At 40.8% G+C, this 72,089-nt stretch overlaps 1 protein-coding gene across 2 annotated transcripts; it reads left to right on the top strand.

Annotated features, from left to right (window-relative positions):
• The first annotated feature begins 38,499 nt into the window (after window positions 1–38,499).
• Window positions 38,500–67,680, top strand: NAP1L1 (nucleosome assembly protein 1 like 1). 2 transcript variants are annotated; one of them, XM_066183278.1, is made up of 15 exons: window positions 38,500–38,604; window positions 52,742–52,776; window positions 53,474–53,562; window positions 54,646–54,748; window positions 55,807–55,948; window positions 56,417–56,497; window positions 56,729–56,854; window positions 57,370–57,441; window positions 58,067–58,206; window positions 59,920–60,065; window positions 60,151–60,170; window positions 61,348–61,470; window positions 62,684–62,716; window positions 63,138–63,188; window positions 64,893–67,680. In XM_066183278.1, the coding sequence occupies exons 2-15, from the start codon at window positions 52,760–52,762 to the stop codon at window positions 64,926–64,928; spliced, it is 1,179 nt and encodes a 392-aa protein (XP_066039375.1). In that variant the 5' UTR covers window positions 38,500–38,604; window positions 52,742–52,759; the 3' UTR covers window positions 64,929–67,680. The 2 variants fall into 2 exon arrangements, with proteins under 2 accessions (XP_066039375.1, XP_066039373.1); XM_066183276.1 differs by having other exon boundaries at window positions 38,502–38,604; window positions 56,726–56,854.
• Window positions 67,681–72,089: the final 4,409 nt, after the last annotated feature.

Here is a 72,089-nt window from a genome sequence, read left to right as displayed (position 1 = left end):
GTTGCTAGCCCAACTTCCAGCTAAGCACAGTCTCTCACCACAGTTTAGGTTTGTCATCTCAGTAGGAATGATTTTGTGCTATAGTTTTCAAGTGTGGCTAGATTAAATGTGTTGGGTTTTCCTCTCTCTGTCATATTCTGAAATCTATGGAGGACTCCTGACTGGGCAGAGTTCTGATTTCACCCTTGTGATTCTACCTTCATCTTTTTCGCTTCCTCTCACTGATAGAGGAGAGAAAGATTTTTTTTGGTTTTTGTCCTTCCCCACTCCTACTGCTCTTGCCCAGCCAGGGAAGTTCAGGAATGACTTCAAGGAAAATTGGAAAGGCCTTGGGTGGCTTTTCTTCATTAGTTCTGGCTCCAACTGTGGCAAAATAGGCACAGACCCGAGCCGCCATCTGGAGCTCCTGCTGCCCAGCCAGGAGCTGTCTCTCCCAGTATCTGTCTGCAGAGTCCATGGCACTGATGCAGCAGTGAGGTTGAGACAAAGCTGAACTAGTTTTGCCTCTTTATTCATGCAATGACATGTTTAGCCAGAATGAGGACCCATTTCCCAGCTGTGGGGGAGCCCAGCCCTCACTTATTCTGCCTTGTAATAAGGATGAGGTATGCCAATGCCTGGACCAAGGGCTTGGGCTGAGCACAGTGCTGGACGGCACAAGGGCACTGAGGTGGATCACAAGGTGTGTCCTTGCGGGGCACCAGGGCTTGGAAGGTTCATTGTTTTTCTCTTGTAGCATATTTGGTACTTCTGTATCTGATAGCTGCATTCGGTTCAGCCTAAAATGTCTCCTAAGCAGGGGTAGGATCTGTCAGTTTTATCAATAAAAGGACTAAAAATGGAATTTTTGAAGCAGCTGCAGGAGATCATACAGCACATCATCAGCTTTGCACCAGCACTGCCTGTGTTAGTACTGTTCTTTCCTCAGTAGTGACAGTGAGCCCACGTTGGCTGGTAGCTGGCTCTCCAGTTCTTAGAGGCCATGGATCATCAATGACATCAGAGACTTTTCTAAAATTGGTTCAGACTATTAAAGGAAGGGCCATGGCAGAAAGAGGAATGAAAAAGTGACAAGCTGGTGACATGTTCATTCAGTTCCTCTTTCTCTACAAATGAAGAAGCATGTAACTGAACTTAAAAGAGACTGCTGAAAAAAGTCTTGTGGAGACCATCAATAATGAATCATCCAAGGAGATGAGCATCCAGTAACAAACTTTCTGAAGAAATAATATCTCCTGTTATTACTGGATTATCTCCAATCCCAAATGTTTCTGGGATTTGTTCTAGTGATGACCTCTACCCAAAGAGTTTGCAATTCAAGTGGGAAAAATCAGATGGGGAGCTGGGAGATGTTAAACTCTCCTTTCACTTGCTCTGCCTGTGCCCTGTCTCTGATGTTGGCCGGGTGAGCAGAGTCCCTGGAACCTGGCTCTGGATGGGGGCAAATGAGCTGGATGTCCTGGCACTGCCCTGTCCCACCACACTGCTCGGAGTGCCATGCAGCTCATGCCCAGCTGCTAAGAATGGAGCACACTGCCTGAAAAATGGGTGCTGGTATCCTTGGGGAAGCAGATCTACAGTGTCAAATTCCCATTGATTTTGGCTCAATGAGTCCAGTGACTGCTCCCCAGGCAGTCAGGCACTTGGAGACACATGAGAGATGTTTTATTCCCGCTCAACAACTTGCAAACACTTGAGCTCTCCCACAAATACCACTTGTGCTGCAGAGAGGCAAAATATTGCAGGCAGCATCTTGCAGAAATTATGTTTCCCTATTAAATGAAAAACACTACTGTCTCCTCGCCTGTTACTAGCTTCTGACATGCAGCACATTTTGCTTGAGCTGCTCAGGGTTTAGAGTTAGGAGCTCCTGCTGTGAGCCCCATCCATCCCCTCTGCCAGCCTCACACTCTCTCTTCTCAGGCACTCCTGCCTGCTGCTTCCTTCTCAGCTGTTACTTAACGACCTGCCAGCTGAGTTGCCCAAGGAGACTGAATAAATGTTAACACTACAATGTTTCCTAGCCCTTAGGGCTCTGATCCTGCAGTTTTCATTTACAGAGAGGCAGCAGAAGTAGTCGTGAATTTGGGGGCTGTGGAAAGGAGCCCACCCGTGGGAGGGAGCCCACTGGGTGCCATGCCCTGATTTCATTGCAGAGCAGAGGGGCCCGAAACCACGGAGCAGCTGTGGGGTGCTGCGAGTCAGCCCCTCAAAGAGAGAGCTCAAAGGAGTTATCGCAAAGGTGGGTCAGGCTGTGCAGTGTGCTGTGGTCAAGTGCTGGAAGATGGAGAGATAACAGAGGCTTATAAAGCAAGGCTATAGGGTTTAATAGAGTACAGGGTGCATATCTGTATGAGTACAAAATAGAAAGGGTAAAGAGGTTGTGAGGAAGCAGCAGGGAAGAGCTCAGCCCATGCATGTGAAGGGGGGGAAGCGCTTGCATACTGACTCTTGTTCCTTTTTGTCACATCATTTATTCATCACAAAGTGCACTTTAGCATCTGTCTTTTTGGGTTGGGGAATTCTGACACAGCATCTTCAAAGCATTTCAGTAATGCTTATTTCCATCTGAAAGGCAACAAGGAATTTTAGGTGGGTGCAACACTGCACACCAAGGGCAGTTCCCCACTTGGGTGGGGAAAGATCCTTCTTCATGCTTTGCCCTTCTCTTTCCCTGCAGGGATCCCTCAGAGCATCATTTCACCTATGTCCCAGAGGTGCACCCCCCACTGACCCCTGCCTGCACCGCGTGCCTGCAGAACAGACTGCTGCTGGCGTGGCCAGGACTACACGTCAGCTTAGGCAACCAGGCTTTGCTCCAGCATTTGACACGTGGATTTGCAGCTCCATGTCTGTGCCCTGGGATGGTGACCCTATGCAAAAGACATCCAGCATGACTGGCAGAGCTTCTATTGCATCATCCATCACAGTCGTCATTCCTCCCTTTGAACAAACTCACACACAGAGGCCTGCAAGCAATTGCAGGCAATTCATCTTCCTGCCTGATGTCTGACTTACTAACTTGGAACTCCAACTAGAAAGTATTCCTTTTCCAGACCCCATCTAGGTCCCATCTGACACAGGGTGCTGCTCTCTGTAGCACTGTGTGTCCTCTCCTCCCTGTCTTTGCATGGCTTCAAGGAGATAAACACCTTGCCCCTTCAGGGAAAGCTGTGGCTGACTGACAGATGGGCCAACACCTCATGTGCGAATGTCTCCTTTCAATTTCCCTGTTTCTGAGATGGCATCGTACTTCATCACCAGCAGTCCAATCCTCCACTAGCACAGGCTTTCTTTTGGACTCCAAGAAACAACTTCGTGGCCCCCTGCAAAAACTTCCAGCATGTTATCCTTTTCCTCAGCAAAATAGACCAGATTTGGGAATTAAAACCAAGATGCCACTGACCCAGAGGCCACGATAGGATCATAGAAGAGTTTGAGTTGGAAGGGACCTCTAAAGGAACCCTAGTCTAACCTGCCTGTGATGAGAATGCCCCCACATCCCCACATTGCACAGGAGTGCATAAGCTGTGACACCGGGATTTGCCAGTGGTATCATTTCTTGTTTCTTCTGCAGTAACTTATTTGTGAAGCCACAGAACACACAAAAACCTGCCTCCAAAACAACAAATTTGCATTGGAATGCACTGGGGAAAGCAGAACATATCTGTATGACATATGGACACATTTCTTCCTGATCCCAGCCGGCAATTACGTTATGGAGATAAAAACATATCAAGCTTTGATAATTACAAGACCATGAAGGAACTTGGGAAAACAACTCTATACAATACTTCATAGACTTAGAAAATGTATTTCTTGGCTAAAATGTTCACCAATAAAACTTATAGATTGGTATTAATTACAAGAAATCGCCTAATCTTTGTGCAAGTTTTTATGTAACTATTAAGCTTTATGTTTCACCATCTAAGTACTTGTGTGGCTTTTCTGCTCTCAGTGGATCTGAAACACTGTCAACAGCAGGGAAGAAAAGCAAGAAGATGAAAGAACACCCAATCTGGAGCTCTCCTGTTAAAAAAATGAAAAAAGACATCATATGCACTATAAAATTTTGCAAAACAGTTTTCACAAAATTTACGGGTTTCCCTTAGAGAAGAGCTTCCAGCTTAATAAGGTTCCACAAACTAGTGGCATGTTATGGACTGAAAATGGGGTCAAAAGCCATCCAATTCAGTGAGATATTTTCCCCCTGGACTGAAAAAAGCTCATGAACTTGCATACACGTCCTCCTAGCATGTGTGCTGACGTCTGTAGTGTGAAATGGGGTGGAGCTGACAGGAGTGGATGAATCCCTGTCCTTCTCCTGCCCAGTCCCCGTATTTTCCCCAGAGAGGCTGGCTGTGGCACAGGGGCTCCTGACACCTTCTGCAAGCAAATCTCATTACCTTGTCATCCTGGAGGCCAGCCACCAGCCCTCAGCTAACCAGAGATGCCTCCCTCTCAGAGATCACACCTGCCAACTCTGCTCCCAGAGTCATGAGACAAATTGAAAATGCAGCAGCAGCAAATAACTTCTGCAATCTACAGAGGTGGCAAATATGTCAAAAACATTTTGATATTGAACTCTCACTTAAAATCAATGATCCAAATGGGACTCAGCCTGTTCTTTATTAAGGGCTAAGGGCATACTTAATATTTTGGAATTCATTCACATATGAGTTGGATGGACTTCATGAGTAATTGTTTTATGCAGCACTTTCCTGCACCATACATTATTAAAATCCTGCAACTGGAGGAACAAAGATGAATAAGGCTTGCTCACCTGTCCTTGTCCAGCACTATGCCAGGATGAGCGATCTCCTGACCTCTACACTTTTACCCACACAAAGTTCCCTGTCCCCTGTCCTGGCCCCTCTTGGATGAAATCCCTGAGTTTTTCTACTTATCCTTTTGCACTTAATTACTGATATGAAAGGAGAGAGGTAATCCTCGCCCTCATCCAGACTTCACTCCCAGAGGGGGACTGAAGAAAGGTCAGAAGGAGGCCAGGAGCATTCAAAGTACAGGTGGTGTTTTTCCCTGACGCCTGCTTTGAAGAAAGCCTTCAGCCCCAGAGATAAGCGTGCAGACCTGCCTGTGGAAAAGAGGAGCTCGTCAGAAGGCATTTGTTTCTCCTTGCAAGCATGGCCCAATCCTGGGGTGACCTGCCCTGGCTCCTGCTTTTCCTGCTGCTTGCACAGGACACTGCTGTGTCAGCATCCTGCAAAGAGGTCATGTGACAAACAGCCTTCATCTACAGGTTTTGTTTGTGCAATCAGCGAGGTGCCAGGGCTGGGAAATCAGTCATGGGAGCTGTGTATTTCATGTAATTGGGCTGCTATACTACAGCCCAGCAAAGCCACAGTGCTGCTCCCAGCTGCTGGGTAAGTTGCTGGCAGAGGACCAAAGGTGGTGAGTGAAATGTTTTGGAAGTCCTTTAGGGAACACTGTAGTGGTGTCACTTCTGCATTGCAGACCCCAGCTGTCACTATGAAAAACTAGTCTAGGAAATTGTCAGGAAAAGCCTTGAACTTTAAAAGCACCACATACTCACCATGCAGAATATAAAATAAATGCCAGCCCAAGAGTGTCCCACAGGTAAAAAGTCATACCCAACATTGAACAGATCAACCAAAACACTGCAGAAATAAGCCCTGCTGAAGTTAATTAAGCCATACAGATCCTTCATTTTTCTGGTATGAGTGGGTACAACTCTTTGAAAAACCTGGTATCACACTATTATGTTCCAGGATTGCACGCTTCTTCCAAGATGGAATATTCAAGCATGGACCATAGCAGACATCGCCACTAAAAGATACCACAGCGCCTGTCAAAAAATCATGTGTTAAACTCATGTTTAACAAATTATATGTTCTAAGGGAAACGGTGCAGCTGGTGAGTCCTTCGCACACACGTATTTTCAAGGAGATAAAACTAATGTTGATGTATGTTGACTTTATGGAGCTTTTTGACTTTCTCATGGACAAGCAATCTCCTAAGCCCCTTGCACCACCCCTCCCCAGGCTGTTTTGCAATGCAGCAGTGTAGTCTTTGAGGTGGGGGAGCAGCGAGGACGGATGGGGGATCAAGGATCTCCGTTCCCTTGTGACACCAGGGGAAGGTGCAGTGATGAAGGTGCCTCTCCCTCTTCGGAGCAATCAAGCCACTGAGTGGCTGAGTCAGACCTGCCACTCCAGGTACCCTGTGTGTGCCCACCTCTTCCCAAATGACCATCAAAAAGAATCAAAATGCCTTAAAAATCCCAAGGCCAAACAGCAGCCTGTGAGCATCACTGGCTCAGAGGAGAGGGAAAAGCTCCTGCAATTGGACCCCGCATCCTTTTGCCAGAACATATGTGTGATCTGTCCAGATGCTGCCCAGAAAGGCCTGTTCTACCTCCCTGGGCTCTTGTGCACAGAAAGTAAGTCTTGAAATGTATCAGTAAGTCTTAGAAATGTATCCGTACTTTGTTCATCTAAGACTCCTATAAAATACATCTGGTTCTTTCCTTAGACTTCTCAATTCCTTAAGGAAACTAAAAGAATTAAACTAAATCAAAAAGTTCAGATTTGACATTTTAAACAGCTTTTCCTGTAGCTCCTTTGAATGAACATTGATGTCTTTGAAAAAACTCCTATGTAGCAAAGAGAGTTCTTCCATATAGCCATAGCTGGGTCTGGGAAGGATCCCCCTTGGCCTTACAGTGCCAAACATTGTGACAATTATTTTGCAAGGTTGTGTGCCATCATACAGAATGATATTTCTGGTGCTGTAGCTCAACAGATCTGTCTCTATCTGTGGGCAGTGGTTAATGACATACTTTTGGGGGGGGGTTATTTTTTTTCCCAACAATCACTGGTGACTGAACAATTCTGGTAATGTTCCCTTAAGATGACAATGGGATGTACCTTTGCAGTCCTGTGATGGAGAAATGGTACAGTTCCTCTAATTGATTGCTGACATCTCCTAAGGGGTGAGATTAATCATGCCCTAGAGACATCTGCAGTCCCTCAGATGACTTGCACTCTGACCTCCTATACCCTCCTGTGTAGTCACTTCAACACAAAATGAGTTTTACCCACTTCCACTGCTTATGGATTTTCTTTCTTCCCCAATGGCAATAATTCTGGCACTCGACCCCCCTTTTGTGGTACCTGAAGATATTGAAGATGCCTTTTGATTTCAGGTTGGTCCCTCCCTGTTTTGGGAATTCTCATGGCTTGGAGAGTGTGTGTGCATATCACTTAGGGCTGTCATCTTTGAGCTCTGTTTCTAAGTCTTGCCATAGTGCTGAGGGCTCTGCACCACCTGCAGTGCTGACACACAGCTGCTTCAGACACAACAAGCCTGAGCCAGGAACTTGTTTGGCAAATTCTACTCAGAAGCCCAGGGGCTTATTCTGGGCTGTCCCTGTGCCTGTGTGAGCATTTTGTCCCAACCCTCCTCACCACCAGTCAGACCTTTGGTACAATTTCATATTTTCTGGGATGTTTCAGCACTGACATGCCTTTTATGAAGTCCTTCTAGCTGGGGTGGAAAGGGCAGTCTGCAATTTGTACTGGGAAATGGTGTCCTTTTGGAATGTTCTTCCATTCTCTGCTGTTTCTGTGCACTTGCAGAGAGGTGAAACTGGTGTACCACAGTTTGCTGGAAGCATTTCTGCCCTTCCGGGCAGTCTCTGCCTGCAGCTGCTGTCACAAAGATGCACATGTTGCATCTTGTGCAGCAGGTCACCATGTATTTATTGTCACTTCATTGAAAAAAATGATGAAATAGTATCTGGAAGGGCACTGGAGGCAGAATTTGTTCATAATGGCTAGAGGCACTTATTTTGCCATCCACCAGGTTCTCCTACACTAAAGAGATGCAGAGCTAAAAATAAACGCATGGCCCATTAATGCTGAAGTACCTTGAAGCAACTGCCTGGGGGGAAAAGACAGGAAAAATTGGTAGAGTCTGAAAAAAATAATTAACACTGAACAGAGGCAGAAAGAGAAACATGGAAGAGGTGGGAATTACAGAAAAAGTCTTTTCCCAGGGGAACTCTTCTCTTTGCATGCAGAAGTTCACTTGCACCTCCCATGCAGGGGCTTGCTGCAGGACTGCTTTCTTTGCTACCAAAGGTTTTCTGGGGAAAGAGTTCTTCGTTGGCTTTTGGATTTGAGAGTAGATACTTGCCTGCATTTTTATTGCCAGACTGGCTTTCTGTGCCCTTAGACCACACACCTGCAACACAAGGAAACTGGTGATGTTCATTGCATGGAGAGGGAACAGCAGGACGGAGGGCCATGACTCCCTCTCAAGGGCATAGGAAACCTGTGGGTGTCTGGGAACCTAAAGAACCAGCCTGTGTTGGACTTATTGACAAAACCTACAGAAATCAAACATATTTTGAAAAACAGGCCTTTTTCTCCTTACAAAATGTGGGTGGAATTTTTTTTTGGATTAGCTGTGTTTCTTATGGAGTCAAGCAGGGCTGTAAATCACACGACTGTGGTGGTTCTTTGAATCTGGGCTTGGACTCAGCTTCTGGGCAATTCCTCTTGTGGCAGCTTTGGCCCCTGTCCTGCCGTCATCCCAGTAAGGTGTTGGGGGGTGCCTCCACCTTCCCCCACGCACACACACCCCCATGCAGCTATTCTCAGCTCCCACTGCTCAGACATTTGGCTCTGCCCATTATCCCTTTGGAAGGAGTGTGGCCCAGGCTGGAGAAGAAGCTGGGGACAACAGACACAGTTGAAAGCTGTGAAAACACAGAGATACGTTGCTTGGGCACTGCATCCCTCCAGTGCACAAGGAGGAGGCATGAGATGCAATCCTTGATCCCTTGGGCTCTCTGTGGCATCTACAAACCAACAAGGCTATTAATATCTAATTATCTCACCTTCAGATATTGAGTGGTATTTGCAAAGGGCTCCCAAGTGCCTGCCTGGAAGACCCTGCTGAAACATGTTGTTCTGCATCCAGTGCCCACACAGCCCTGACACAGGGAGGGGAGCTATGCCGTGCTTGGATCCCTAACAATTCATTCAACACAGACAAAAAGGCTAAGGAGAAACAGGCTGTTCAAATTTTAAAAATAGCTTTTCATAGAACTGTAACAATTTTTTTTTTTAATTAAAATGAAAGTTTAATTACATCTGAGTAACTCAAGGCAATTTTCAAGAAGCTGCAGAGGTTTTGTTCACGGTGTTCAAGATGCAGCATCTCACTCTTTTAAATTTATCTGGTTTCCAGTGAAAAAATTATTTATGACGACAACCATTTGATTAAATGGTGCTCTGGACAACTGACCTGCAATCAGTCCTGAAAGAGGTGTCTTGTAAGGTTAAATTTTCCACAAATCTCTCAGTGATTACCATTCATCCAACAACTGAAGTGCCTGCAACATAATAAAGCAAGTAGAAAAGCCTACACTTTATGCAGTTAGAAGAATTTCAAAAGTGTAGCTAATTTTTCTACTTGGCTTTTCTCTCCAGAGGACAGGGATGGAAATATCACTAGGACCACTGCTGCTACCCCAGAATTATACACTCTGCTTTTGTACCAGCCATAGCATCTGGGGAATGTTTTTAAACCCTGTCAAATAGATAGTGACCTTTTCTTTCTTGCAGCTTGATGGGTATTCCCCAAAAAATAAACTCAGTTTGATTTCTTGACATTTCTTCTAATGTATGCCCAGGTTACCCAAAGGCCATATCTATGTGATAGAGAAAGAAGGAAGAAAACAAACCACCTTCTCAGGGCTCTGAGGATTGGCATTAACCCAGCTTGGAATGACAATGGCCTCTCTTCTGCACTCTACAACACCTAAAAGTGCCTCCCATCTTTGGTTTCTGAAATGAAATTCCTTAAGATTTTTGGCTTTGTTTTGCCCTAGTTTTGCTTGCTCTTTCTGGCCTTTATTTCACTATGAGTCTTTATTTCCACTGACATGAAACTGGATGAAAATCAAACCCTATGCCCAGATTGGAATGCAGGAATCCTTGCCTATGTTTAAGAAAGACTTTCTTTTCCTATTCATGTTGCGAGAAGTGATTATTTGCTAAGGGGAAAAGGACTTGGGTTTTGACATAAATGTAAATACTCATTTCTCAGAACATAACACCCCTTTCATTTAATACAGGTACAAAAGACATTTTACCCAGAGGAAACTACCCAATAATTGTAGTGCCCAGGTTTCTTGGAGGCAGCTGTTTTAGGCTGCTTTTGAGAGAGGAAACAGCTCAGGAGGGACTGCCAGTTCAGTATCACCAGTCTTCTGCTTCTTGCTAATAAGTGTTGCTTTATACTCTGTCTTCTGTATTTTTGCCTTTTTATTTCAAAGCAGGTGTATGTAGGTAGACATGGCATTCCAACAGGACTTCCACTCTTTTCCATCCATTCTCCACCCCAAACTGTCAAAAAGTTGCCTTTAGCAACATTTACTCTGCCATGACAAGGAACAGCTAGATGGAAATAACACCGAGGCAGACGCCAGGGAAACCCAGCCAAAATCCAGCTCTCCTAACCACTTGGCTGGGCTCTCAGGACAGGCAGGAAGCAGCCTGCCAGTGGAAATGGGGCTGCAGGTGAGCTCATGGGCCTGAGCATGGCACTGAGAACACCACCATCACTCTGTAGGAATATCTCTGCCAGAGACAGGTGCAGCTGCATCAGAGCAGCACCATCAGCTGTACCATCACTTAGCAGTACCATCAGGCAGTCAGCATAACAAACTGCATGAGGGCTCTCTTGTTTTCCACACCACACTACACGAATTCGTCATATTTTTCTGGGTCTTCTGCAGGTAATCTTAAAAATATTTTTGCAGCCAATACTTGTTAAATTATGCATGGTGTTTACTTTCACTCCTCTGCAGTTCTGCCATCTTTCATGAATATGAAAAGGAGAGCTCTAGGGAGCTGTCTTTCTTTTTTGATGGCAAAATTTTCCAGGGTGTGCAGTGTGGTTATAGGGTTCTATACTTGTGTTGTTGCTGATGTTTACTTGAGCAGGATTTCTTCAGTGAGTGGGAATCACCTGTGTGAATACAGGACAGGTCTGCACTGCCTGGATATCACTGTGGGTGCCTGAACTGCATCGAAACACCTCAAACAATGTAACAGAGTCCAACAAAATTAACGTTGAAGCCACAAAATAATAGCAAGGCTTAGATGTAATGAGTGATGGCTGTCTGCCAGGGGACAGAGCTGGTGTTTCAGCAATGGTGAAGGAAGGGGCACAATCACAGTCAGAAATGTGAAACCTGTAATATACATTCTTTTCTTCTTTTTTCCAAGAAAAACTACCTACAGCTTTCTCTTGGAAGCACTTGTACATCTTCAGGCTCTGGTCTTCAATATGCAGGCTCCATGTTCCCAAATGTACTTGTTCTGGGAAATAAAGGAACATGAATTTCCCATCTCTGGAAGTGTTCAAGGTCAGGGTGGATGGGGTTTTGAGTAACCTGGTCTAGTGAAATGTGTCCCTGTCCATGGCAGGGGGATTGAAACTAGATGGTTTTTAAGGTTATTTCCAACCCAAACCATTTGATGATTCCAGGATTCTATGATTTTATGCACAAACAGCTAACATCAGCCCAGGAATGTACACAGGCATCATACTGCTTTGCAAAACAGATCTCCAATCACTTATGGGGCATGACTGAAACAGCAACTGAATTTCCTAGTGCTGGTGCAAAACCACGATAGTGGATGTTAAAATCTTGCTTTTTCTCAGTTGTTGCCATACTGAAATTAAGAATGTACCAGTCAAAATGAGGTCCAAAATCTGCAGCTGGGATTCTCACAAACAGTCGGAGCCAGATTACTTAAATTAGATCAGGGCTAGAAATCCCTAATTGTCATATATTTTCTGAAAAAAAAAAATCCATTTTTCTAAAAGCAAGTGCACAAACTCCACAATAATTAAAATCCTTGTTATTTTTTTTTCAAGAAACACTTTGAAAGAAGCTTCCAGCAAAAATACTTATTCTTAGCCAAGTAAGTATTTAAATTTATACTTGCAGTTCAAAATTCAAACAGTTCACCCCTTGAACTGTTTAGAGATTCTGAACAAAAATAAAACTAAGTAAATAACACCCCCCCAAAAAGTAAATAGAATAGTAATATACAGAGAGGAATCTGTCTGTTTAGCAAAACTTTCCCACAGTCAGCTGGGCTGGGCTGAGCCAGCTGATGGCAGGTGGGGTGGGAGCCATTGGAGCAGATGTAGATGTCTAGCAGCAGAGTGAAACAGGCACTTCCAGGACACGATATGCCTCATCCCAGAGTAGTTGTCTAAAATAGATCAGACACATTGCAGCTCCTAAAATACCTGCTCCTTTTCAACTTCGGAGCAAGCTTGGGTGGCAGGCTCTGACGAAGGAGTCTGGATGATGTAGGGGCTGTCCTTAAAGGCAGGTGGGGCAGATTCCAACCAGGTACAAGATGGCTCTTCATATCCAATCCACTGCAGTGGCATGCAGCAGTACCAGAAACAGGACAAACTCCACACGAAAGGCGGGAGAGAGTTTGCTGTGCTGCTCGGTTTTATGTTTGGTCTTGATGTATTGATAATCTCCAACATTTACGATATTAATAATTCATAGTATCAAACTATTTTAGTGCCTTAAGTTAGCCACTGTCTCATATTTCCCTGCCTCTGGAAATATGTCCCCAGGGACCATTTGAGGCATCACACTGCCAGCACATAGTCTCCCTGAGTATGGCTGCTGTACCCAAGTGTTTCTTCTCCTCTGCAGTTTCCAGCCGATGCACTCTGAGTTTTTCATCTTATTAGTCCCCCAGTACCTGGTCCTCCACCTTGCCCCCCTAGATACAATTTGATTCCTGTTCCTTTAGCCCTTTGCGTCATCTGATTACCACCCCACCATCTGCCCCTGGACCAACAAAACTTCATAAGTTTGTGTCAACACTAAATTTAATTGGCACCCTCTGATACTGAGATGATAACTGAAGGGCTGACCACAGAGCAGATGCTTTAAAGAAGCTGTTGGATTCTTTTTCCCAAACTGTAGCTTGAAAGTATTCTAGTCCTTAGGCAGTCCCTGGCAAATTCTGCCTTGTCATACTAAAAGAATAATTTTATGAATTGTTCTTTTTAAAAATAAATTCAATATAAATGACCTCAGTATTATGTAGGATTATACCAGCAAAATTCTGTATTTGTTGTATGTATTAGTGCATCAAAGAAGTATTTTCCTATAGAAATCTTTCAGTATTGCAATATGACACAAAAGTATTGTAGTACTGATTACTAATATCTTGCCAACCATCTCAGTATATTGAGATCATAATTATTTACCATTCAGCCTCCATAGCAACACTGAATGTAAATATATTTCCTAATATTCTTATAAATGGAGATTAAGGCCTTGCACATTCCAGCTGTGAACATGCCAGGAGAAGAAACAGGGACTCCATCTGCTATTGTGTTTGTTCAGTTGTCTGAAAAAAACCAAACAGCAATTTAAAGGAATATTGCATTAAAGAAAAGGGATTATATTCTTTGAAAAAATTCAAAGTTTTGGTCAGCTTCTGGTGCTCTCCTAGTCCATTTAGAGCTGCTGCTCGGCAGGATAACACAATCGATTTCTCTGGTTTTGCTGCAATTGCTGCTTTGTCCAAGCATATTAATTGTCAGTATCAGTGTGGTACTGTCAGATTTCTTTCCGGGGTGTCCCTGCAATGCCACACCTACCCCGCAGAGCCAGGCACTGCCAGTGCTCACCGTCAGCTGCTCACAGCAGCAAAGGCAGCCCCACAGAAATGCTGAATGAGCATGGGAGGTGGGAAGTGCTGAGTGCACTGAGAACAAACACTCATCCATCATCCTATAGTGCCAGGCTCGCTATTTCCTAGTCTATGTATTCTGCCCTCCTTGTTTCACAAAGAGCAGCATCATATTAAGATATTTTATAAACTTTCCCAGCCCACCAGCGTTATGTGAGTTTTGGCTGCTTTGCAGTGGTGGCAGGAGGCTGTACTTTTAATGAGTTTCCCTGCGACTTCTGTCAGGAGCCGGGAACTTCCTCCAGTAGGGAAACAGAAGAATCCAACACTGAAATTAGCTGCTAGCAAGGAAAAAAATGGCATGCTACTGGGGCCTGTTTCTCTTGTCCTTCCCACGAGCTCTGTGCAAGGTTAACCCTTGCAGGCTCAGGGGAGATACTCCTGATGCAAAGGGCTGTAAAGGAGCTCACAAGTAAGTTCATGCTTCTCTCTCCTCTAATCTGAGTCTTTGTGTAACAAAGCAAGCGCGTGGTTCTGCAATGTGAGCAGTACCTGTGTACTTCCTAAAAGCAGTTAAGAACCCAATTTAAGAACCATCAAACAAGCTCTGCCAATCCCCAGGAGGCAATGATCCTTAACCATGTAAAGGCAAGATAGTTGTTTCCTCGACACATTCCAGTGATGAAATTAATAGTTCCAGATATTTGCCTTGACTGACAAAATCAGGAATTAAGCCTAACATATCCTGTCCCAACACTGGAAAATCTGACTTGTCTTGTGGGCACCAGGAGGGGTGAGTGCATGGAGGAGGAGCATGATGTTGTCACACATTAGGCCATTCTCTTCTCTTATTCTCTTCTGTGAATATTATGCCGCAGGTTAGGAAGAATGAATACTACTTCCCACAGATTTGCTCTGTCCTTTGGCAAGCTGCACCCAGGTGCTCCCTGCTTCCCCCTAAGCACTGCTAGAGTGATGTGTCTGATTCAGAAGCTGAAACTAAGGAACAATCTGCAGCCAAATGCTTGCACTTCTGCGAAGAGAACACATGGACAGACAGATGCAAATTCAGGTATCAGTAGCTCCCATAATCCTTTCTAGGCAAGAAGGATGGTCAAAAGAGCTAGCAGGTCTTTTCCATTTGGAATATTTATAAGCCTGAACATGATGCTGAATTGACATCCTAAAATAGTACTTTGGGACATTACTGGGCACGTCCAAGCAGTGGAGCAAGGCGCAGACGTGGCACCTTGTCACCACATGCAGTCTCATGCCTGGGAGCCTCCCAGGGAGGTGGCTGTGCCAGCCAGCTGCCTGCAGCCCGCTCAGCACCGTGCCAGGCACAGCTGAGGAGGTCCCAGTTCTGGAACGTTCAGTACTTGCTGGGCCACACTGTGCTCCATGTCACAGATGTGCCTCTTCTCCACTGGCAGTGTGATGCTTCTGACCTCCCAGGAATAATACCTTGACAGGTCTTTGTGAAAACCAGGTATAACCGCAGTGGGAGCATTAGAATGAATCTCGAGATGAGGTAATTTCCGGGCCTTGTTATGAGAAAGAAAAAGTTTTCAGGAAAAGGGGCAGGAACGTGCTGCTGTTGCTGCTGGGAGCAATAGGACAGCATGACACCACGACCTTGTTAGCACAGCACCCTTCCAAATATAGGACTAAGGCTGGAGTGGGGAAGACTAAGCTCTCCAGTCTTGGTCACCCACAGTTGTTTTTTGACTCACAGTCCCTTTCAAGCTGAAGTATGTGCTGTCCTTGAGTTTCACCTCCCAGCCCAGAGCCTCAGGTGTGCCAATCTGCCTGCCCGTGCCATCTGTGATCAGTTGCAGATTGCTGGGCTCCGCAGTGCCACCCTGCATCAGGGCTTCTTCCCTGTGCTGCGGCCTCTCATCAACTTAACCTGCTACACATTAGGTCTGATGTGTTAAGATAAGCCCACATGTTCCCTGTGTGGCCCAGCACAGTGATATCTTCCTGGTAAAAAAGAGGACACTGGCATGGCAGGGAACCAGGAGATTGGGCTGGAGCTAGACAGTAAGCACATCTGGGGTGACCACAGAAAGAGAAGCAGAACAGCTGCATCACTGTAGCAAGGTTTGGTTAATTTCAATTGCTTAAACACTTCTCAGCATTGATCAGGGAATCACACATCTCAGCATTGATCAGGGAATCACATATAGTTCATATACGGGGGAAAAAGCATCTTACCAACCTGTGATTTTATGCAAACTAATCAATAAATGGTGTTTGAATGGTAGCATTTCTAAATCCCCAAACTGGTAGCATCCCTGCAGTCTGATGTCAGCAGAGCCTTGTACTCAGCCCAAACCCCATCTGTCATCCTGTCTGTAATTCAGCCTTGCTCAAAAGATGAAACATCTTTTCAGAATTCATAACAGTTAGGGAAATGGAAATAGCCACATTTTTATTCAGCCTCTTTTAATATTTTTTCTTTGGCTTTCCACCCCCCACCCCATTCTGAGAGCATAATAACCACTAGGAAAAGCTCTTTCAACAAGCATCTCTTGATTCTCTGGTGCTTGGTTAGGATAGAGTTGTACTATTCCTCTCCTTTCACCCTCTTGTGACCAGATGAAGAATATGATTTTGCTGTGATTTTCTGAAAATTTAGGATTTCACTTGATCACTTCCAGCCTTGCCCTCTAGACACTTACATGGGAATTATTTCTACTGAACCATTCTTTGAGCAGAAAAGAAAAAAAGTCACTGTTCTTATTTAAGAAGGAAAATGACCTTTTCTCTACAGTGGAGCAGGGATCCTTCCTTTGATCTTACTCCTGGGAATGTTGCAAAATAATAATAGGATAATCCTATCCATGTGTTCACTCTTTTTTTTTTTTTAAGTAGCCTGTGTGGGGCTCTGCATATTCAGCAGTGGTTTTTTGAGCAATTAATGAGCATTGATTTTGCTATTTGGGGGAGAAAAACATGCCTCTCCCCCTCCCGCCTGTCAGTACCTATCATTTTCTAGCTCAGCTCTTTGAACAGTAGTGTGTTTTCCCCAAAAGCCATCTCTCCCTCACCCATTGCCTGGTCTCACACTAATGCCATGACCCTGTCTCTGTCCTTGAACAGCTGTCTCCTGCAAGCTTCCATTTACTTTTCTCTGGTGCAACCTTGGAATGTCTTGATGCCAAGTTTTTGCCAAGGTTGTCCAACCGGCCTGGAATAAGAGTAGACACAGACCTTGACTCTGCTGTCCTCAAGGTCTTTCTTTTATTATTAGACTTTGCTCACTTTTGGCTACCATGTTTGAAACCCAATGTTTGAAACTGAAATGTTAGCTCCACCTCAGCCTTCCTATTACACAAACCAGGTGGAAATCTGCTGATCAGGACTCCCATGTACTTATACCATGCTAGGATTTCAGCTGGCTGTCTCTTTGAAACACATCTTTCAGTACTGGATCCTTGCCACACACACTTCTGGGCAGGTCAGTCCTTGGAAAAGGTCACTGGCAGCTTCCAACTTACCTATTTTATTGTTTCTTGTGTTTCTGAAATGCTGTACTGACAATGCTCTGGAGCACAGAGATAACCTTTGGTCTTCAAGCAGTACACTGCAGTGAAACCTTGAGCCAAAGTGTACCACTGGATTTTCACGAGGACACCGTACACAGTGCAATCGCACCTCAGAGTAATGCCAGATTAAATATTAAAGAATGCAGCATTTCTTTGGAGATGTCTGTCACAGTCTGCCACTGTAAAAACACAGGAACACCCTGCCAGCAGTGGGACAAGGCAGATGCCCACCATGCCTACCAGTGCTTGTGCAGACTGTGTGCAGCACAGGGCCTGCCTCTGCTCCTCTGGGCTCTCACTCCAGCCGTGCAGCGGGAGGTGCGCTGTGTGCCAGGGCAAGCAGTGGGATTTTGCCACATTCCACTTAGCTCTGTAGCTGAGACGGTTTAGAAAGATCTGGGTCAGGTTCAAAGGAAAAGCACTTTAGCAGTCAAAGCACTCTTTTTTTTTGTTTTTCAGGATGCATTTGTGAAAACAAGGCATATACAGCCAGGAAAATCTCTCACCCTCTCCTCAGCAGAGCTCACGGACCCTGGAAAAAGCACAGCTCCTTGTCCTGCAGTCTATCCTGCTAGGACACTACGGCTCTGACCCATAGAGTGTTACAAAAGAGCCCAGAGAGAGCAAAAGAAAGGAATACAGAGACTAAGCGCTTTCTCTTGTACTATACAATACCTTACTAGGTCACTCTGTGAATGTTACTGTAGCTTTCTGACATTTTTTCCTGTTGGTAAAAATGAAGGTGGTGTTACAAATTTCCTCATCAGGTCCTTCCACTGGTCAGTCACGCATCTGCATTTGCACAGTTGTGTTATCTTTAATGTTACATTTGCATACCTGGATCCTATGACCACTATTTACTTCTGGCTTGACCTCCTTGGTCCTATTCCCTTTGTATCCAGGATAATCACAGGCATCTGCTACCCACAGTCAGCGGCTTTTGCAGATTATGCAGCTTCTGAGAGAGTGTTGGCCTATTTTATTTTGTCAATATGAAGACAGAGGCTGTGTTTACCACCCAAGCTGCTGCAATGCCCTCTGAGATGTATTCAGGCAAATGTGTGTCTCATGTTTTCATACTTAGCCAGGTACATAAATAGAGGGAAGAAAATTCTGTGAAGAAAAGACAAAAACTTGGTTTTCCTGCTATTGAAAGTCTGGACCTTAACAATATCTTGATGCAAATAAATAAATAATAAACTTGGGGTGCTTTGTAGGATGACACTGCATTACAACTGGATAATTCAAAATAGCCCAGAAAAAAGGGGATCTAGACAGTGCTGCATGACACTGGTGGTCTGGAGGGTAACAAACAAGTGAGGACAATTGTATTTGGATCCCAATTTTGCAGGTGAAGTCCAGCTCTTGGAAAAAAAAGGCCAAGTGAGAGACTGAGAGAGTGCTGTGACACCTGACTGAGTCAAAGAGAAAACACCTATTTATTCAGGACAAATGATCTTTTTTTTTCTTTTTTTTTAATCCCCTGGGGGAAATACAAGGGAATTCTGTTGGTGACACTGGCTTTATCTGCAGATTCACTGGTGTGCATGAGCTCAGTGTAAGCCGAGGGCTGTGGTGATGAAGACAGCAGACAGCAGTGTGAGAAAGGTAAGAGTTCACCTGCCAGGAAGTGATAAAGGAGATTTTCAGAATTCAGGTTCGTGGGTAACAGGTTCCACATATATTTCATAAAAAGGCTTTTAGAGTCTAAGTTGTACTGATTTCTGTCTAGCACATATCATCACATTTTGCCTATCATATTTGCTTGCTTCCTAAGTTATATTAGTTGTTAAAAACACCTTGCCCCTAAAGCTTTCTGTGCCCACTATACTGCAGCCCAAAATGGCAATTTTCTCACCTGCTCCTGAAATGTCAAGATGCATTTTTTTCTCCTATGGGATAGAAATAATTTCTGAAAAGCAGACATTTAAATGCTCAGCTGAACACCAAATCTTCTATTTTTATTTTCATTTTCCATATTGTTTTTTTGTATGTAGCATCCATAGGCACAGCCCCAAGATACTAAAAGGAGAGAGTAGTAGTTGAAGACAGTACTGTGACAGTACTGTGACCACTACTTAATGGCAGTTTACGTTCCATTTTCATGGAAACTCATTAGTAGTGATCTTTTAGATCATCTTCTGAAGGGCTGTCCCAAAAAAACTATGTTCTGGTGTCCTGACCAGACAGCTTTTGAGTTCCATCCAGCTTTTAAAAGTTGTATTAAACAGACAAGTAAGACAAACCGAAGGTAATTTGTATCACCTCATTTTAGCCATCTGCAAAGCTATCACACCAAAAAAACCCACACCCTGCCCAAACCCTGCAATCTAATTCTTCAGTGAAATAGTTTAGAAGATTGGACAAAATTTCACTAAAAAGCCTCCACAGAATACCTGAAAATAATTTGATGAGCTGCTGAACCACAGTGTTCGTCATCTTATCTGTCTTGAATTTGTTTGCACTCACTGCCATAGATTTATATCAGAAATTTGCAAGTGGAACAAGTGTCTGAGACAGATTATGTGGATTACACTGGTGACATCCTGTCAGCTGGGTCATTGTGTTTCACATCATAAAGTGCAGATGTGCAACTGAGCAAGACACAACTTTTAATGCAGCAAGGATTACAGCAAATGACAACACAGATTCTGTATATAGTATGCTACCTTAAAAAGAAACAATAAAAAAAGGACTACTTCTAAGAAATGAAGTGTCTTTTTCCTTGTAGAAATGTTGTAACACTGTGGTAGATTGACCTTGGCTGGATGCCACGTGGCCTCCAAAGATGCTCTACCTTTCCTCTCCCCAGCAGGACAGAATACAATCAAAGACTCCTGGCTGGAGATAGGGACAGGGAGACACCATTCACCTGTTATTGTCACAGGCAAAACAGAATTGACTTGGGGAAATAATGTGGATTTATTTCCAATCAGATCAGAGTAGGATAATGAGAAAAAAACCCCAAATCATAAATCACCTTTCCCCCCTTCTTCCCAGGCTTAACTTCACTTTTGATTCCTTCTCCCCTCCAGCAGTGGAAGGAGAAGGGGAGTGGAGGTTTTGGTCACTTCACACCGAGACCTTGCCATGTGAAACCAATACAAACAGTGCCAAATAATCCAGCGAGATATGCACGTGCTGATGTCCCTGTGCCCCTCAGCATGCTCCTCTCCTCAAACTGCAGATTAAGCATTTAATTTTTTTCCATTCTCGCTTACCAATGCCCCAGACTCAATTCTTGTACACATGCAGAGTAAGAAACAACACCATTGGTTTTGACAATTTTGCCCTTCTTAAAACCAAACTCCAGGGGAGAAAGAATTTCACCATTTTCATAGCTGCTCCTCAGGTGTCCCCTCTGCAGGCCCCAGGGAAGAGCAGAGGGGTGCAGTGAACTCCTGCTGACCAAGAGCACAGGATGCAATTTCCCCACGGCAACAGGAAACTCGGCACAGATTCATTTGCCCTGCTGAGAAGCATCCTCTAAATTCAATGCCAAGACATGGCAAAAATGAATGGCTCTGAATGCTTTCTCACTTTGGAAGCCCTTTGCCACATCTCAGGTAGCCTCATTCAGTTTCAGGGTGGAGTTTCAGGATGGGTTATTAGCTTCTTTCCCTCCTCCCCCATTATGCCCCTTTGGGTCTGCTAGTTAGAGATTTTGCAAGAGGACCTTTAGTTTGAGATGCACTACAGAAATGTCAGATTACATAGCAATTTCCTGATGCAAGACAGTCCTCTTCCTCACCACCTGCAGGAATAGTTTCTAGCCCAGTAACTTGCTGTTGTGGTTTAAGCCCAGCCAGCAGCCAAACCCCACACAGCTGCTCATTCACTCCCCCACCAGCAGGACTGGGGAGAGAATCAGAAGGGTAAAAACTGGAGAACTTGTGGGTTGAGATGAAGAAAATTTAAAAGAGAAAGCAAAAGCAGAAGCAAAGCACAAGAAGGAATTAATTCACTGCTTCCCATGGGCAGGCAGATATTCAGCCAACTCCAGGAGAGCCCCATCAGGTATAACAGTGACTTGGGAAGACAAAAGCCACCACTTCAAATGCCCCTCCCTTCCTCCTTCCTCCCCCCACTTTATACACTGACCATGATGTCAGATGGTCTGGAATACCCCTTTGGTCAGTCTGGGTGATGTTCTGGGTGTGTCTCCTCCCAACCTCCCACACAGCCTCAGTCCATACCACCAGCATGGCAGTGTGGAAGAAGAAAGAACTGGCCTTGGCTTCCAGTGCTGTCAGACTGGCACATTTTCTGAGCTCCAAATTCTCCTGAAAATGTAAATGGAGACAGTGAGGATAAGAGCTAAATGCAAAACTGGTGTCTTTTCTTTTTTCTTTTTTTTTTTTTTTTTTCATCAAAAATTATAAAATTATATAATTTTTAGTAAGAACATAAACCCATTTAATTAAGCTATAGCATTCCATATTAAGTTTGTTGTGTTTGGTTTTTTTTTTTTGTTTTTGGTTTTTTTTTTTTTTTTTTTTTTTTTTTTTTGTTTGTTTGTTTTTCTTGTGCTTGGGATACTTCCAGCCAAAGATCTGGCAATTTATAAATAAACAGATCAAGGTATTGTGAACATCTTTCTCCTTTCCAAGAGTGGATATAAAAACAACAGCCTAAAAGAGAACAAGCACAGAATGATCTCTACAGCTGCTGCAAGGACTGCCTACTCAAAGTTGGAATTATGGGATTTTAATGCATCATCTGACCTTCCAAAAAGTGTAAGCTCATATTTACGATCTCCTTCAGAGAAGAAACTAGAATGTCTGCATTTTTTCCCTAATGTTTGACATCCTGGAAGTGAAGATTTAAAATAATTCACATGGAAATTGTATCTAGGCGTGGTATTACATTTTTTCATACAACCCATTTCTTCTCTCTTTAACATGTCTCATCCAAAAATAATGGTGCTAAATGGCACTAAGGAGGAAAAACCTTACCCAGACAAATTGCTTGACTGCTAAAAATCCACTCTACCTGCACACCATCTCTGTTCATCTAGCATGAACTGCAACTGACATGAATAAGGGAAAAACACACTTTTCCTTCCCTCCTTCTTCCCATTAGAAACCATGAGGGTGAAAAGAGCCAAAGGCAAAATTCTATATTGCTTAGGGTTATTTGATGCTTCTCCAGAGAATTATTACTGAATGGACTCACCTTGCTAAGTTTTCTCTTGTAAGGAAGGATCATTTGTACAGGCCACTTGCAATGTGAATTCCAGCACTGGAAGTGCTTACCCATGTGGATATAAAGCTGTAGAAAAAGAAACAAACAAAACCTGGAAGTCCATGGAATTTCCTTGTACTTAATGTTCAGAAAACATAGTTGTGGCCTATCAAGCAATGCAGCTTTATTAAATTGCATTGATTGGGAATAAAAGAGAATTGAAAAACCATGAGTGAATAGCAAAGCAGTTTCCTGTGAGAGTTGAAAGGAAGGACATGCTCAGTCTGATGATATTCTGATTTTAAAGACTAGGTACCCATTTTATTTCAGCTCCTCCATATTTTTTCTTACACAGTTCTATTGCAAATATTTTTTTAGATCTTCTAAGCTGCTATGAGCTCAATAGCATTCTTAGAGGGATTCTGACTCCTTTTTCCTCCCCACGAAAAAGGATGCTCCTCTGAAAAGAAGTAGGCAGCATGTTTCCTTCCCACCACCCTTGTTCCTGTCCTTGTCTATTTAATTCAAATTTGATTTATTTAAGGGGTTTTGGAGCTGCTTAAATAAAACTAAATTAAAATGACATTCTAAAAAATATCTAAATTCAAAATGAGGACAACTCACCCTCTCCTCCTCCAAAAAAATACAAAATGCCGGTTTTTGCCTTGAGCTCAGTCCTTTCACTGTCTCTTGATGTGCCTGGGAGGCAATCCACTCCAGATCAACCTTCAAACATCTCTGTGGCTTTGGGTTGGGAGATTTTTCGGACCATGAACACCCTTTCCCTAAGAATCATTCTACTCTGGAGAGTAAAGGGAGAGTTTTGGCATGTAAGCATCCTCTCCTGAGCATCACTGCAACTGACTTGGGAATGGAAATGAAACATTTCCAGCATCCAGAAAAATTAAGACCTTGAGTGGCTTCCCTCTCTGAGAAGGTAACTCTTTTTTGAAGAACTCTCACATTCATTTGATCGGCCCTAGTTCTATTTCATTCAAGGCAACACCTGCCTCCAGGTCACTGCACAAATATTGACTTTCCATTAATTTTTGAATAGAAAGTGGGAGAAATTTTACCCAACAACCAAACCAGTTAACACTAATGCAGACTTCTGTCCTTCTTTAAGAGCCTTTTGCAATTTCTATAGGATTTTTGTCCTAGCTCGTCACATTTCTGTTAGTACTATTATTGCTAAAGAAAAGGAAACCATTTTAAAATAGTAATTTTAATAATAATAAAAGTGGTAATAATTAATAAAATTATGATGTCTCACATCTTTCAGTCTATAAAACCAGATTTCAGCCTTCTCTTTTTTATCTTCACTCATCTTCTACTCTGGTTTTCCTTCTATCTTTTTCCTCTTTCATGAAATCTGCTATCCCATTCATTCTCTTTTCTAGCAGTTTTTGCCTCATTCTACTCTAGCTTTGTAACTCACACACTGGCCATTTACTTGCTGTTCCTGATCTTTGTCTCTCACACTAAAAGGAACAACATTTTCATTCTTCTGGAACCTTCTAAAGATCACTGCTCATCTCACATGCAAAGATGAATAAAAACTTTGATGATAACAAAGCCTAGAGTTTATATCTTCCTGGATCTGTTGGCTTCCAGCAGACTTTCCCAACTGGATAAATGTGTTCATTTCAATATAACCATTAAGCACATACTTATAATTCTTTATTGCTCAGAACCACTACCCAACTGAATATGCAGAAAGAGCACTGAACCATGTAGGAGCATGGAAAAAGAAAAGGAAAGGCAAAAATCCTATAATTATACTAAAATACTATAAAGCATTTCAATGCACACAGAACTATGTGTTGTTTCTAGGTTTACTGGAGCTTGGTTGGACTTTGGGTAGAAGATATTGAACCAAATGACACAGCTGTATTTTAAAATATATTAAAATAATTTTAATAATTCTAAAGTATATTTAAAAAGAAGAACCTGTTTCTTTCAGAATACAATAGATTTAATTCAATATTTGTTGAAGTGATGGTGTCTGAAGGTTAATCTCTAATGTTTCCTTCTCACACAGGTGTGACTCTTACAAAATGTCTGAAACACTCATGGCAAAAATAACAAAGGTTGATGTCACTTCCCTATTGTTTTGTTAAGGTCTGTGATTATTTTTTTTAACTGCTGCATTGTGTGAGGCCTCTGTAGGCAAAATTGGTCTTGAAGGCGGGTCAGCCTAGAACGTAGTCTGTGTTAGGTGTTCCTCAGTCTCCTCTCATTCACTTTGTCTGAATTGCCAGGAAGAAAGAGAGCTTATTTAGCTAATGTCCTCAGGAAAAACCCTCCTCATAAATACCAGCTGTAGAAAGGCCATGTCAGATCGAAAACCATGTTCCCAATCGAAATCAATGAAATGTGTTTATTTCCAACAAAAACAATTAAAACAAAAAATTCACACTTTCCAGTGAACAGTTGTTTCCCTGGAAAATTCCTAACCAGCAGTAGCATATGGAAAGATAAGGTCATCATGACTCAGTGCTGTCATCTCATCTTCCTTGGAGGATTAATATGGATCAGTAATAACGGCAGCAGCCAGAGCAATTAATAATTGAAAAGGTGTTAATGAGCCCATTGATGATGTCAGCAGAGTCAGAAATTTCTTACTCGTTTCTTACTCATAGCATTTTTGCCTCTTTTTGATCCTTTTTACATCATGTGCTGAGCAAAGAATGAAGTTTGTCTCCTTATAAGGCCTGACCATCCTTTATAAATAGAATTCTTCTTGATGATACTATGACTGCAAGTAGATTCCTGGTCAATAAAATCCTGCCTGTGTTTCTCCAGTTGTCCTGCAATCCATGCTTCTCTTTTGAAATTCCATGTAGTTCATTAATTTAGGGACCTGAGATTACCTTTGTTCTGTATATTACTTAACCTGTCAAATATGCAGGCTATCAAAGAAGGGTGGATAACTACATATTCCCTGTACATGTCTGTCTTCACCCTTCAGGATGAGCAATCATACCTGGTTAGCCCTTTACAGTGCTTGCATGGCCACTAGTGAGATCCACCAGAAACAGAGGAAAATCTTAATCTCTAGGTTCATGTGCCATCTTTGATGTAAAATCAGCTTGAGCTGTAATCCAGGAAATCCTTGCTAGATGCTCAGGCTGATGCTCTTAATGGTTTTGCTCTGCTGCAGGCTCTGGGGTGGATGGTGTTTTAATGAAATGATTGTGCAGCGTAGTGGAGCTCCTGTGTCTCAGGTTCACTCTGTGGGGAAGAGAAAAAACCTGCCCTTGGAGTCACCTCTTGTTGGTTAAGTGCAGGATAAGGAATGATAGGGCAAAGAAGCAAGAACTAGTAAGTAGCCTCATTTTCCCAGCTGCCTCATCTCTTCCCTTTGCAAAATAATTTCAAAATTAGATTCTTCCCGCATAAAATGTCTTTGGGGCCTTATCAGAGACACCTTAAATTAGAATTTCCATTGGTTTTTTTGTTCTTCACAACTCTACATTTCATTTATGGCACCTGCAAAATGCCACCTGTGCTTGACAGGGATTACTCTGAATGCAACACACAGATCAAATGGAACATCTAGAGCCCTGAAAAGTGTTCTAAATGTATGCCATAACCACGAAGTTAAGAAAGGGATACACTGCCTGCAAATCTACGATTTTCCCCTAAAATTACACATTGGCCATTAGTAGCCATATGCCTACTGGAGGAACTTCTGAAGTGCACTGGGCTCCTGTGGAAAGGAGGAGGGAACAGAAAGAGAAGGAGCATCAAGCTGCAGTTTGCAGGGCTGCAAGCAGAAATTTCTGTTTCCAGGAGGAAGAAACTAATTTGTCAAGATAAGAAATAGTACAGAATAATGTCTCTCTGTTCCCAGGAACACTGGAACAGAGTAGTAAGTGCTCTGTCCTACCCATAAGGGCAAATCCATCAAAGCAGCAGGTGGGAGGGAGCTGGGAAGGACTGTGTGTTGTTGATGGCATGCCATTCAGATCCAAGTGACCCACTTAACGGCTGCATATTCCCAGCAAACATGACTAATGCAGATGAGGCAGATGAAATACACAGGCTCATACTAAGGAAGAAAAGAACTTCAATTATACTGTTCCAATGCAATAATCCCATTAAACAAAAGTTGCACACCAACAGGACGAAAAATCAAAGCAAGGAGCAATTCTAGGTGTGGCTGAAAGATGCTGCGCTCTTCAGGTTGGGATCCATGCAGGAGTGCTTCCAAGAACCAGTGCAAAGATCTTTAGCTCTCTCCTTTGCTGATGCATGCCCTGCCTGCTGAATAATCCTGGGAGATTTTTAATTCTTTTCCAACAGCTATGCAGGACTTCCAATACTTGCTTTTTTTAACAGATTGCCTGTGCAGACTCTCATCCAAACACTTCAGCCAGTCTTGAAAATATCCACCTAAGTCCAAAGCAACAAGTGAGTATTTTACAGACTATAAACCAACTTCATTAGTTTTGTTGCTGAGTAATGCATGAAAAAGATTAGGCCTGCAATCACCTATCACTGCATCTGCTTCAATTTTTTTTCCATAACACTCTGACAGCAAAAAAGCCAAAAAACAGCCCCCAGAACAAAAACAACAAACAAAAACCCCAAAACCCACAGTGGTGCGTAAACCAGAGAGAGTAAAGAGCATATTCACACACATGGACAGTGCAAGTAGTTCATTAGCTGAAGCAAATGAATTAAAATTCAGGAAACCACACATTCTTATTTCCTTTGAAGCTGTTCTTTCATTTCAGCTATGTTGAAAGTGCTTTTATTAAGGTGCCGAAGTTCAAACAGAAAATAGCTATTGTCTTAATGGTTTGAAAAACTTATACCTTTCCTTACAGAGCCCTCAGGTCCATGCAGCTGCACTTTCTGCACTTGCTTTCCCAGCCACCACCTAGGACATGTTTTCAGTTCCTTGGTAGGAGTATAGAAACAAATAGGTGTTGTGCTAGTGAGACCTTAGATAACAATTATCAGTCACAGTTACTGATTACAGGAACCAAAGGCTACAACTGGAGCCAGGAGCCAGGGGTAGAGGCTCCACTGAGCTGCAGTACAGCACAAAGGGAACCAAGGAGGGAGATTTGAGCTGCCTGCAGCTCACACACACCGGAATGAAGAGTAACAGAAGAGCATGGCTGAGTTCAGAGGGCAGCTCAGCAATACTGCCCATTTTGGCACAGGACAAGAAGTCAGTAGGACTGGGATTAGACTGATTGGAACGAGGGCAGCAGGAACAAGCATGGCTGGAATACTCAGCATCTAATGAGATCCTACGAGACTGAAAAGCATTCAGGTGCTTCATTCTGCTGCCGTCTGCCTCATGGGATTTGGGAGGAATAGCTGTAGATGGAGATATTTTTGGAGTAAGCAATCAATTTAATGAAGCAGGATTCCTCTAGTTCATTGACTGTCAAGAGCATATATTTGCAAAGCAGTATTTCATCAACTCGTATTTTACCATTTAAAAAAACTAGAGCTTTGAGCATGCTAGACATTCATAAATATTTGGAGCACTGCTTGCCTATGAATTTATATCCCATTTGCAAATTACTTAATTATTGTATTCCTATTCCTCTAATACAAGTAATTCCACTTTAATGTTATAAAATTCAATGTAACATGTAAGGTATTTTAAATACCATAACATTCTAATGAATATATTCATGTCTGAATATCTAATAGGAAACAATGTTTAAAAAATGCTTTACTGATAGACTGCATAATAAAATGAAATAGTTCATAGCAGTAAATGTTTATATTAGTATTTTATGGTACGTATTCTATTGATAAGTGAAATACCACTACTTGAGTAGCTATGGATAATTTAAAATCAATATGTTACCCTAAATGTAAAACTGGTTTGCTAGAGAAATCACAAGAGCCCCAAGGTACCATTTACTTTGTGAACAGACAGATCTTCCCTAGAATTCTGGAATTTACTGAAGACTTGTCATAAAACTTAATTGTATACTGTTGAATTTACATAGGATGCCTGATTTTTACAGAACAAATGTAATTATACTTGTCCATTCTTGAATAAAAGGTGGGAATATTTTTTACCTATGTCTGTATTTCTAGTGATGGCTAATGCTTATAAATTATTTATGTTCTAATCATACTATTTTTCATTGTGCACTAGCAGTGAATTAATGACTGGATGATCAGCTATTAAGAAGAAATTGGAGAATCTGGCCTTTGACATATGGGGAAACTTCTTTCAGAATTCCTTAAGAGAACTGGCAGAAAGGCTCTTTTCACCACATCCTCTGAGTTACTTGTTATTTTATCTACCATTTATTATTCTTTTTGAGCTGAAAAAATAAAAGCTATTCCACAGTGATGTTTTTTCAAGAAGTTGTTTATGTAACAGATACAGTTTTGGATTAACAAGTCTGCTTTCTGTCTCTTCTCTCTGCATAGCTCCACTGTTGCATCAGATTGCCTCTTTACCTGTACGGTGTCTTGTTTGGATGAATTCCCCAGGCTTAAATGCTGCTTCATAACCAGGTATTTCTAGCTCAATGCTCTAGATTTGTTCACCCAAGGGACACATACACATACCAGTTCTAGGCTAGCATCTAGACCTTTCAGGAATCTTGACGATCTTTCTTGTCCTTCTGGCATAAGAAGTAATACTAAGATATGTTCCTTCCTGGAGCAGCAAATTAATGAGAAAAGGTATCTTGAGGACAAACACCACATCTGTGCCAAAACAACAAAGCTATGCTAAGGGAAAGGGGAAACACATCATACAATATTTGCACATCTGCCCACACCTGGAATTTTGGAACCATCATAAAGTGGAGTAATTCTGGTGCACCTGAGGAAAAGGGACTGAGGGAGCCAGGTGAAACTGAGCAGAGATGTTATGCTCACAGATCTAAACACAAGCCAAACAACCCACTGACTCTATACATATCCTCTGCATTTCAGGCCCAGACCACCACTTTGGAAAACAGAAAGGGAAAACAATACTAATCTTGCAAAATAAATATCCTGGGCAATTTGTGTTTCAGGTATTCTAGGGCACTCAACTTTCGCAGTACAAGCTGCCCAGACTGCTACTAAAGTTCAGCTTTCTGTTCTTCACTTTAGATGTTGAACACAATGCTAGAGAATTTATGTGGATTCATTAAATGCACACACTTATATTTGAGATCATCCTCTAGAACCTGTATTGTCAATAGACAGAAAGAGGCATTTCTAGAGCATAAGTCTTACCATCTTCCAACAATTAAAACAGCTCGGGTGAATTATACTGTACGAAGGCCTATCTTTCTCCATTATTAATGCAACACAGGAAAGTGGAGATATTGAAGTTGAGAACACCTGAAGTCAGGTGGAATTATTTCCATCCTATTTTTAAAGGCTTTGGTTATTTCACTCACCAAACTTCCTCTCCTTTGCTCTTCTCTCATACCTTGCAACTTCCCTTTATTTCTCTGCCTAGTTTCTGCCCCGCATCCTTTTTCAGCTGATCTAGCAATACCACAGAGTTCTTAAGAACCCCAAGTCCGCTTATTGCAGTGGGAGACAGAGAAAGACGAAAAGCAAGAGCATGAAAATAAAGCAACAAAACAGAATCAGAAGCAAAAAAGTCAAAGCAGTTTTAGCAGTACCATCAGCTTTTAAATGCTGGTATATTTTATAAGAAAACAGCCTAAGTTAGGGTACCGATATGATTTGAAATGCATAGAGATTATAAGGCCAAATGATGCAGAAGCAGTCTGCTCTCCTGCAGAACACTAGAATGCTATATTTGTAACTGGGACTCAGCGTGGCTTTCTAGAAAGAGACCTAATAAATAGTAGAGAATATAGCCAACTTCCACTTCCCCATGAATGCTTTCTTTCCCCATGCAAATCTGTCATGCAAACCATAGCAAACAATTTTGATTTGCCTCCTTCATGGACATTTTGGAATTAATCACGTGTCATGTGAGCACTGTGTATGTTAGGAATGCTGTGCTAATGTTCTGGTGGTTTTAAACTAATGGTATTACATTGCACTTTTCATAATGAAAACTTTAGCTGAGAGGGGTTTTTTTGCAGCTTTTCTATCTCACATCTTTGAACATCAAATGTCAACAAGGCTTTTGTGTAAATATCATAGAATCACAGAATAGTCATCTAGTCTAAACTCCTGCTCAAAGCAGGAACAGCTAGAGCAGGTTCCTGAGGGCTGTACTCAATTGGGGTTTGAGTATCTCCAAGGATTCAAACTGGCATCCTGTGCCATTCACTCTCAGAGTGAATAAGTTTTCTCATATGTTTAAATGAAAATTACCATATTTCAGTTTGTGTCTGTTGCCTATTGTCTTTTCACTGGGCACCACTGAGAAGAGTCTGGCACTGTCTTCTTTATTACCCCCAGGCAGGTGTTGATATTGACAAAATTGCCCTTAGCCTTCCCTTCTCAAGACTAAACAGTCTCAGCTCTCTCTGCCTTTTCTCATAGGAGAGATGCCCCAGTCTCCTAATCAGGACAGGTCTTTTCCAGAGCTGATATGTATATCCATGTCCTGCTGAGGAGCCCAGGACAGGACTCAGCACTACAGATGCATCCCACCAGGGCAGACCAGAGGGGAAGGAACACCTCCCTAGACCTGAGGAAACCCAGGAGGCTGTTGGGTCCAAACTTTCACCCTGTCTTCAGGGACCTGGCAGTCCTGAAGGCAAATCTCATCTGTGCAAATTGATGCAAAGGTGGGATTGTTCATCTTGGCCATTTTTGTGTCATTTGTTTATCCTATTCAACACAGGGCCCTTCCAGCTGAGACACTTGTAGAAGCCCTTTCATGGTGGCCTTTCATGTCCCTTAACAGATCCAAGTCCCGGTAGGCTTTGTCTTTTCTAATGCTATTCTTGCATGCTCATACAGCATATCTATATTCCTCATAGGCTACTTATCCCTGCTCCTACCTCTTGTGATGCTTCCCCTGTGTGTTTTTCCAGAAGCCCATTGTCCATGAAGACCTTCTGCCACCTTTGTTTGGCTTTCTGCAAATCAGAATGGACTGCTTTTAAGCTTTAAGGAGGGGGTCCACGAAAAATTAGTAAACTCACTAGTAAACTCTTCTCTGCGGGCCCATCTCCTATGGGATTCATCTAAGCAGATCCCTGAGCAGGCCTTTTACCACAAAAAGTGTGAGAACTTCTCTCATAATGCTGTCATCTTAGCACTTTCTCATTTGGGTGTATATGCTCGAGGTCCCCCTCAGTCCTGCATTTCTGGTCTCCCTACTATGGTGGGATCCCGTCTCTTCCCCAATGATCTTTGATCCTCATAAAGGACCCAGGCTCATTAAAAAAAAAAAAAAAAAAAAAAAAAAAAATCCCTGTTCATTGACACAAGCTGCACAACTACTTGTTGATCCAGAGGATTCATTCACTCCACAATAAGCCTTTCCCCCTCACCAGCAGGATCAAGAACAAACCCATTTGGCCTCCATGCTCTCACCCACAGTCATGGAGACACACTCCATATACTTTATGTCATTCCTGGCAGCAGCTCTGGTGTCCACCTGGAAACACAGCTGGGGTCAATATTCTGAAGACAATGCAAGCCACATCAGTGTCTCCACAATGTCCCATATTAAGCCCCTAGCAAGTAGCAAACCTCCCTAGAAACCAGTTCAGGTGGGTAGATGGGGGCCTTGAGCAAGATCAATATCCAGCAGAATCTTCTGATCAAAAGCGGGCTTTGGCTATTGCAGTAGACAGGACTTGAACATCTGAGAACCCCATTGGTACAACGTCTTCCAGACACCCTCTGGGACAGAACTGGTGTCCGCCCCTGACAGACTCTCCTAAGAATCTGTATGCAAGATACTGCAGCCATTGACCCGAAGTCAAAGATCTTCAGTGGAATATCCTTACCTTTCCTTTTGACTCCTCTCAGCTCTAGCCTCAAGACTACAGAGGAAGCAGTACAGGAGCAAAGACAGAAAATGAGCCTTACACGAAAGTTTTAAATATGCACCATTTCTTACAAGTTTACTTAATAAAGCTTGTTCATGACCCTACGTTGACATGCTTCAGGCACCTTTTTCCATGAAGCTGATCATCCTTTGAATGTCATCTACATGAAATGCTGTGTTTTGAATTGTAATTTTGAGGCACCCTTAATTTTTTTGCTGACTGGAATATGTACAATTCTTTCCACTTGTATTCTGTACTGCTGTGTGGTGCCAAGGCATCTGCCTTCAGGAAAAGAAAAAGTTTTGCTCATGTTGCTGAAGAAAACAAAGATTTAGAAAAATGCATTGACAAAAGCAAGTAGTGTTTGTGCTCATTGAAGATTTGTCATGTTCTGAGAAATGAGGCCACAAGAGGGGAAGGAAGTAGCTCTCCTGTGCCAGGTCATATTCTGACTAGAGCTGTTGAGAGTTTTTCTTTTAAACGTCAAGGTCATAGATTAAATTTGTAATTGTCAATTCATTGAAAATAAACTGCTTGTCCAGAATGGGTTAGTCTTACCAAATGTTTCAACTTGAGGTGTGTATGGCACAAAAGTGCAAAAATTGTCAACGTTTTATTTTAATATTTTTAAATTATAAAATGTAAGATTTGGCTTTATTATGATTTTTGATTGCTAACATTGGAATTAATGTTAATAAAGAGATAGTGAAATAGTAAGAATAAAACTAAACAACTGAAAATCATCTGAATGGAATGTTTGTAATTGCTCCATCTGTGATTTTTTTTTTTTAGAGGGGAAAAAGCAGGGAGGGAATTCTGCCCATAAGAACGGGTTGTTGTTTCTTCCCCCTTATTTGGGATGCTATACTTTTTTCTTATGGCTCCAAACCATTTCCTGCCTCACTGTGAGGCTGAATATATTTCCAGGGGTACTTCTATGGGCACTTTAACAACAACAGAGAGTTCTGGCATGACTAGCATACTCTCTTACTGTGAAAAAACCAAACCAAATCAAACCCAACTCCAAACCATTAAACCTGAAGAAGAACCAGTGTAGTTTAAGGGAGTGAGCTTCCTCCTTTTATGTAAAAGGTATTGGATATCCTTTAGGCAAAATATTACTTCCATCCTTATGAGACCAAAACAAACCCCTTGACTACAACAATCCATTTTCATGGCATTTATTTTATCAAGTGAAACGACCAATAATATTAGAAACAAGAAATCCTCTGGACATTGTTTTACTGCTAGTGTTAGATACATTAGTGTCAGATACTGTCTTAGTGGTAGATACATTAGCACCAATAGACGGCACTACAAGGGATGCAGCTTCTTTTCTTCTTATTACTTAACTAATTAACATATACTGTAAACAGATTTTTTCTAATGTAATCATTTGATAATTCATCAGTTTTCAGATACAGTTTCTTTAAAAAGTCTATTCTACAGTGACATTTCAGTTAGCACTGTTGAATGTTTCCCAATAAAATTATTTCACAGTTAGTAGAATATTTAAAAAACCCCAAACCTGCAGTGAGTGCTAGTCTCCAGCAATGACCCTAAAAACACCAAGTGTGCCACACTTGAGATTTTAACTTCTGTACTACCTCTAAAATAATTGTACATACATTTCTTCATTGTTTTCAATATACCTGAATAATTTACTTTTGGCTCTGGTTTATGACTACACACCATATCCCTATTTTGTCCATGTTTGGGGGTTTTTGGGGTTTTTGTTGTTGTTGTTTGGGGGTTTTTTTTTGTGAGGTTTTTTTTGGGTTGGTTGTTGTTGTTGTTGTTTTCTTTCTTTCTTTCTGTTAGTTTTCATTTCTACTTTCTGTATCTATGAGCAATCCCTCTAAAGTAAGGAAGAGTCACGATTTAGTCCCTGGACAGTAAAAAAATGTTGAAAAATATAAGATGTTAAAGGTTTATTGTATCAAAAATGTATAGTCTTATTTCAGTATTTCGCTTTCTTTCAAATTGTGTAATTTTTCTTTGTCTTTTATTACAGTATGTCAAAGGTTACACACACTGTATTTCTTTATTTTGCTGCTATCCCTGTGTTCCCTGAGGGAAAATTTGCACTCAGTTCACAAAAGCAGAAGTGCAAACCAGAAACCTATGAGAGCTGTTCACTCAGCTCTGCAGGGGGATTTGCATGATTTGCCATGTGTTAGTTCAGCAGAACTTTCTATGCTGCCTGTGGCACTGTTGATAAACTATGACTTGCTTTCTGGGATGATGTGTTTTCCTTTATAAAACAAGTAGCTCCTCAAAAAGTAAACAATATATGGAAAAATGAACCAGGTCTGTGCTGTGTCATTCATTGTCTAGCCATGTAATTTGGAATAATCACCCAGTAAGAGCTGAAAGAATTTCTTTTAGCCACAAGAAAGCAATCTAGTCTTTTAAAAGGAATACTCTGGATTCTGCTTTTACTGTGTACTGATAAACTTAGTAGTTCTGCACAGGGTTTCAGTGCTGTTTGAAATTGTACTGAGGAAAAAGTATCTCTTTGTGACACTTGGAGTTTTTGCTCTGTAAATAGTTCAGTGAGTGTTCCCATTTCCACTGACTGATGATAACTTCCATGGTGATTGTGGTTCAGTCAGCTACCAGAGACACAAGTAGACAAGGAGCACTCACAACATCCATTGCTGTAATTCAGTGCTCACATCTGCCAAAAATTACAGGAGAGGGTAACCTTGGGCAATTGGTCCTTTGGAAAACAGTCAGAGCAAGCTGTTCTGAAATCAACCATGATAAGAAGAGAATGTGTAGTCATAGCTTTTCATACGTTTCAGGTTTGCATTGTGGAGCAGGACATGAATCCTGTAAAACTGAGCCTTTGTTAGGTGCCAGACCTGTGCCTAGTGGTCTAAAGGGGTGTCTAGGTGTTCAGGTAATCACATCCAGGTTCATACTAAGGACCTTTTTCTAGTAGTACAAAAGAGAATGAAAGCAGCTTTAATGATCAATGAATCACCTGCCACAGTGAAATTCTTGATCCAAAGTAAGCATACTAAGCTTCATGACCACCACATTTTTCTAAGCTAAGGCACTGCTGCTTTAGCTTAGCTGTAGCCTGAATGCAGCATAAGCACGCTGGATGCTGTGCTTAGCAAGATTGAGCCTGGATCTCAGTGCCAAACTCATCTGTTGCAACAGGCTGTTACAATAATTCTGGTTTAGCCTCCTGCAACAGCATCAGTGCTTGACCTTCTTCAGGGCCCTTCACATCCAAACCCAGAGCTGTGCTCCATCCCTGAGTGCCCTCCAGGCTTCTGGAGACAGTCTCTGCTTGAGTCCCCCTCCACAGGCAACGACTGAGTCAGTGAAGCAAGCTCTGGGGGGCAGGATGCAGAAGGGAGCTTTCCTGGTAAGTATTAGGCACGGAGGGAGAGGTGAGATTCCCTGGTACTGTACAGCTCCATGTGTAAGACACTCCACTAGCACGTGAGGGACCTGATTCAAACTCTTCTTCTGCTGATTTGGAGCAGTAATTTGACCTCAAGTCACTGTGCCCAGAAGACATATCCCAGCTTCTATGCCATAGGGCAGTTCTAATGTCTCTTATCTTATCTTTGTCCCAGCTGGGAGAAAAGATGTCTCTGTGTCTCTGTGCACCCAGTGATCACACCCGAACGTTTCTTTCACACATGTTCTTAGTCTTTCAAAAAAGCTTCAAGATGAAATATTAAAAAAAAAAAAAAAAAAAGCTTATAAGGAAAAAATATCTATCTCAATATCTAAGGTATTCTCAGGTGATTTTATTCCCATTATTCAAAAAATGGTGTTAGTTTGATGTTCTGTGCAATTCCAAGGCAGTGCTTCAACTATCCAGACAGTCTGAAACTAAAAGTTACAGAACATGCTCAAGGGAAACAGACAAAAAGCAAAGAAAAATATATCAGCCATTAAAACTCAAGTTTAACTGAAGTTTCTTTATATAATTTTCATGACTGTACAAATGTCAGGATAAGCTGAACCATTTGACAGCAAAACAACTCAAACTATAAAGCCTGCATGTACATACAATTCAGGTAAGAAGTAAGTTTGTCTTTTCCTCTCTCCACACATCTGTGATGGCAGGAGCCATGTGGAAGCAGGAGCTGTGTCCTTATATCCTGTCACTTGTCCCTTTCTAGCTGTTCACAGAAACTGCTTCTTATTGAAAAATGTTTCCATTGCTGCTGTTCTACAAAAACCTGCTAAAAAGCCCTTGGTTAAGGTCTTTGGTTTTATTTTATCTCATGATAAGGGGCTGACTTACTTGACTAATTCAAAACCCAAAAAGACATTTCTGAATTCTGGTTGAAAAGACATTTCCCTCCAACCTAGAGGTACATTTCCAGCTTAGACATGCTTAGACCTGTGCCCAGTCTTTAACTGTAGCTATTGACTCTACTCCACTCTGCTGGCTCCTGCATGTCTCATCTCTTCTGCACCCCTTCACAGGGGTCACTGGGTGTCACCTCAGGGTTCTGCATGTCACGAGGTGGTAGTTCTCACAAAGACAAGCAAGGCGAGCCACTGCCCTGTGAATCACTTGTTTACAGTTGATTGCCACTTTAGGTGATTGAATAAAGGGAACGCCTGCAATGGCAATAATTGTAGTAATAATAGCAATCGACTGCTCATTTTTACCAAATGCCTTCCGTACATCTCTGCCGTTTTCATATTCCCAAGCACCAGACACCTCGGATAAATAAGACATTAGTACCCAGTACAATTTTAAAAGGGTTGCAAGTGGGGGTACAGGTATTTTAATTTTAGAATCATGTGGCATCTCCATCTTTGTTTCTCCCTAATTCCTATCACTTGGACTGTGCTGTGCAACCCTTGTCCTGGTTCCTTCTTTTCCCTCCTTACAGCTTTGTGATTTCAAACTATTTAAAATTGCATGATAGAAAGAAGCCCACCTTCAAAAATTCAGTGTGCTGGGGAAGAGGAGAGCATCCTTAAGTTCTCTCCATAAACTTCTGTCTTGTAGATGGGATTTATTTGCCAAAAAGACATCTGCTTTTGGGGGCCGAGGTTTTACTGCCAAACACTGGAACAAAGCTGGTGTGGTACCATACGGAATAGAATCCTTTATAGTTTCCTTGTTCTTAATATAGAATGTGGTGCAGATACTTGGCAGATCCACCACTTTTTCTTCTTTTGCTTTCTGTTGTCATTTTCATTATTTAAGTAGATACATTTAGGCTGCAGATTGCTTAGACAAGTAGACGGAAGAATTTGGTAAATTCCATAGAATACACATTAAGTATTTTGCAATATATCCTCAGCAAACAGCTCTTATGCCATCACACCATGTGTCTGGCCATCCCACCTAATTATATTTGGAATCATTGGCTCATTCCAGCCAAGGAGAGCTATAAGTCTCAAAGACGTTTACATTTCCCTAAGTTTAGTGTAGACCACAGATGTCTTCTCCAAGTGTGCATCATGCTATTACTCAAGACCATGAGCATGGAAGAGAAGCCCTAGAAAGGAATCTGTTTTAGGAACGGCTTTGTTGGGAGCTCGAAGTCAGGCATGACAGGCACTTGAGGGAAACCAAGTCTCTGGCAATCAAGTACGGCAAGCCAAAATGGGAGGGTTGTAGCTGTTGCTGCCTCTGGCTGCTCACCCCAGCCAAGGCAGCAATGGTCGAAACTCTGATGAAACACCACGGTGTTCAGCTCGGTCTTTCAAGGTAAGCTAGCACTGACCGTGGTTTTGTGGTACCTGTGGCCCGCGTGAATAGTTTACCTGCCCGAGCAACTTCTATTTATGCTCAGGCGCCCTGAGAAACTCCCGAGCTGGGGCTTAAGGCAGCACCGAAGCAGCGGCGGTAACATCGCCCCGCGGCAGGGGCCGCCCCTGGCGGGCTGCCTGGCGCGCTGCGGGGCGCGCTGGGCTGGGCCCGCGGGCGGGCGGTGCGCGAGCGGACACGCGCCCCGGGGGCGACACCGGGGGCGGCTCCGCGCGCGCCGCCGCTCGGGCCCGACCGCCCTCGGCCAACGGCCGGCGCGCGCTCCCAGGGCGGGCGGCGCGAGGGCGCGCGCACGCGTTGCCATGAGACGCGGGCGGCGGGGGAGGGGGGGTTACGTGGTGACGTTAATTCTATATGAGCGCGAGCGGCGGGAGCGCGGGTCCTTTCACCGCCGGCCGCGCGGCGCCTCCGCCTCGCTGCTCCTGAGTCACCGCCGCCCGCGGGCCGCGCAGGTACCGCCGGAGCGCGGCCGCCGCCGCCGCCCCGGGCTGGGGGTGGGGGGGGGCACGGGGGGAGGGCGGGGGGCGCTGGGCCCCCGCTCCGTGGCGGGAAGGCCGTGGATGCCGGCCCGGCCTATCGGGGCCCCGTGGCCGGCGGGACGCGGGGGGCCGGCGGTGCCCGTGCTGCACCGAGTACCCCCCGCCCCTGCGCGGCCCGCGGGGCGGCGGCGGCGCCGCTGTTCTGCCCCGGGCCCGCAGTGGGCAGCGCTGCTCGCCGCCTCCCGCGCGTCCCTCCGCCGCGCCCCGCGGATCGCCCGGGCCGCGCTAGGCCGGGCCCGTGGCGTGGCCGGCGCTGGGGGGAGGCGGGTCGGCCCCGCAACACGTGGGCGCCCGAGCGGGGCCGCGCTCGGCGCGGCCGGGAAGCGGGAGGGCGGCGGGGCCGGAAAGCGGCGCGGGGAGGAGCGGGTGAGTGTCCGGCCGGCCGCGGGGAGGGCGCGGGAGGGGCTCGGTGCCGGTGCGGGGCCCCGCGCGCTGTGTGCGCACATGGCGGAGCGCGGAGCGGCGAATGGCAGCGCGCCGTGGCCTTGTGCCGCCTCCCGCGCCTTGTTCCCGCTCCCGTGCGGAGCCGCGGCGCGGGTGTGCTGTGCTGTGCTGCTGGCAGGGGGACCCAGAGATTCAGCCAGGGGACGGGCAGCTCCCGCGTCCTGCCTCAGGGTAAAGTGCTGGCCGGGAGTTCAGCATGTCGCTTCTCCGGGCTCCTGTTAGCTGGTGTCACCCAAGTTAGTGTCCCCAAGGAAGGCTGAGAAACTACCTGGAAGATTTAATAACTACAAGTGGAAGTATTATCTTGTGTTCAGCATTCATCTAGATCTATGTACGTATAAAACATATTTTGTTTGTTCCGTACTGAATGTTTAGGGGCCTTACACTGCCAATACATGTGAGGCTTTCGCTGTGGAGTAAAAAAACATACCTCATTTGCTTGCAGAAAAAAACACAAACTTTTTTTGAAGCAACTGGTATAGTAATAATATAGCAGCACCTTCCACAGTTTGTCTTCCAGCTCACTGCAGTTAGGTATATGCTTGAAGCCCATGTTGAGATGCACTTAACATTTAATGTTCTAACTCATCTGTGGAGGTAAGAGAAGTGGGCACGGTGTCTGCAAGGTATGACAAATACTCTCCTCTTCTCGGCCCCTCTTGGGATTTTAACATCTGCTGGTAGATCCTGCATTAATCAGGCAGGAGATAGTGCCTGATAATTTTAATTACGGTCATGAAATGAAACTTGAGAGAAGAGTTAAGGCTTAAGGCTGTGTGAACTGCAGAAGGTAGTTTTTGACAAAAATGTTAGTAGCTTTTTAGCAGCCTTCCTGCCGTGCCCATATTACAATGGTACTCTTTAAAGAATGAGAGAAGCACTGTGCTTTGATTGAAGCAGGCTGAGTGGTTTCCAGTCTCTTGTAAATCCAGAAATTATATTAATCCTTAGGGGAAGATAGCATTTAAAATGTACATACTTGGAAATTTAAGTGGCTTGGATGCTTCTGTTCCAGGCAAAAGTTGAGGCCTCTCAGGTTTTGGGTACCTGAAAAATTGATACAAGTGCTTAGAACAGGCCACTGACACCTGAGCTTGTGTCTATGTCCCACTTGGTCCTGTGAGAGTGATACATGTTAGCAGTTTTATTGCCCCGCACTTTTTCTGTGCATTGTGACAAGTCTTGAATATCATGTGCTCTTGGTTTCTGAGGACAGAGTATTGTAGAATGCCGTTCCTGTGCGCGGGGGTTAGATTGGTGTTTTTCAGAGCTCCTGGTCTTTCTCTGACTTTGACAAGACTAGGAAGTGAGTGTTGGAAGCACACAGGAGTGGCGTGCTGAGTCTGTGCTGCCAGCCCAGTGGTGCAAGAAGTGCCAGATCTGCTGCTGCGCTGTTTACATATACACAGTAGTGCTGCCACCGACCTTGTGCATCATCCAGCCCCTGCCTCACTCAGAAACTATTCCTGTAAGCAGGTGGGGGACTTGTTATGGTGACCTGCTTACTGAGCACCCTGGAAAGGGGTGGTGTGGTTTTTTCTTAGCGTTGAGCATGTGTGCACAAGTGAAACTGAAACCAAGGTGCTGTGGGCATGGTGTTAATGAACCTTTGTTAACAGAACTTTCACAACCCTCAGTGAGACCTGGATCTTCCAGGCGGTGTCCTCTAATACAGAACTCCATATCTATGAGGAAACTCTGACTTACCCTCTACATTTGATAAAAACATGTTTATTCACTAGGCTCCTGAAAGTTAAAGCAAATGTAACACAAAGAGCTTGACTCACCATGGCAGAAATTTTACTCCTTCAGGGAGTAAAATAGCTTGAGGATATTAATTTCAATTGTGAATAATCTTAGGGGGGGAATAAGACAAGAATCTTTTGTTCTGAATTTTGGTTCAATCCTTTGGTGAAAGTCAGTTTATTCCAGTAGAACAACAGGTATAATGAACATGTCTCTGGTATTTTCACCTTTTTGCTAATATAGTTGTAATGCAGTTCATCTTCAGGTTCTTGTGAAACAGCTGCAAACATGGCATATCTCTAAGGATCTGATTCTAAAGGAAACTGCAGGAATTGGACAGGTTACAGAAAATGGAGATGCAGGTGTTGTTTCAATGCCTGTTTGGTTTTTTTTCCATCCATATACACATTCAGTGGAACTTCAGCTCTGTGATTTTTCATGAGCTGGGAGTGCTTTGGTGTTTGTGAAGTACTAATAGCCATTTACATAGAGGACAGAACTTTGCAGACAGAAATGAGACTTTTTAATGCTGGTTTTATTTTAGTAGAGCTGAGGAGTCTTCTCAACTGGTCTGGGCAGCTGCATTCCATCGAGCTTCTCCTTAGGGAAGTGGCTGGTAAATAATAGAGTGGAACTTCATAGTATGTGTTTAATCTGAGGATGTGTTGTGATGATGGTTCTAATGCTTATAGGTCAGTTTTCATTTGTAAACTACTTAGCGTTCAAAAGTGATTATAAATAAAGCTAATTCAATCTAGCTGATTCTCACTCAGCTCAGAGGTTGGTGCATTTCCTCATCACCCGACATTGTTAATCTGGAGAGCAGGTCTGGTGTCATAATGTATTTGTCTAGAAAACCAGACATGCCTGGAAGGCATCATAGAAGTTGCTTGGGGATTCATTTGATGACCTTCTGAAAAATTAAGCTATTTAGAAGCAACATTGGAGGGCTTTGAGGGCTTCCTGCACAAAATGATTCTATTATTTTCTGAATCAGCAAAGTTAATGCAGAAGGAAAAATCCTAATTACTGATGTGGCCTTGTGTATTTAGTCATAACTTTTGACCTTAAGTTTTCAAGAAGACTTCACATGTTGCGGATTAAAGCTTCAGTTGCATTAAAAAAAAAAAAAGTTTACTAATTTACCTTTGCTACTCTAGAATTACTTAAAATTAGAAATAATTTAAGATATGAACTAACTTGTGTTTTCCTGAAAGATTAATCTTCTAAATGAATTAGAAGATATCTGCTTAAATGAAGACATTATCTGCATCTTAACTACTTGCCAAAGGTTAGACTGCAGGTCTTTCCTAGATGGAAAGCTGTTTAGATTTCAGTACTGGAAAATACACATTTGGGGGCTGTGTGCTTAAATGTGCATCTGCACAGACATGACTTGCAGTGGTGATGTCTCAGTTTAAATCTTAACTTGCCATAATGAATAGACAGTTTGCGTATCAGCTGTTTCACCTGGTCTTTGAGGACTGTAGAACAAAGTACTGCCAGTTTCTCCGTGGTAGGTTTTTATGTTCAAAAGGTAAAAGCAAATTTTAGATACAAAAACTGTGGGGTTTGGATGTACCTGTAGCTTTGAAGCATTCAGTGATGATTTTACATTTATTCTTAAAAAAACTATCATTACAACCACCAAAATAACAAACATTGAAGAAATCTTCACCCAAAACATGAGAGATACTAGAATTATCCAAGTGTTGGAGATTCTTGTTAAGAGATTTGATGAAGTGGGTGCCTGGGATCTGGAACAGACAAACCCCATTGCTTCTAAGGCCCAGGTTTGAAACATAAATGCTTGTTATCTTTTCTGACCATCTGCACTATGATTGGTTCAATCCACTACTTTATTTAGATATTGTTTCATATGCAGTGTTTTAAAGGACGGAGAAGCAGTTCTTTCAGATTTCTTGTGGGATGACTTGCCCATGAGGGAGAGTTTTGGTTTAGTTCACTCCCTAGTTAAAAATCTGAAAAGCATTGAAAGTCAAGTTGAGGAACACAGGGAGGGTACACGAAAAAAATTGTTCATATTGAAAGCAAGTTTGAATTGGTTCTTTCTGAACTTCTTGTTAACATATGTATTTTTGTGTCATTTCTTGTTGCTCTCCTCTCAAATACTATTAATGTAAAATGTGAACTGCTTCTGTTCAGGTAATCATGTTGCTGGGTCCTTAACTGAGCTAGCTCCCCTCTTCAGTGTTGAGCAGTGAATGCAGTATTTTCGTTGAGGATGCATTACCAAAGTGCATAGTGATCATATTTTGTATTGTGTGTTTTAGTCCCTATGCATTCATTTCAGATCTTGTCACTTCTGCACGTTGAGTAGAAGTCTTTGGTGGGCTGCATGTCATTATATATATCTTTACATAGCAGTTTTTGACCTCTAAAGTAGTTGGAATTGTATCTTTTTATTTGTTACTTTAGATTTCAGTCCTATTTATTTTGCCTCACCTGGTTCACCCTTTTAAGCAGTTGTTAATTCGTGATACTACAGTTTTGGAAATTACTCATCTTTGAATGTTTAAGTGTGAGCTGCTATAGTGCTTTATGCTGTTTGCTCTTTGTGCAAGGTGGCTTTATCAGAAACATGCTTGCTGTGTTTGAACTGGTGAAATCTTCATAACACAGCCTCTTGATTATTTTACCACCATCTTCAGTGTTTTGGAGGTATCACATACTTATTGGTGCCAAAGGCAGGATTGAGTGAAATTCACAGGAGAGTATTTCTGAAGATAATTTTGTAAGCAGTGCTCAAGTTCCCTGGTTCAAGTTCTCTATAGCTCTACTACATGTTTATAATTGCTTTTTAAACTGCACCTATATTCATTTGAAAGTAACTGGCTGAAACCATAACCATGGGCATTCTTCTGTCGGGTCATTACTGCCAGTTGTAACATCCCATCCCAACAGCCTCCAAAATGTGTTACAGTTGTGGTTGTGTTCTCTTTTTTTAGTGCACACTAACTTGGTAGTTGAAAACTGGGTGTTTTAGAGTTGGTAATTTAGTAGTGGCCTGACTTCCATGGAAAAAATACTGAATGGAAGCTAACAAAGAAGTTGCTAAATACATTTTAGGAATTTCAGTGGCTTCTTGGTTAGTGAATGAATTTAAAATTGCATTCATCAGATGTTCTAGCAGAAAGCACACTTCTGAAACTGGTATATATTTTTCAGTGTTTTTAAACTTTCTTTTCACATAAGGGTGCTTTGATGTTTTTGAAGTCTAACTGGATAAAAAGGTTAATGCTGCAGTGTGTGAGTTTGGCAGATGGCAACATAATTGCCGATATGGTTGTGTTTGATTCTGTGGTGATCTAGGCAGCCAGTTAATGCTCTCTTTCCCATTGCTTGATGTTGTGGCATGCAAAAGTTGTTTTGGTTTTTTTAAGCTGTTAGAGTGCCTCCTGCCACCTGAAGAACTTTGTTAGAACACAGTTATTTTTTAATTACTTTGCCACTTTTTAACAAACTGAATACCTGTACCAACATGAACTGTATTGAGAAATACTGTCTTAGGAAATTTCAAAAATTTCTTTATACATAAAGACTTTGATTTCAACCCTCTAGGATGGCTGCTCTTTTTCCCATTTCCATCCATGATGGAAAGCAAAACCATTAAAAGCTATCCTGAGCAGATAGTTTTAGAAAAAAAAATGAAGATCCTTGTTAATTTTTACCAAGTTTGGATTTAAACTTGTTACTTTTCTAATAATGAAAGATTGTTCTAAGTAGAAATTGTTAGGTTTTCTGCTACAGAATCTTGGCATTCAGAACAAAGGCAACATTGCATGCTGATTATCCTATTTTTAGGACATGATCAGGGAGCTCAGGTCAGTAGCATAGACAAGCATGTAGATACAATTTAGTCCTGATTTTAATTTGGAATTTTGTAGTCCGTTTCCTTCTTGGTATGGAAGCTATTTTCTGCTGAAAGTGTAAACAGGCACTATCTAAAATGCAGTAAAAATACTACAAAGAGAGGAGTTCAGTATTTGTTGATTGAATCCTCATTTCCTGATTGAAAAATTAGTTCAGGGAAAAGCTTAGAATGGGTTTCCATGTGAATGTAAACAAATCCTGCAGTTACTAATATCTGAGTAATAATATTACTTATATATATATTATCCTTCTGTTTTGTTTTGCAGAATTCGATTTTTTCCCATCAACTGGCATTCTCATACCAGTGTAGAGCACTTCTAAGTTGAAAGGTGGAAAATGTTTTCATGCTGTAACATGTATACATGAATTGTGCAGAGCCTACAAACACTAGTGAAATAGTTGCATTGGCAAATGGCTTAAGTGGATGCCTTTACCTTGGGAGTTATTAGGGAGTGCAAAAAATAGCACTTGAAGGGGAGAGAGCAGTTTCAATTGTGTTGTGTTACTTGGTTCAGCATTATCATGTTTTAGTGTTATTTGTTCTCTACAGCCAGATTCTGAATTTTGCTGTATTACCAGAAGTGAGATACAGCAGTACAGTTTCAGAGTAACTTCAAACTTGCCTCACCTTTTTCATGAGTTATTATAAAAGGTACTTGCCTGTGACAGCCTCTGTCTCTTGACCCTGCTGTTACTAGCGTAACTGAAGGTCTAACACGGTGCAAAGAAATGCTTTGAACATTTTTTAACTTTACTGTCATTTAGACATTGATGAAAGGAAGGGGGTATGGGATTATGCATAGGCAAGGAAGAACTACAGTAAGCTTTTCCAGCAGGGTTTGCTTTCTCTGATTTGAAGATCATTTAGGAGAAACTGGGTGTTCCCTTTATGAAAGGGATGTATCTCCCATGTGATAGGAGGGCTTCCCATCTTGGATATGGAAAGATATGGATATATCTTGGATATGGATATTTAAGCTCATGTGTGTAGCTAGAAGTTTTGAGTGTGTTTTGTGAAACTCTGCTTCTTTTCCGAATTTCTTACTATTTTCTCTTTGTCAGGACGCCTTACCTCAGCTTCTGCTAAAGATTCCCATATATTGCCGTGCCAGTTGGCATTTCTGCTGTTAAACATGCATATCCTTTGCACGTAGTGGAAGAGTTGGTGCTGATGCTGTAAGTTGTGTCAAAATGAAGGGATGTGAGTCACTGCGAGGGTCCAGGGTCCAGCGTCACCTTGTTACTGTATTGAGGCACCTGGATTCCTTGCTTCCACTGGCCATTAGCTCCTTAGTCTCTTTATGCAGAACTTAATAGCTTTTATATTATTATTGTGTTCTTTGTTATATCATACTCCTGTTTTTTGTGCTTGTATTTGGGCAGACATTTTTAATTATCTATTCTAGATTTCAAAATAGAAATTTTGTCAATTTTTGTTCCTACATTAACAGAAATCTTTTGTTAACAGAGTAACTTTGAGGCACTAATAAAGGAATTGTCTCTGGAGAGTTCAGTGGCTGATAATGTCTTTCATCATGCAGATGTGGTATCTTGATGTTCTAGTACTGCACTAACTGCTCATTTGATTAAGATGGACATTTTTTTTATTTTGGACCTTCAGCTTTGGTAAGAAAGCATAGTTTTTCCCTAAGATGAATGATATAATCTGTTTAACATGTTTATCTGCCATCTTATTTATAGAAACATAGAATTGTTTATGTTGAAAAAGGTCCCTCCTCTGAGTCCAGCTGTTAACCCAGTAGTGCTGTGCTCACTGCTTAACCTGTCTCCAAGTGCCACATCAACACATCTTTTGAGTGCTTCTAGGGATGGTGATTGCAGCACTTCCCTAGGCTGCCTGTTTCAATGCCTGACAAACTTTTCAGTGAAGAAAGTTTACTTAATATCCAATCTAAGCATTCCCTGGCATAACTTGAGGCCATTTCCTCTCATCCTGTCTCTTGTTAATCTAGGAGAAGAGACCACTCCCCACCCGGCTACAGCCTCCTTTTGGCTTGTGTAGGGAGTGATGAGGTCTCCCCTCAGGATAATAACAGATACAATATCCCCTTGTTTCATGACCAGTTTTCATGCTAGTGGTAATGGATACAGGAATTTGATCTCACAAGTACAAACGAAACACTTTATTCTCTTTGAAAATGACATTTTTAACCTGATGCATTATTCAATTGCTTCTTTTTGAAGGAGAGCTAAATGTTCTTCTAGTTACTACTGAACTGTATGAGAACTTTCTTCCTACCCAGTGATTTGCTACCATTGCTTCTACTAACACTTTGGAATGAGTGATGCATTTTTTGGGTTGTAGTACCAAGGCATTTGAAGTGTGAAACTATAACCATGTACTGTGCACTTTTTAAGCAGTTCGCTCAGTTCTCACAGAATTGTTTAGGTTGGAAAAGACCTTTAAGATCACTTTGCCGAGCATCTGAGCTCTTTAAAGTTACAAACCTCTCTTAGAGGTTTTTGAGCAAACTACCCCAGACAATTATTTTGAACATCTGCAGTCAAAGGGTGTTTACTAATGCATCCCTACACTATTTTAATTTTTGGGTTTTTTTTGCATTTAATGATGATTGTGTAGGGAGAAATCTTACAAGTTGTCCTGGAATTGTAGGCAAGAATATCAGTTAGAAGTAACTTCTAGCGAATATATTGCCCTTGAGTTTCCCAGCCTTTAGTGAGAGTTGAACTTGGCTGGTATGGTGTCATTTGTTTGGCACCTTTGGTTTCTGCACACATTGCGAATAGTTTACCAGACTTAATCCTGATGATTTTTTTACTACAACTAGCTGTCCTCCAACTGGACCTCTTTTCTTCAGGGACATCTGACTTAGTCCACCACTTAATTTGTTACTTTATGTTGCAGCTCCTGAATCCCACAAAGGGCTCACTTGTTTTAGGTATTTTCTGTTAATGTATTGCTTTCAGTTGCCCAAGGCTTGCCAGGGACAGGAAGAGGCTGATATGCTACTCTGTTGGACAAGTTAACTTGTATTTGTAGTGCTCTCAATTACTGACTTTCGAGGAAATCAGTTTGGGCAAAAGAACAGCTTTTTAAAAATGTGATTTAAAAAGGCTTGGCCATAGTTGGGGTCTGGTAGCCTCAGAAAGCCCATCTGTGACTCTTTAACAACTTGAAAATTTTATTTTAATTGCTATCCCAAGGTAATTGTGTGAGTAATTTGTCTGGAGAAGGGGAAGAGGTGTTTCCTGGAGGGGAAGGTATGGATACTGTTTGAGGCGTTGTATGCTCAGAGATGCTGAACAGCTGAGATGAGTTGTCAGCCTGCCAGCCTCGGGGCTTGTGCAGAAATACTGTTACTTTGCTGGAGGAGCTGTGTCTCAGGAATGTCGTGCTGCTTCAGCAGACTTGCAGTTCACCTCGGTGTGACCTGTCTTCCTGAGGGCGAGCGGATGTCCGGGTAATCTAATAGTGGTGTGCTCACTTGGGACACGTAAAGCTGAGCTGGAAAAGAAAAGGCTTCTCACCAAAGCCTGCATCCTAGCTGTAACATGGCTAGTGCCTCTGTGCAAATTCAGATTAGGAAGTGCTGAACACTTAGAGTTTGTATTTTTATCTTCACTTATCACTTCACAGAATTATTTAGTGAAGAAACGATAACCCTTGAAAACTGAAAGCTCACTAATGACTATCTTGAGGATGAACACATGGACATTCTGCATGTATCAAACTCCATTTCTTGAAAAACATGACAGTTTAACAAGACCAAGTGTTCTTTAAGCCTAATGAAAATAGCAAATTGTCACAACATTTTTGGTAAGTTAAATTTTAGGGGAGTTTTGTTAATTTTCGGTAATTCTGCTGGATGCACTCAAAATTGTGGGTAAACTAGTGCTGGATTAAGTCTTCTAACCTTTCCATTTTGATAAAGAACATCCTTTTTTGTGGTGGCAGGCAGGCTTAAGATACCTGTATGAAAGAGGTTTTAAATTTGAACCTTTAGGAAACTTGCACTGTAGCTTGCTTTTCTGTACTTTTGCTTTCTTTTTGTAGCATGAACATCCTACACATTCTTTCAAGCCCTGATGAGATAACCGTTGTTTTTCTTCTGCATATTTTTACAATGAGCAGCAAAACATTGTAAGCAAAGCGTTGTGGGCACCTCTGCATTTGACCATAATGCAGTCTACTGCATTCAAACAGTTAGTGGCTGTAGGTGTACAAATAACAGGGAAATAATATATTTTACTAGTGAGGTTTTTTGCATGCTGGCTTTATACAGGCGTGTTGACTACTCTTTATCTGTGCTCATAAGCCTCTTCATGCAGTCAGGAGGCCTAGATTCCAAACAGTATCTTAGTCCAAAACAATCGCCTAGATACTGAGGCTTGAAGTAATACATCAGATGTATCCAGGTTTGTTAGAATACTCCATTGACAACTGGTGTCTCCCTGGCAGTATTTCAGGGGGTGATGCTAGTGGTTTTGTTGCTCACAAGCCAAGGTGCAGCTGCTGTTTTCTGAACCTCAGTGCACCTATGAATGAACTGGGAAAGACAGCTGTGTCTTATGGAAAGTGGAGTGATACAAATTCTATATTTAAATATTTAGTGTTGGGGAAATACTGCAAAATCAATACTCCAGTGATGTATTCTAATGTTACTGGTTGTGGTATATAGTGTATTTGAAACTCTGAAGACTAGACCAGGACCTTGAACTGGGCATTGTGCAGAGACAGTGGAGATTGTTTGCTCTTAAGGAATGCATTTTCTTAGTGCTTTTCTGCAGTGTTTTGTTTCTGTTTGGGCTTTTTTTTAGCCAGTAGAGCTGTGTTTGCAGTGAAGCTTATGGTTTTTTAAGTAAATGACAGTAAACAAAATGTGATGCAACTACATCTCTTCCATGCTAGTGGGTTGCACAGATTAGCCTAAATGTCTGCCAGCATAGTTTTCTTGGCAGTGCCTTTTAGTCTCCTTACTCAAGAACAGTTGTCTAGAGCTGGCAGATAATTGTCGTGACAGACACTAGTATCTCCTCAGTTTGCAGAAGAACTCTTCCAACTGTGTGCATTCTGATACTGAGTTGTGTAAAAAGTGGTGGGAAGATTAAAGGATGAAAAAGACTGCTGCAAGGAGAATAGGAAAAATTGGATGAGAGAGAGAAACACTGGAGGGAGGCTCGGAAGTTGACAGCTGCTTGATACAGTCTATTTTAATTTCAAAAAAATCTTTGAAGAATGTTATTCAAAGTCTTTGAGTAAACTGGGCCATAATTTGAAAACATACAGTGCTTGCATGGATTGTTTAAGAGCCAGAAAGCAGAGGGTGATAACTGCCCATTGCAATGAGAAGAGAGCGGCAGAGCTGGAGTCCCGCAGGGTGCTGTAGTGAGATGAATGCCTTTAGCATGGTCAGAAGTGATCGTGGAAAGAGGACGAACAGCAAAAGGGTGGATGAAAGTTTGTAATGACAGGTAGTTGGTCAGAGGTGAAAACAAGGGTCCAGTGAGGAATTCTGGTGAAATTTCCCCTGCTACACTGCTGGTGAAATTTCCCCTGCTACACAGTTGCCTAGTATAGAAAAATCTTAGATCTGATCTCTGAGCTGAATATTGCAACTCAGAAACTTGAGTGATATCATCAGCTTACCTGAGTGATTTTGGGGAAAAAGAAGACTAGCTTCTGAAATAAAAATTTGTTATGACATTGTCAAATGCCTGCTCTTCTGAGCAAGTGTGTTTTTTCTGAATGTAATTGAAAGCTAAAAGTCTTTTTGAGGGAATTCTTACCATGTCATTGCTTTTTTCCAAGGTATTGGCTAATGGCCCTTTTTGGAGATGGGCTGGATGCTTCTTAAAGTTTTTAGGCATTGCTTGTTCATAGCCAATCTTGTCATCATTTAGGAAAAAATGTTTAAATGAACTGGAAGTTGTTGTCTTTCAGAAAACCTCTAAAGTGTTTCAGCTGCTGTTTCATCTAGCCCACTGACTTGGAGAGACCCCAGGGGTTGTGCTGCCACTGGTCACACCTTTGTTGAAAGAGCTACTTCTTGTTTTATGGAAATTGAAGCTTTTTTGATAGGGAGAACAGAGAAAGCAAATGCAAGGAGCATCACTGTGTTACACTTGCAGAAAAATATATGAAAGGCAGGTGAGCTGTGCATTTTATGTTCTTTTGCACAGCAATACTATCAGTCTCATTGAAATGGTCCTGCATTAAAAGCAAGTTAAGAGGAAGTATGTAAGGAAAAGGTTGTATATTTTTCATGGATACTATGTTGTGTACAACAGAAATAATGCTAATAGTTGCATTGCTCAAGTAAAACAGAGACCTGTATGTGAGAGTTGTAATTGTATGCTTTCAGTTTCTTTAGGTCTTCAGTCCATGCTGTCTTTGAGAATGATATTCAAAGAGAGTCTTTGGAATTGTTATAGGGAATTGTTACATGTGCAAAATTGAAATTACAAGGCAAGCAAATGTGATCTGAATAAAATGAGTCAAGAATATTGCTCTAATTCTTCTTACTGAATTGTTAGATGTTCTTTGGTTTCCATTAGGCTGCCATTCTATTTGTTAGCAAATACTGTATTTATTTTTCTGAAATAGATGGACAAGTAGTTGGTTGTCTTGTTTTTCTGCATATTAGGGAATTGAATCTTTTTGAATACATTCTAGAGCTTTATTTGGCACTATGAAATTGTGGTCCTAAATAAGGATATCAGATCCTTTCTTTCCATGTAATTGTTGGGAAGTAGTTACGACACCAGAAAAGGAAATATTTGGATTATATTTACATAAAATGTAGGCATTTAATCCTAAAGTTTAGATTCTAACATGTTTCTTCATTATTGACTGTTAATATTCTTATCTTACTGGGATTGTATTTTTGTGTTACACTTTGGACAGATCAAATACAGTTTTCACTTTTTCTGAACACATCCATCCAACACTGCTGAAATTCCCATTTGAATGCATTGTAAGGAGTTGAAATTCCTGAAGGAAACTTGAATTTGTTTAGCTTACCGGACAGCAGGTAAAAGGGAGACTCTAAAGCATTGGTTTCCTTGCTTTCTGGGCCAGTGAATTATTCCTGGTAGTTGGAGCCTCCTGAATTATTGGCAGATGGTAGTAATGGGACAGTGTTTTCTTGTGCATGGTATTGTCCTAGACTTCAAGTTACCTAAAACATCTTTTTGGAGACGAGGCTCCTAAGTACTGTTTTGCAGGTAGAAAATGCTACTCATTTTGTAATATGTTTGAGAACATGGGTTCTTCATGGTATGCAAGATTTGCAATAGTCTCAATATGAAATGTTTCTAGTTACTGTGTGTGGAATATGTGTATGATTATACTGAGATATTTAAGAAATTTATGATAATTCAGGACATGGGAGTTATTTATGTTAAATAGCCTGGCACTTGGCATCAATTTTTTTTTTTGTAAAATGTTGCAATTTTGTGGATATTCTGAGGAACTACTTGGATTGGTTTTGTAAAGTTGAGAAAAGTAAAGCCACAAAAAGGCATCTTCATTCTTGAACTGATGTAGTTGCACGTATGCTCTGTCTGCAATCATGTGCTGGAAATAAGTAAGTAGTTACCAGCACCATTTTTGCTTCAGTTTTTCTCAGGTTATGTTCCAATTTTATATTTAGGACTAACTTTCAGTCAGTGATATTAGTACAGTCCTAAGATCCAAAATTTAGCATGGCGTTTTTCTGGTACTTGATACTTTAATTTATGGGAGTAGATCTAGAGGTTCTAAACCAGAACAAAAATTTTCAATATTTTTGTATGTTTTAGACTGAGAGCTCAAAATGTGCAAGGGAGATGTGCCACTCTTCAGACTGTAATATGTATTTATCATGTTTCATAAAGCTGACACAGTTTGTATTTCTTTTAGTATTATGACAGGTGATCATATAGTTTGTAACTGAAATCAAGTGCTGCTGTTCTTATGTGTTGTTGTTTTTTTGTTTTTCTCTAGTGTTTGAAATCTAGCAGAATGGCAGACATAGACAAGTAAGTAAAATCTGTATGTTACTGAGGCTCTGAGTGTGTCCTGTGCGGTGCTTGACATGGCTGGGCTCTCCAGATACTGGATTGGCAGGGTCTAGATACTGACCTTGAGCACTGTGGCAAGACCTGAGGTTTATAGCATGTGGAAGAAAAGCTTATGTTGCTTGTGATTAATGGGTTTGTGATCTTAATTGTAAGTAAATACAAAAGTGGAAGAAAGCACGACTCAACTTCCTATGTTAGTTGGAATTCTGGAGGGGAAAAAACAGAGTATTGCCCATTCCTATTGTTTCACTATAGGTTTTTTTCTATACTTTTGAGTGTTCTTATTTTGTGGCATTTGAAGTATAGTTTAAGTGATCCTACCCACAGTTCTCAAGGCCTGCACGTCTTAAGGAAGATATGTGGGGTAGAAGGAGGCTTTGACTGGTTGATAAGAACAGGAGATGAAGGAATTATTTTTACAAAAGGCAACTTTGTAATTCTGGAAAGTTGCTAATTCTTTAAACTGTTGCAGGATTGTCAAATGTGAAACTGAGTGAGGACAAATTTGGCTTTGTTTGGCTGTTAAGACTTGCTTGTCATAGATCAAAAGACGCAACAGTTTGTTTCTACCCACATAATCTCTAGTTTGAGCTAAGCTCTTTGTAGCATTTTATAAAGCTAACTTCTTGATGCTGTTATTGAATATTTCTAATAGCAAAGAACAGTCTGAGCTTGATCAGCAGGATATGGAAGATGTTGAAGAAGTAGAAGAAGAAGAAACTGGTGAAGATGGCAACAGCAAAGGTAATGTTGAGACCGGGAGTTTCTAAACCTCTAAGCATATGTGCTTGCTAGTTACTGTGTTAAAAATATTGTACTTCAAAAAATAATAGGAAATGGTAAAACAATTTCAGATCTACAAATGTATTTAAGTTCTGAAGCAAGGACTTCTTTTCAAATTGTATGATTCTTATTAGTTGTCTGCAGTTACTCATTTTAGTCATGGTTAATGCCAGGTTCAGGCAGTGCTGGCCGCCTGTATAATGGGAAAAGACAGGATTATTGTGAATATGTGACTGGATTATTTCAAAACTGTAACCAGATAAAATCTTCACAAGTGTAAAGCTTTGGGTATAAAAAATTAATGTGCATGTATATGTCTGTGCATCTCTTTTTGATTAGTTGTTTAGTAATTTGCTGCTGAGTTGACAGTGAGCAGAACAAATCATGCTTAGTGTTACCACTCTTAAAATTAATAAATCCTTTTTTATTTCCCCTCAACAAAAAACATAAGCACATATCAAAATACTTGTTTTGTCAGTGCTGAACGGTCTTATTTATGCTTTATATTTAAAGTATGGGGGCACAGATGGAATCTAAAGAGCAATTAGCCAAAAGAGAAATAACTAATAATCTCTGCATGTTACATGTTTGCTTGGACAGAATAATAGCAATAAAGTAGAACATTTTGCTCAAGATGTTATACTTCGCTAATCTATTGGGAGAAGTGTTTTCAAAACTGGATTGCAAAATGTGGGGGAACACATTCATTAGCTGAAGTAATTAAATGGCATACAGTAATTAAATGGTAAGAATTCAGGTGTCCCACAAGAACATAGAGATGAGTAATGTATTTTTGGTGATTTCCCAGCTGTTATAGGTGAGAATCAAAGGGGAAATTATACTAAAGGAATCCTGGAGGTAAATTGGATTTTATAAATCAGAAACATGTTTCGGTAGTAGGGAAAATTGACACAGTTTTCAAGAGTTCTTCTACATCTGTAATTCTTGGTTGTCTAATTTCCCTTTTTTTATGCACAATTCTTTCTTTCAAGATTGGTCCAAAAGATGCACTTTGTGCTTACATAATTTTCTTTTTTAATTTAGCTCGGCAGTTAACTGTGCAGATGATGCAAAATCCTCAGATTCTTGCAGCCCTTCAGGAAAGACTTGATGGTCTAGTAGGAACATCTGCAGGATATGTAGAAAGGTACAACATTTGTTTAGTATGAGCAGAGTGTTAAAATGGTTCTTTTGTTTTCTCAACAATGTTGTCTATGGCATTTGTGGTGGTAAACCACTGTGCTGCTCAGACAGTAGAAAAACTAATATAATCTGTCCGTAGTGCATCTCAGAATTGAAGAGTTTTTATTTGAGGTTTCATGAAGAAAAGGATGCTAGTATTTACAGTGGTTGATGCTTTCCTCTGCAGTTACAGTATGGCACTCAGTATCTTAGGATACTTTCCTGCTTCTTGGAATATCTTTTGTAGTTTTGCCTTGGTCATGAAACATCAGTTATTTAAACTATAGACAGACACTTGGAGGCCTGGTGTCACTAATACAGTCATTTTATGCTTAGACTGTAACCATTTGCTGATGATACCCGAGTGTTATTAGCAGTACTTCATGTGGTTTTCTCATGTATCAAAACTTGCTATAAATTCTTGCAAGAATTTTCCTTAGTTGATCTGCATTTATGAGGCATGCAGTAATTTTTTTCCTTTTGCACATTTATAATACAGTGGCTCATTTAGCAAACCAGTTCTGGCTCACTTTGGGTCAGACAGTGTGTTTAAAGACATTGCTACCAGCTGCTGTGCTCAGTGAAGCAGCTTTTGAAGATTAAATTTCTTAGCAAAGAATAACTCAACTGTCTAGAACTTTTTCATAAAACCAAGCAAATTAATGATGAGACCTTTCTTAGTTGTATTCAATACTATGATTTTACTTTGTTACTTATTGATAATGTAGAATTTGTTTTTAGAACGAAGATTTATTACACAGATTTCTCCCATGATTTACCCAGGTGTTTAGAATCCTCTGGTTCTAACTGTGGTTGAGCCTCAGTTTAAGAGGTTGTGCTAAGGATTTCGATCTCATTGGTGAAATTGGTTGCAGTTTTTATTTAAACTTTCTAAAACCTAAAATAGAGTGTAAAAATCTGTTGTGGTACAAGCTGGTTAACTTTCAGGGGGTCCGGTTAAGGAGAGATCAATATGTGCTTAAAGTGCAGTGTGAGTAACAGTTCTGTCACTGAATTTTTCAGCTTGCCTAAAGTTGTTAAAAGACGTGTGAATGCTCTCAAGAACCTTCAAGTTCAGTGCGCACAGATAGAAGCAAAGTTCTATGAGGAAGTTCATGAGCTGGAAAGAAAGTATGCTGCTCTCTATCAGCCCTTATTTGACAAGGTATTTTAATGCTACTCTGATTTGTACTTTAAAGCTTCATCTAAAATACAAGGGAATGTAAAAACCAGAAAACTTACTCATGTTCCAAATTACTTTGGTCTTATACGTGCACCTTCAATTCATTCAATTCAATTATACAATTTTGCTACCCAGGTGAATATCAACGAAGATTAAGAGTGAAAAGTTAAGTCTGTTCCACAGTTATCAAAATTACTTCAGTGTATCAGACCTCATTTAATTGAGCAGATGTCAGATGATACAGTGACTTTTCTGGGACTATGGTGTTTATTTTAGTGTGTTGAGAACCTCCTAACTGCTGAGTCTATCTTCTAGAGCCAGAAGAAAAGGTTTTGATAAGTAGTTAATGTATTACTAGCTGTATAATTTAGGATTAGGAATTTATTGGTTAGGGCATTGCTGATTGCAATGACTAGGAAATTTGAAAATATTCTTGGTTTAATCTTCCAGCGAAGTGAAATCATCAATGCCATTTATGAACCTACAGAAGAAGAATGTGAATGGAAAGCAGATGCTGATGAAGAAATTTCAGTGAGTATCTTAATTGGTTCTCATCAATATCTCAAGCTTTAGCATGAAACAAGATTCAATTAAGCTGAAATTTTGTAAAAAAACAGGTTTGTAATGATTACTTGCTATTAATGATGCAAATTCTTAATGGTTGCTTAAAGCATCTGCATGACACCTAATCGTACTGGTAACAAAAAGAACTGGGCACTCTTAAAATTAAGGAAAACCCAATATTTTTATTTTCTCAAGGAGGAAATGAAAGAGAAAGCTAAGCTTGAAGAAGAAAAAAAAGATGAAGAAAAAGAAGACCCTAAAGGAATCCCTGAGTTTTGGCTGACAGTATTCAAGAATGTGGACTTGCTCAGTGATATGGTTCAGGTAGGTGGTGGTCTAGCCTTGTTTAAAGTTGCATTGGTAATTAATCCAAGTGTCTTCAAGAAGGCAGTGGGAACACTAGGATGCTTGATACGTCTATTGGGGAGCAATAATGGGACCCTCACTTGGATGTCATCTGTGGTAAATTTTGAAGTGAGAGTACAGAGCACTGAAATACCTCCCTGCTGTTTTATTTTTTGAACCTGTTCTACAATACTAGTAAATTTTCAGTGCTTATAGAAGTGTGTGTGAGAAGTGTATTAGACATTACTAAAAACTGTAAGTGGTGTTTGGTGTTTGCATTGGTTTTGGTTGTGTACTGTATTGGGGACTGTGTGCACAGCCATTGTTGCCATCTGCTGGTCATGTTCATGGAAGTATTTCGGTGTTGTAACAAGGTGGTTTTTTTTTTTCCTAAGGAAAACTTGTTCAAAACATGGCTTTTTATCTCTGCGAGACCTTAAATCTGTGTATAATTGAATGTTACGAAAATTAAATACACTGTGTTTTCTCTACAGGAACATGATGAACCTATCCTGAAATATTTAAAAGATATAAAAGTGAAATTTTCAGAAGTTGGACAGCCTATGGTTAGTTTGACTTATTAATAAACAAGATTACTTTTGTGTTATCTTAAAATTTATGTGTATTTTAGCAACATGTTCTGTAGTAGCCAATTGTCTTTTGGAAATCATGAGAAAATATACAGCTGCTGCTTCTGAGAAAGCAGTACAAGGTCTGGTGCTAGTCTTGCACCACCCTGTGAATGAATGTATGCTAAATTTAACCTTCAACTTTTGATGAGATTGGCCTTAATATCTGATAACTTAAGTTTCACCATTGCATTTTGATATCTTTGGGTACTTTTTGTGTAACTGCTGTAATTTCATATACTTCCCTGGCAGAAATCAGACAGTTTTCTAAGTTCTAATATTTTTAAATTTAGAAATTCTTCCTATGCGTTAGTAACGGGAAAGCTGTGTGCTGGGAGATCTGTCATTACTGAAAGCAGTATAGTAACTAGAAAGTGCAAGATGAAATAAATGAAAAGATTTGAAGATTTATTGTACAACTTGGGTAGCAAATTCTAGAGTAAGTTATGGGTGTATTGGAAAAAGGTGTATTCTGTTGCATGTGTATTCTTTGGATTTAGGTGTTAAGAAGTTAAAGGTGTTTGTAAATAACTAAAGTTACTGTTCTGCAATTCTTTTTAAGAGTTTCACATTAGAATTTCATTTCGAACCAAATGACTATTTCACAAATGAAGTGTTGACAAAGACGTATAGAATGAGGTCAGAGCCAGATGATTCTGATCCCTTTTCCTTTGATGGACCAGAAATCATGGGTTGTACAGGGTAAGTGCTACTAGATCTTGAAGGCAATATAATGATTTTTTTCTTAGCATTATCAAGCTGAAGAGCTTTACAGCATCTTGGGGAGGTGCTGGAAAAGTTATTTCCCCTTGTAACTTGTGAACAACTAGGCTTGACGTGGGTTTTTTAGTAGTTATCAATAACTTCAATACAATATAGAAAAACACATGATTTGTATGGCATAATTTATAAGCATATATGTTATGTAGGCATATAAATTAGAAATGTACTCAGTATTTATTCAGAAGTATTGTCCTGCAATCAGTAAAGGTGAATTGAAAGGTGGATGGTGGTATATTTAAGTGGGCCTGGATTACTCTTGTTAGAATTTGTTTGATTGCTTCCTTTAATCTTTTTGTACTTCTGACATGCAGCATTTTGGGGAGTTTGTTAGAGATTTACTTTTTATATTGCAGTTGTCTGTTTTGTTTTTTAAGCGTTGAATGTTTGCCTTTAAGTGTCTATGTAAGAAATGGAGAATAGTCATCATAATTCTGGGTTACTCAGTCTAAAAAGCTGTCATACTCCTTTCTTAGTGAAATCTTCTATTTTAAATTAGTTAAGTAATTTTTTCTTTACTTGTCCCTTTATTTGTGACCAGAGGTATGAGAGAAAACTCTCTTGTACATATTTATCCTTATGAGTACATTTGGGCCCTTTCCTTCAATAGCTTTTTTTGTTCAAATCTCCAATGTTTTGACTGCTCTTCTGAGTGATAACAACTAAGTTACAGCCTATCACTGCATAGTCAGTGTTGGTTTTACTCTTATCTGCAATTGCTCATACTGCTCATACCTCTTTATTTCCCAGTCACTTAACATATTTTGCAAAGTCCTGTGAGATTTAGTTTTAAGGGCCTGGGTAGCTTTGATTAAAGTGTTTTGTCTTCCCCAGTTTGAACTGATTTGAAAATCATGAATTTTGGCCAAGTATGGTGTCAGATGCCACTGCTTCTATAAAAATTAACTCCTAGTCTTTGTTTTCTCTTTTAGCTAAGACAACTCCTTCTTGTCCCAGGGCAACTCACTCCATTTCTTTGAGTCTGTAAAAGAATCTAATCTGAAACTTCTGCAAATGCAGTTAGTTTCACTGATACGACTTTTTCATTTACTTGTCACCAGAATGCTTTGACTGTTAGAGAAGCCTGTAGGCATGATTCTGCTCTGTAAGCAGGATAGAGTTAAAAAACCCCAGAACAGCAAAACCTCAACAAACAAATATAGCACAAGAAGACAAAACCCTCACAAACAACTTTAAATCAGCCAAAAACTGCATCCCTGCTTGATGCATTGTTTTAAGCACTTACTGGTTATAATGATAGATGTGGTGGACTTTAGCATATTACTAACATGCCCAAATATGACATTACTTTATAATGGATGAGTGGCTCTAAAAATGGTGCAGGACTAATTGTTGATGGAAAGTTAGGCTGTACCTGGTAGCTAATGAAAATTAGCATTTTGGAGATTGAGTGGAGAAGGAAAAATTTCTGGATGGAAATAATCCTAAAATGAACCTGTTACTCTTGTTCCCAGCCTATAAACTAATGAAAGGACAGCACTTAATAAATGCTACCATAGAATTTTCTCTTCCCTGTGTCTCTTGCAGTTGTCATAGTCTTAGTAGATATTTGTGTATTAAGCTGCAGGTAGTTGTGGGTTTTTTTGTGCTATTTGTTTTTTATTTACACTTCAGTTGCCAAATAGACTGGAAAAAAGGAAAGAATGTTACTTTGAAAACCATTAAAAAGAAGCAAAAACATAAGGGCCGTGGAACAGTCAGGACGGTGACAAAAACTGTTTCCAATGACTCTTTCTTCAACTTCTTTAGTCCTCCTGAAGGTAAGCTGAATACTAGTTTACGTGTATTAACTTTAAATGTAGACTATATGTCGCTCACTTGTTTCTTCTGTTCTTTTTTCTACAGTTCCTGAAAGTGGAGACCTGGTAAGTTGGCTTATTTAAAAAAATGATGATGCAGTGTTTATGGCATTTTAGAATTTGTTAAATAGTCTCAATTTTTAACTGCTCCTGTCTTTAACTGAGAATACTTATGAAGACTAGTATGTATTTTGAGTTTTGTTTTTTAGGAGTGTTTGAGTTGGATGGTAGAGTTTAGTTTAGTCAACTTTAACAGTTTATGCTTCCTGAAAGCTACCTTATGAATTGTTGACAGTTGTAGAAATGTAGCGATCTACATTATTAGTCTTTGATTTAATGGGTGGTGTAAGTCTCCCCCTTCAGGCATTCTTTGGATGATTCTATCTAATGGCTGAATGTATCCAGTATGTGTTTTATTCTGTTAAAAATTTCTCAAGCTGTTAACTCTTGAAAGAAAGTAATAAAACAAGAATAGAAAACTGCGAGAGCCTGCTTTTCTGTGTGCTCACTCTGGCAATAAGACATGTTTTTGTAAGGAGATGAACTACCAAAAATACTTAACAGTAGGGAATATATTATGCAGTTTGAGTGAGAACTATGAAATTAAAGGTTCCCAGAAGCATGCTGTTAGAATTCTAGTTGGCATGGACACCAAAAGCTGTATGTTCATAACGTTTAGAAAACCAAAACCCAAAAAGAAGTCTTTTGAATTCAAAATCATTGTTTAGATGGGAGATAGCAGAACACTTGGTATGAAAAAAAGAGAAGTGAAAGTCTGGGATTGGATCAGAGAGCATTTTTAGATGTTCAGGTGCTTCAGTAGTGGCTTTGTCTAATGGGAATCAAGAAGGAGATGCAGTGAAGCAATCAGAAGTAGGTTGTAAAATCTTTAATGTGATAGGCTCACCTGACTGTTGTTCAGCTCTTTAAGAGTATTGTGCATATGAAGTGTAAGTCTATGGGATTATTATAAATAATCTTTATACTTGGAACTAAAGAAACTCGAGAATTGTATATAATTAGGCTTACTGAAGCAGCAGCTCCTCACTGTATAATGTAGGTGGACTGTTAAAAGTGTCAAACTTGGCCCCTCAGTTTCAGTTCTGTAAAGCAGCTCCTGGAACGAAAAAGTCAGTAATGGGATTTGTGTAAATCTGGCCACATCACAATCCATGTAACTTGTATGTGTGTATTAAAGTAGTTACCATCTTATAGTTTAGGAAATAATAATTGTTTTATGCAGGATGATGATTCTGAGGCAATCCTTGCTGCAGACTTTGAAATAGGTCATTTCTTGCGTGAACGTATAGTTCCCCGGTCAGTATTGTACTTCACTGGAGAAGCTATTGAAGATGATGATGATGACGTAAGTATAATGTTCATTCAGAACACTAAAAACCTTGAAATAATGCTGTTTCGAGACCTTGGGTAATTTCTTACATTGGTATCTTTAGAATGGGATGTACCAATATTAGTTGCAGCAGAGCTTCCTAGGTTGTTCAGGAAAGATCAGCATAAAAGTAATTTATCTTTGAAGAACTTACTTCAGAGTTTTGTGGCAAAAGCAGTGGTAAAGCTGACCATTTAGAGGATGTCATAGTAGCATTTTGAATATAAGGCATTCCTAGAGAAGTGTACCCAATACTTTGTGGAAGTGTAATGAGCTGCCAGAGAACAAATGAGACTGTTTATGTAGATCGGCAGCCTCTTCTTTGTGCTTAGTAATACCGGACTATGAAGTTTTAGGAGATTCAAGCCTCATCCTTTCAAAAGTCCTCTCCTACTAAAAAAAAAAAATGCTAGATAAGCACATTCAAAGCATAGCAAAATAATCAAAGCAAGTTCTGCTAAAGCTTACATGTTTTAAAAGAGCTAGGCTTTAAACTGACAAACCACAGAGCCTTGTGTAAAACATTTTTCTGTTGCTGCCTCTGCTCAGACAAGGACAGCTTGACTGTTAATATGGCATAGATCTGTCCTGTCTTAAAAATAATTTTTAGAATCTAAACTGTTGGCCCTTGTTGCAGAGGCTTGGCTGAGGCTGTGGAGGAGGGAGGTACTGACAGGTTGGGTTGCCCAGGGCTCCGCTGTCCCCAAGTTGGTACCACAGTGTAATCAGCTCCCCCTCGGCTGCATGGAACAGGGACCATCTGCTCTGCCAGAGCTCACCAGGGGAAGTTGAACATGGCTCGTGCTGATGCAAAAAATATTTTTAAATCTGACAGACACAGGCACTTCTGGGTTTAAACTGAAAGAGACTAGGCTTATATTAGGTATTAGGAAGAAATTCTTCACTGTGAGGGTTGTGAGATGCTGGAACAGGTTGCCCAGAAAAACTGTCTGTCCCATCCTTGCAGGTATTCAAGGGCAGGTTGGATGAGACTCTGAGCAACCTAGTGTAGTGGCAGGTTTCCCTGCCCATGGCAGGGTGGTTGGAGCTAGATGACCTTCAAGGGTCCTTCCAACCCAAACCATTCTATGATTCTCTTAAGATCACAATAGAGAGTGGTCTCTGACATCTACTTGAGCTATTAATGGCTGCATTTATGGTGCTATCAAAACTTTATTTTCTCTTCTAGTATGATGAAGAAGGTGAAGAGGCAGATGATGAGGTAAGATGATGGATGCCCTTGATTCAAATAGTTTACCTGTTGTAGTTTATCTAGAATAAGAGTTCCTTTAGTTTTTGAGTGCTCTGGATATTAAGTTTAAGAATTAGTTCTGAAATAAGATAGAAAATATTGTTTTGTGGATCTCAGATGAATAATTAAAAGCAACAAACAACCAGCAAGACAACGACAACAAAAACCAACAAAACCGAAACCAAGCTAAGACAACCCTTAAGGTATCTTAAAAATTAGGCTGCCACTGATGTCGAATGATATGCTTTATGGAGGATAAACTAATACAATGTGTATAATATAAAGTGGTAATTAATGTGATTCTGAGTACAATATAATCTTAATTTTCTTGAAAATGGCACTGGAAGCTGAATGTGGATAAGCTAGAGAAATATTAAGTGTTTTCTTTCAGGAGGGAGAAGAAGAAGCAGATGAAGAAAATGATCCTGATTATGACCCAAAAGTAAGGAATTAAAATGAATGCTTAAAGTTTGTGTATGCATACAGATGTTTAAAATTTTATGCATGGTGAATCTTGGTTTTAATTTAAGTATTAAACCAGTAGTTCCTGTGGGTGAGCATGTTTTGTTTTGGGCCTAATTCTGACAGACTAGAGTTGGTAGAGAAACTTTTATCAAGTTCTTTCTCCAGGAGTCATTTTATAGAAGTAACTTTTGGCTTTGAGCACTGAGGTTAGTCAGGCTTGGTTTTGTATAAATTTGTTTTGCAGCAAGTTGCTGCCTAATGATAAAAAATTGCAAAATGGTTGTAAGGACATGGAGCAAACTGTGATCCAGCATCAGTTTTTGGGAACTTGCTACAAGCTGGCTCTGGCACAGGTTTTCCCAACAGAATACAAAATAGGCTCTTTCACATTAGGTAAATGACAAATCTTCCATTGTTTGAGGTAGCAGAAGTCAAGGTTCAGAAATGTATCTGCAGGCAAGTCCTAAAATGTGAACAGCCAAGAGTAACTGGGAGATTTCTTATTCCATGGGAAGGGAAAACCACTGATCAGGCTGAAAAAATGATCGCGAGCCACTCAACTCATTTTTAGTAGCTCAGCTTTTTAGTAGCTGAGGGAAAAGTACATCTGGCCACCTGAAAGCATCTGTGGTAGGTGAAAGTTGCAGTCATGGAGTCTGTGAAGTGCTCCAGAATGCCTGCTATTTGAAGGGCTTATCATTTCAAATGACTGTTTCAATAGGAATGGTTTGAGCTACTGTCAAAGTACTGTTGAGAAAATTACGTAATCTTAGCATTGTACATAGAAAGGCAAGGTAAAAACTTGTAATCAAAATGTATGGCTGTCTTGGTGACGTTTGATATGCTATAGTGTATTCAAATTCTTTCCTAGTCAAGAAAGTTTTGGAATCCAAATGAAACAGCTGCAAGTTGGACTTATTTCCACCATTTCAGAGTGCTTTTCTCAGTGAAACCACTGAGAAGGGCATGACTATGCTCAGAGAGCTGCTCAAGGGCTGGAGATAGTAGGGGCACTATAGTGTTGCAAGCTGATCTCAGGCTGTAAGCCAGCTAAATTTATTAAAGTGCTGTGATCCTAGAATAGCTTGGGGTCGTGGAGTAAAACTTGCAACTGAACTCTCTCTCCCGCCCCCCCCCCAAACTTTCTTGAATTCCCATATTACTGTGACATATTACTGGCTGACTATTTCAAGAACAGAAGAAATTTTCCATGTTAGAAATTTTTAACAACTGGAATTTATTGCAAAGGATGTTTCCAGAGCATTAGGAACTGTGATTTGGCATTTCATTTCATTGCATTGCTCTACACCATGCCTTCTGGCATAAGGCCATGCTCTTGTTACTGCCCATAGGAAATTTCTTTTGTCTCAAACTGTAAAGAGGATCTGCATGCTGCTTCTGAGCTGTTTGTTACTGCACATCACTTTTCTCCTTTTTCCAGTTGCAGTGTCTTTTAGAGTACTTCACCACACTTAGTTCTGAACAGGTTTTTATTCTGGATTGTATCCTGATGTGCTGACAAAGCCAAAATAAATGCCGTGTGGATATTGCTGCATGCTAGACAATGAGTGCAAGGGAAAAGATGGAAGATTATTGCAGCTTGAGAAAGCATGCTTAGAAATATTGATAGTTCTTTTAAAATACTGATTTCTGTAAACTGGTTTTCCTTTTTTCTCAACAGAAGGATCAAAATCCAGCAGAATGCAAGCAGCAGTGAAGCAGTGTGTCTGTGGCCTTGAGGATTACCTGCACTGTAATAGCCTAAACACAACTATTAGTTACTTACAGCCTTATGTTTTGTATCTTGGTAGAACTAAGTAACCAATTTGTTAAAAAAAAGAAATTCAACACTTAAGAACCAGTTTAAAATGTAGGTTCAATCTACCTAGCATTTTAACAGTATAATTTTCTGCCAATATGTAGAATGCAGTAAATGCCCTAAAAGCATGAATGTTAATTCATTGCTACATAGTTTGGTTCTTGTGAAGTCTTTGTCATGTAGCTATTAGACTGCAGCTGTGAAGATGATCAGAACTGTTAACTGAGACCAATATTTGTTTAGAGAAAACTCTCTCCTGAAGAACCAACCAAAGTATTTTTTCAGCCCAGTAGTCTGAACGGGTTTAAGTCTGCTTGCACTAGCTGTGCCTTCATTACTTTGTTATAGAAATGGCAGTGACTTGTACTAACTAGGAGATGATGCATTTTGAATTTGACTACTTGAGAAGACTAGTATAACTTGTTCAATTTCCTGACGAGACCACATTAAACATTCATAACTGTCAGCTTGTTTATGCTATGGGTTTTGTATTTTATGTGACATAGTGATCTACAAAAAAACCCTAGTCATCATATTAAGGTTATTGTTTACCACAGGGGTGTGAATAAAACCTAGTATTTTCAGAAGCTAGTCTTGTTTTATTACTTGTATATCTGCATGTGTAAAGTGGTAATGCATATCTTACATGCTGCAGTTCATGTTTTCCTAGAAACAAAAGCTGATAATTACTGAAAAGTAAATTATATAGCATTTGAAAAACAAACACAATAGTTTGGAAAGTTTGATCCATACTTTGCACTTGCAGTGTGATACTTGTGAATCTGAGCTCGATGTTTCAGTGATTGGTCCACACTGCCATTTTAGAGAATACAAGTTCTTAGAAGTGGGGCTAGATCTGATAAAGGACTTCGGTATTGCTCTGCCTGTCTCTAAGGCATTGTTTATTAGTGGGAAATCTGGAGCAAAGTGCCTTGGATTTTCAGTCTGTGTAGATGGAGCTAGGTGGTTCTGAATAAAACATGCCCTGCAGCCGAACGAAGGGAGTGCTGGAAACACATGGCTGTATTCTAGTTTGTCCTCACTGCATCAAGCATCTACGAGGAAACAAACTCAAAGAAATTCTCCTTTCTTCCCCTAATGTTCTGTTCCTTGTGCTTGTGTTTGCACATTCTGGTTCATACTTTGTCCATATTGGATATTTTTGTCAGTTCAAACACATGGGCTAGAAGATCTTTCTCGTCTTGTTCTGACCTTGCCTCTGGCCTAGCAATGGAAGTGCTTGATGAGATGTGGATTTAAACATACTGAGCTGAAAGAGGCCATAAACTGAGTTTTTCCAGTCAGTAGCATGCTACTGCACTCTGTATGGTCTTGTACTTCACACAACTATGTAAGTTCTGATCTTCTAAGCATGTAGATAGCTTTTTCAGGAATGGAAGGGTCCTTGTAGTGATGGAAAGAAATGTCCAGCTAGCCATGGATCTATTTCTGCAGTAGCTGGATTTTTTGTGCCACTTACACACTTAGCCATAAAGTTTTGAAAAGAGTAGGGGAAGCAGGAGGGAATGACCACATGAGGATAGGGCTGGTGGAAGAGTTTCTGTAGCACGTCTCTTGCCTGGAGGGTAGGTAATACAGAATGAAGCTTATCCCAAGTGCCCTTCTGAATCCTCAGCCCCCCTCAAGAAGATGTGGGTCTAGTGTCCTCTGTCTAAACTGTTTTAGTTTTGTTATTGATTTTTCTTTTTAATTCCTTGAAGGCTTAAACACCACACTGCTTCATTTCAGAATCCCTGTCAGGCTTCATCTGTCTCCTCTCCAGGTATGCATGGATCTGGGAGAAGGGGCTTGTTATCTATAGCTGTATGTAAAGGCAGGACCATTAAATCTGTGATCTTGTGTGTTTTTTAGATAACACAGATCATAGCATAGAAAAAGCAGTTATGAAAGGTTAACAACTACTCTCAGTGGCTATTTGTTAAAGTAGATGTGGTTGTGCTTTTGTGGTATCAGAATATGCTTATCCTTTGAGGCACTGACCCTGCCAGGTGTTTGGGTTTCATGTGGTCTCTTCTCTCAGCATCTCCCAGGGTTAAGTTTAAACTTGAGGACGTGTAGAGACCAAACTGTGATGGTATGTTCTGAGCTTGAGAAGTCATTAACATGGGGCTTTGGGGTTCATACTTCTGGACATGGGAAGTTTCTGAAGTCCTTACTTAGATCTAGCCCGTTTTTGCTAACAGCATTTGGTAATTGTATTTTAAAAAGAAAACGAACTGTTAAAAGTTGTAAGTTTCAAAATTCACTACTTAACAAATTTGACTTGCTCTTTGATTACTTTCTTGTTTAACACTTTCATTAACATACAATGGGATACAATATTTGAAAAGGGGAGTTGTTAGATGTCAAAGCACACCTGCAGCCTGCAAGATCCAGGGTCATGAATACATTCTATTGACAGAGTTTGGTAAGCTTCTCTCCAGATTGACATGCTAGTTCTAAATCAGCAGTTATTGTGCTCTCCAGACTGCAGCAAAAAGAAGAAGAATATAAATGAGGTGCCAGTTCTTATGGCATTGGTTAAATTAAAACTGTTCTGGTGCTTACTGTAGTTTTGTTATCAATGACACTCTTGTTTAGCAGTTCTGAAAGGCAGTATGTAGCAGGAACATTAAACTTTCAACATTGATTGGAGTGTTGTGACTCATTCTTTTCACTTTTCATTTGTACCAGGTGTAGGGAATCTCCTCATTTAGTATTTGAGGAGGGTAAGTTACCTTGTTAACAGGTTCAGGCTGGGAAAATGTGTCACTGAAATAGAAACTGCCGTCTTTGGCAGCAGTTGCAGAAATGCACCATAATTTTAACACCTGTGTAAATGGTGTCTTCTGTCCAGTTTTGTTTGCTGTATTGAAGGGAGAATTATTTTGGGGGGAAAAGTGGGAGGTTGGTGAGAAGAGAGTAGAATTGAGACTTTGGATGACAGGGAAGGATGTTTGGGGCTTATGCTTGATAGAGAGGGACGCTTCTTTAAAATTCTTTTATAATTGCTTTTAGCTATCTAAGTTAGATTAGCACTGAAGAGTTTGCCTGTCTGATATAATTTCGTTCATGCTAAAAAAGCCAAAAAACCCAAACACTAAATTAGAACATCCTGAAATAAATGAGCCCAGATTTAAGCTTAACAGTCTAAAGTTTTACTTTTTGGAGAAAAGTGATGTCAGGTGCAGTTAGAAATGTTATCTTGGATTATTTGAATACTGGGCATAGCAACACTGCTTACCACTGTCTCCTGGCTTCATTAGCTTAGATTCTCTTCTGTGTTCTTGAAATTGATGTTTCTGAAACTAATAGCAGATACTGTAATTCTGACATGTTTTGCTTTTTAAGTGGAAAAAGCCAGCAGAACATAGAAAAATGTAGAAAATTGTGTTCATCTTTGTCTTTAGGCTGGTACTCAAAACTTTCCCTGTGTTGCACAGCCCATTGTTGTCAACCTGATTCAGAAATGGATAGGAAACATACATGAAGATGAATGATTAACCTTTCTGCTAAAGGTTTCCTATTTCCAAAGGTGTCTATGTAGCAGTTGTTGATCAAATGCCTTCTGTTGGGCAGAGGATTGTGCTGTGACACTCAGCAGCTTAAGGAAGCAAAATGCTACACCCCTCAGTACAAAAGGGGCAGCCTGATAATGAAAGCATGAACAGCCTTGATGGTCTGCTAGGTTGGGTCTAGAGCTGCATGGATGTTGGAGTAGGTAGATTCAGCTCTACAATACTTTCACCTTTTTTCTGTACAGATGTGGTCTTCTCAAATCCAAGACTTTTACAGGTTAGAGAAGTTGTTACAACCACATCTCCATTTTCATTTTCTAATAGCTGCTCAGTGACCTGTTTGAGGTTCCCCACAATATTTCAAGAGGATGTTGAAATAATTGACTTTTAATTGCTAATGCTTGCCTAAATTATCTACTGAAAATAATAAAGTCTTTTATACATTAGCAAGAGGAGGTAGAAGTTTGTCCACATGGCATTTATCTCATTGCTCTTTAAATCCTCTTGTCAGAACTTTGCTCAGGCCAGATAGTCTTCGACGTGTGGCCTATGTCTCAGCTTTTGTAGGAAAATCAGCATGAGTAAAGCAGACAAGACAGGATGCACCAAGCACAGAAAAGCTATTCCATGTTTCTCTGTGCCTGGTATATACCAGGGGTGGGCACACAAGGCTTGTGAGGCTATGGCAGAAAGGCTCTTGTGTTCACAGGTGTCTAACTAAAGCCTGTGAATTTGAAGCACAAGTTGGCTCTGCAACTGCAGGAGGGACTTGAGTCCTGAACTTGCTGTTATGAGCTTTGCTTCTGTGTGCTCAAGTGATGGCAATTGCTCAGATTAACATTTGCCCTGTAGTGGAGAAACAGTTCTGAACTCATATCATGCTTTACTGCAATGGTCAAATCTGAGAAGCTTAAAAGCTCCTTTACAGCCTGTTTTTTCTTTACAACCTGTCAGCTTAAGTTGGAATATTTTTTGAATAACAGAGACCTTGGAAATGCAAAAGACTTTGAAAAAGCTGGGCTGGGGAGGCTGCTATGCTGATAACTGGTGAATTGCCCACAGTTCCTTTATTTGGTACTGCCATGGGTGTTAGGGAATGCTAAGGCCTGGGCCACCATGGTGGTTGTTTAGTTTATGCTTCGTTTACAGAGGAGTATATACAGGTATCTGTGAGATGGAGTTCCTGAAAGGAAAAATCTGCACCCAAGGTCACATTTTCAGACTTCATACTGTAGTATTTCAGGTTTGACAGTAGGAGGCATCTTCACATCAGCTATTTCTAGAGGAATGGCTGCAGAACCTGCCTAGTGTTTACTGGAACTTCAATAACGGTAGAAGATGTGAAGCATTAAATGTAAATGCAGTGGTTTAAATATATATTTCAAGAAAAGTAAAATGTCAGTGAGATATTGTAGTGTACCTAACTGTTGAATGTGGTTTTTCAAAATAGTAATGTAAGAAACATTTACAGAAGTTCAGTTTTGACTTGCATCTAGGAAAAGTTTTTTACCCTTTACTGGCAAATTCTGCACAATATTTTGTTCTTTTATCATGGAATTGTCAGTATTTCATCTTGCACTAGTCTTGTGGCTTTTGACTGATCTGGTTTTTTTTGGTCAAACATAGTGTGTTTTAAATGGTTGTTAATATTTGTTGGTTTTAGAGTACAAGTTTAAATGGATGTTTTGCATGTTTGCTTCTGACCACATGCTTAGGTGAATTTCACCAGGAATAAAGAGTGCTGTGAGTCTGTATATTAGCAGAGTATGTCCATGTCCAGTGTTTGGAGTTGGGTTAAAAATCTGACATTCAGTGCTTTGTCATGGAAGGGTGAAGTAGAATCAATTTAGTGTCTTTTTCCTGTATATTTGATGAAAATATTTGGCCTTCCACACTAGTCTCCTTTTTTATATATTTTTAAATTTTTTTTTTTTTGATTTGTTGCAGTTTACTCTCAGTACTGAGAAAAAGAGAAAAACCTCACATTAAATTATACAGATACAGGTTGTGTGTTAATGTCCTTAAGTGTTACAGTGCAGTGTTGTGGGGCGGGGGGAGTTTTTTGAATGCTGTTACAGTGTAACATGTGGCACTCTCAAATTTAATGTGAGTTCACACACTACTGGTCAGTGCCTTTACCTGGAATCGAATGGCTGTTCGCTTACTGCTGTGGAGCAGCTACCAAAACTGAACAGGTGAATTGTTAGAAAGTGGTCTTCTGTAGGTTTAGTCTAGTGTCCTATGACTTACATAAACTCAGTATTTTGTTAAGATGCTCTGTATAGGTGAATGCATTTTAACCAGTTTGCTTTAGTAGGAGAACTTCAAAACTGTGTGTCACATGAGCAGAGACCTCATCAGGAGCAAAGAAATAGGTGGAAAACACAGGTGAAAAGGCAGGAATTCTCTTATGTTGCTCAGGCTTTGTATTTGCACAGTCAGCCGGAGATGCAGATATTTGTGCAAGGAAATTCAGGTTCAAATGGCAGTGAACTGCTGGTGGAGGCAATTGGTCAAAGGTGTTCAGATCTTTTGAAAATTAGTATGTGCCTCTGTTAAAATAGGCATAAAATGGTTGTGAGAATGACCTGTATCTTACAGTGTATCCATTCAGCTCTAAGGAGAAGGGACTATTCTTTATATAAATGGATGTTTTAGGGTATTGATTTCCTTTTTCATCTAATTCATGGCTAGTCAAGTTGCCTTTGTTACTCAGTGTTTTCCAGTTACCACGGGAAGGGTAAACCAACTAAATTTTAATTGCTTTCATTGCCTTAAATTGTTTGCCCCTCAACAATTTTACCAGAATTAACTTTGAACTTCAAGAGGAAAAGATTATAAGAGGAAATCCTTTTTAAAATGTTGTCAGAGATAAGCTCCATTGAAGCTATCATTACTGTTGATTTTTTTTTCTAATCTGTTAGAATACAGCACATGCTGCAGCAATGATGTGCTTTGTAGCTGCCATGATTGATGTGAGGAGGTTTTTTTTTATGGCCGTGATAAATGTATGTTTAAAAACAGTGCTCTCAGACATAGTATGAAACTTCTGGCATTCAGTTTACATTGGCTTTGTCAGCCAAATTCAGTTAGGAGGGATTTTGATTTACGTCTAATACATCAGAGGATTAAGAATTAAATACTTTCATATTAACCTTAGGTCACTTTACTTTTCTACTCAAATTTATTCAAAAGCTAACCTTGGGGGAGAATCCAAACAATAAGCAAATGTGTGGCAGCAAAGCAGAATGATAAAAACACTCCTAGCTGCTTGCCAGTTTGGTTTTGTTAGGTTTGTGGTGGGTTTTTTTTTTTCTCCCTAGTCTGCTTTTACAATTTCCATGAACTGACGTTCTGCTGTTTCCGTAGGGAAGTGGTATGGATGTCTTTCTTATGACATTACTCAAACTGCTGCAGAAAATAAAAATTTATTTTATGTATACACTTGAAGCTGCTTCTCCCCAGGCCAGCATAGGATTCAAGCTCTTTTACCAGGTTCTTTCAGGTTTTCTTTTGTTTAATGGAGCGACGATCGCTTAAA

The sequence above is a fragment of the Chamaea fasciata genome, unplaced genomic scaffold (genome assembly GCF_029207755.1).
Source record: "Chamaea fasciata isolate MVZ Bird 193981 ecotype frontalis unplaced genomic scaffold, bChaFas1.0.hap1 SCAF_5, whole genome shotgun sequence".
In the NCBI taxonomy this organism is placed as follows: Eukaryota; Metazoa; Chordata; class Aves; order Passeriformes; family Sylviidae; genus Chamaea; species Chamaea fasciata.
The sequence above is the reverse complement of the archived record's forward strand: the minus strand, read 5'-3'. Positions and strand labels throughout refer to the sequence as shown.

What these genes read in the sequence shown, in the direction of transcription:
- NAP1L1 (XM_066183276.1), top strand. An exon ending in TGCTCAGTGATATGGTTCAG is followed by an intron (nt 56,855 to 57,369) that starts GTAGGTGGTGGT and finishes TTTTCTCTACAG; the next exon opens with GAACATGATGAACCTATCCT. An exon ending in TTCCTGAAAGTGGAGACCTG is followed by an intron (nt 60,171 to 61,347) that starts GTAAGTTGGCTT and finishes TGTTTTATGCAG; the next exon opens with GATGATGATTCTGAGGCAAT.